Genomic DNA, 70,359 nt, shown 5'->3' with positions numbered 1-70,359 from the left:
TCTAGAGGCAAAAATAAAGTTATCTGTCCTTCCATATTGGCTTGCCTCTGCCTCCCTCTAGGTGATGACTCAGATTCCCCATCCTAGATATGGCTGTGGAAGAGGGCAACCAGAAGCCACACAGTCACCCCTCCAGGTTCAGCAACTACAACCACAGCTGTACCTCAGGTCTAAGTGAGAGCTCCAGGGAAGCCTGTGACTGGCTCAGATGGGCCGTGTGCTCATTCTCAGTCAATCACTACGGCCAGAGGATGGGGTGTTTGAGCCCGCCTGGGCCTCAGGCTCACATGGGGGGTGAGGGAGTGAGTCTCAGGAAGACAACCCTCTCAGGCCCTGGTCCTACCCTGTGCTCACTTACCACCCTGAAAGTTCACAGTTTTGCAGCACAAGGAATTCCATCTCCCTCACAGCTGGGTCCCAGTGCCCACTCCATGACAGCGCCAGAAGAAAGCCTGAGAAGCCTTCTGTCTGAGTGAATGGAGGCTGGCTGCACAGAGCCTACCCCTGCTGGCTGGGTGTGCAATAATGGGTTAACCATCACCCCTGGCAGGCAGCAGATCTGCATTTTCACGGGGGCCTCAGGGGGATACAAAGCTTAAATGGCAAGGAGAGCAAGTCAGGAGGGGGGTGCCCAGGGGGCCCTCCGCAGAGCCCAGTCCCAGCAGCCCAGCCTACAGGGGCCACTCGGCCAATCCCGAAGAGCTGCTAAGGGGCCGCAAGTGGAAGAGCTGGGAAAATAATTACCGAGGAGGCCCGGGAGGGAGGCGGGAGGCTGGCGAGAGGCTTAATGAAACTGCTAACGTGTTAGTGATTCCTGCCTGCTCAGGAAAGGCGGAGGCAGACAGCCATGTTGCCAGCTTCTGCGACGGAGGCTGCCAGGCGGGACGGGCTGGGCACAGCGCGAGGCAGCAACAATAGGCACCTCTTCATCATCTGCCTCTCAACACGACTTCCAAAGGGCAATCTTCATATATCAAAGTCCAGATGACAGTACATTTCAACACATCTCGTATGAAATTGGGCTGGAGTCCATTCAGATACATTAGAAACAGAATGGCTGAAATTTTGATTAAACCCAGCAACACAGAGATTTAAGGATCAGGGCAAGCAAGGTATCTGGTCCCATTTTCCAGACAGGAAACTAGGGCCCCAGGAGGTCATCTGCCTCTGGTGGCGGCCAGGGTTGTTCCAGAAAGTATTCAGCCCTTCAAGCCTACCCACGAGCAATCCCTGTTCTTCCCACTCCCAGGTCTTTTTTTCATTCTCAGAAGAGCTCTGTGAAACAAGTAGATGCCCCTTTAACAGAGCACCACAAAGAATTTAGACCAAAGTCACAGCAAGGCAGGAGTGGGCAGGAGCTCCAACCAGGGCTTGGACTCCTGGTCCACTGCTCATCCTCGCACAAGGTAGGTGCTTTCTGGTCAAGGCGATCTGCATTGTGGTTTTTACTTTACAACATCTCGTTGCCAGCTCCAGGTGAGAAAATAGAGGTACAGAGAGGTTAAGTGATTTGTCGGAGGCCACACAGCTGCACACCTACAGAGCCAGGACTCAGAGCTAAGGTTTTAGATTCCAAAACCATGCACTTTTTGATCAAGCATTCTGCAAGGCACGATGGACATTCAGTACCCCCTTGCTTTTTTTTTTTTTTTTTAAGACAGAGTCTCACTCTGTCACCTTGGGTAGAGTGCTATGGTGTCATAGCTCACAGCAACCTCAAACCCTCTGTGCTCAAGCAATCCTCTTGCCTCAGCCTCTTGAGTAGTTGGGATCACAGGTGACCATCACAATGCCCAGGTAGTTTTTTTTCTATTTCCATTTTTAGATGTTGGGAGGGGAGGTTTCACCTTGCATGGGCTAGTCTCAAACTCATGAGCTCAAGCAATCCACCTGCCTTGGGCTCCCGGAGGGCTAGGATTACAGGCGTGAACCACTGCATCCAGCTGATACCCCTTGCTTATTGATAGAGAGATTTAGGGGCACAGGGAAACATGTGCTCCACTTAACCTGAGTTCTCTGGACAGCAAACTGCTGGGAGGGCTGTGTCAGGAGTTGGAACAGCTGACTAAGGGCAGAAATGACCATGAAAACAGTGCTTGATTGGCTTCCACTCTGCGGCAGCAGGGCCTTAGCACTGTGGAATCCCCATTGCACAAACCAAGAAACAGTCTTGGAGAAGCAAAACCACATGCCTTAGAGAGTGACCCTCAGCTAGTGAGTGGGGCAGCTCCAGTAAGACTCAGCCATCCCATGGGGCAGTCCTGGCCCAGCTGCTGCCCACCTCTAGCCTCAAGCAGGCCCTTGGCCAGCAGGTACCCCAGAGCCAGTCTGGTACTGGCTTGAGGGCAGCACTACCAGGTATCAGGTGTCAGCCTGCCCCCTTCCCACTGCCCCAGGATACACAAAAGAGCTTCGAGGCTAGGAGACGACAGTGACCATGGAGAAGGGGGCCTCAGTATCCGCACACTCTGCAAAGCTCCCCCACTCCCACCTTGGTCAATGACCGGGTCAAGGGGCAAGTAGTAGATCAGGAACTCAGTGACTTCTTGGGTCTCTCCATATCAGGGTCTGGTACTAACAAGGTCTATAAGAAAAGGCTGTATCCTCTCTACCTCGCTGGTCCCCTTGCAGGGATACTCAAAATTTTTAAACAGGGGGCCAGTTCACCGTCCCTCAGACCGTTGGAGGGCCGGACTATAGTTTAAAAAAAAAAAAACTATGAACAAATTCCTATGCACACTGCACATATCTTATTTTGAAATAAAAAAACAAAACAGGAACAAATACAATCACACCGCCTCATGTGACCCGCGGGCCGCAGTTTGAGGACCCCTGCAGCCTTCCTGACAGCCATAGGCCCAGGGGGACACCTTTCTAGGGGTCAGAGCAGCTCATGCAGCCCTCTCCCCATCTATGGAGTCTGTTTTTCCAAGGGGATAATCAGAGGGCAAGGCCACCCGTGAATCACCTCTGTGGGTACAAGACCCTGTTATATGAGGCAGTTCTGGGTGAATGAATGAATGAATAAATAAGCAACGAAACAAACCAAGCCACTCAACCTGCTATTGCAATTACTTGCCATAGCAGCCCACACCCAGCATGGAAGCTCTGTTTCTGTTGCTGAAAGGGACCCCCACTACATGAGACCGGCCCTGGCCCTCAGCCATCACCAGACAAGGAAATTGAGGCACAAGGGGCCCAAAGTCTCACAGGAGGTGGCAGCACCAGGATATAAACCTGGGCAGCCTCAGGCTCTGCCCAGTACTCACTTCCAAAGGTAAGTATCGGTGCACTCACTTGTCCCATCCCTACCCCGCCCAGAGGGGCCCAATCACAATCACCCCTTCTTTGGACAAGGACACTCAGATGCAGAGCAGCCAAGGGCCTAACCCAAGGTCACAGAGTCATCAGGACGCACGTCTCAAACTCAGATGGCTGCCTCCAATCCCTCATCATCTCCTCCACACGCAAGCTGCCTCCTTCTCCATCAATGCAATAAAGAAGGGGTGGGGGAGGGGGAGCAGAGGGGGAAGGAGAGGAGAGAAGACACCACCACCACCACCCCCCAGCCCTCAGCGGGCTCCCTTCTGGTCAGGGAAAAAGCCTCTAATGAAGGCCCCGCAGATGCCGCTGAGCTGGCGGTGTCAGCCTGGGAGCCCCGCGGAGCTACAGGGCGCGCCTCTCTGCTCCCAATTAGCACACAGGTCCTCCATCAAAGCGCACGCCTGCTGCCAGGAGCAGAGGCCAGAGGGACGGCCCTTCTAGCAGTGGGAGGAGGCCATAGCTCTCTGGCAGGCCCTGGCCTCTGCCCTCTGCCTTTCTGGGTGGGGGGGGGTGTGAGCCCCTCAATCCCCCACACTCACTCACACCCTCTCCAATCAGCCAGCTCAGGGCAGACGCCATCACCCCGGGAGACGCACTAATGAAGATGGCGGACATTAATCTCTTCCCTCTCCCGACAGGTCAATTTATAGTTCCATGGGGAGCCCTGGTGCTTGGCCAGAGGGCCTGACATAACTCTCCCTGTTCTCTGGGAGGACATAGGGTGGGCTTGATGGGGCAGAAGGGGCTGAGGGCCCCTGGGGATAGGGCAAAGAGGGCCCTCAACCTGAGCAGCTACCATACTGGCCCAGCAAATCCAAGTGGGAGAGGACCTTGGCCCCTGAACTTGCTAAGGCTGAGAGTCATGGCCTGCAGGCATTCAGGATCAAAACCAGTCCTGGGCTCCTCAATCCAGGGCAACCTGCTCACGGGCAACACCCCTAGGAGGCAGGAGGCTCCTCACTGGCCTGATGGGATTTTGAGAGCCATCTGCTTTGACTGGACTCCCCAGCGTTCACTCCTCCCTGAGCTGGCCACTCTGGACCTGGTCCAGTGCTAGACCCTGGGGACCCATCAACCTGGGCCCCAGCTCTCCCAGTCTGGTGGGAGAAGCCAAGATGGAAGCACCCTATCAATCCTGAGAGCCATAATGGAAGCATGTGCAGGGGGTGCCCATGGGAGGGAGGTGCCTAAGAGGGAGGTGGAGTTTGGGAGGGCCACAGGGAGGAGGGCATGTGGCTGGGCCCTGAGGATGAGAAGAAACTCAAGAGGCCAAAAGATGTGGGAAGGAGACATATGTGGAAGAGACCATCTTTGGCAGAGAAGACCCAGCGCTCATGGGCTCTAAAGTCAGGGACATTCACCTCCCAGGGGGTGAGACTAGAATGGTGGGCAGGGGACCACAGAAAGGCCCAGCCTTAAGAGGCAGCTCAGGACTTTGGCCTAGATTAGGTCTGTGGACAGCTGAGTTGGAAGCTCAGAGCTGCATTTAGAAACACAGCTTTGGCAATGGTGTCCCAGACTAATGGTCATGGTCAGGAAGGAGGGGCGGGCATGTCCAGGGCAGAGGGGGAAAGGAGGAAGAAGGGAAGAGCCAACAGAATCCCATGGTCAACTGAATGGGAGATGTGGGAGGCCACAAGCCTGGGGTCTCCAGTTTAAGTACTAGGTGGAAGTGATGTCACAGGCCTGGGGTAGGATAAAGATTTGGGCCTGATGCTAAACTTGTGAGCCCAGGAAGGGCCCAACAGGCCCCAACTCCAGGCCTGGGTTGAAAGAGGCTAGGACCCAAATATTGGCCCTAGGTTTAAAATTCTGAGCAGCACTGGTCAGGTCCTCCTGGAGATAGTTTATTTCCTCAGACAGAAGTAAAGCCAGCAGGCTGGCCCCTGACCAGACACTGGAAGGAAGCAGGGACTTGGCAAGGGCAGGGTGTGGGGCCAGGTAGCCTCATGCTGCTGGACAGAGCCTTCTTTGCACTGGTTCTGCCCTAAACAGGTGTCCTATAAATCCCAGCTGAATGGATGACCCCTTCCTCTGGTCCCTGGACCTTCCTAGTCCCTACCCCTCCTTCAAGCCTACCTACTAGGTCTCGTCCAATTGCCTGGGGAACCCTGGGAGTGACCCCTTTTTCCTGGAAACCAAGGTCCAGAGGACTAAAAGACTTATTTAAAACCTCTCAGCTTATAGGTACTAATCAGAAAGGAACCCAGGGTCCGACTGACCTCAAAGCACACATTTTTAAGAAAAAGGTGAAAGAACAGGCCAAAATAAAGAATCCAAACGCTTACAACGGCTGCATTACGATGGTGGGACAATAGATGATTTTTTTCTTCTTTTCCACAATGAAATACTCACGCTCTCACTGTTGCTGTTGGGTGCTGTGGAGGGGTGAGCTCCAGCTACAGCATCAAGCAGCGCAAGGGTCAAATCCTTGCTTGCCACTTGCTAACTAGGGACCCTAAGAGAGCTATTTGCCCACTCTTAGCCTCCGTTTTCTCATCTGTACAATGGGGACAAACAACCCCCACTTGAGACGAACCGGTCACGGCTGGCGCACAGTAGGCACGCAGCAAGTGCCAGCCTTAGAGCATCACAGCCCCGCGTTCTTGCCACCTGTCCGGCCTCCAGAGGGAACTTGAGACGCCCCCACGTGCCAGACGCAGAAGCGGGGCGGGCACCGAGTCCCCGGAGCGGGCGCCCACCCCCCGCCCCCGCCGCGCCCGCGCTGCCCTCTTACCCTGGCGGCCGGAGGGCCGGCATCGGTCCCGCAGGAGAGCCCGGGCAGCGGGCCCGGGCTCCGGAGCGCGGGGCGCGGGCGCGGACAGGGCGCGCGGGGGCGCGGGCCGCGCGCTCCGGGCCGTGCGCCCCGCGGCCGCCGCGTCCTCGCCTCCAGCGCGGGCCCCGCACGCCCCGGCCGGCCCGGGGGCAGGCCCTGCGCAGCGCCGCGCCGGGTGGGGGGCGGGCCTCGCTGGCCCTGGAGAGGCGCCCGGGCGGCGCGGGCTCCCGGCGGGCGCGGGCGGCGCCGCTGCGGTGGCCCCGCTGCTGAGTGGTGGGACGCGATTTACTGGCTGCAATTCCCGGCGCCCCTCGATGGCACTTAAGAGAGACCAGGAGGGAGCCGGAGAGAGCGGGCGGAGGGCGGGCGGGCGGGCGGAGGAGGGGCGGCGGGAGCAGTGTGCGCCGGCGGGGGAGGGGCGCGGGCGGGGGCGGGCGGGCGGGAGGTGGGGAGAGGCCCGGATGGAGGCGGCGGGCGGCAGCGGCGCGCCGGGCTGGTGGGGGGGCCCTGCCTCCAGCCCCCGCCCACCCGCGCCCAGCCCCCACGCGCGGCGCCGCCGGCGGGGCTACGCAGCCCCCACTCGAGAGGCCCGCCACCCACCCCTTCAAAAACACCCCACCGCCCCACGGCCGCTTGGCAGATCCCCCCTTTTCAACGCGGCACCCCACGACCCCCACCACCAGTGCCACCGGAGATCAGAAACTCTTGGCCCACAGGCCCGATCCAGCCCGAAGCCATGCTTGGTCTGACAGTATAGCATTTTTTGTTTTTAATTAGAATTAATTCCCATCGTTTAAAAATCGGGAATTTTCACGTAAAGATCCATGTATCAGCTCAGTTTGGAAAACAGGAGGCTGGGGCAGAAGCCCCTCCCCGTGCATTGCCGCTTGGCAGTCGTTTTGACAGAACGCTGGCCTGCAGCTGGCCTTGGTCCCCATCGGGCCACCTGCCTGGCCCCTTAGGCATGTGTGTTCTCACTGCTGCTCCATCCCAGTGCCTTTGCAGGTCTCTCTCTGCCAGGTCCCACGCCACCCCTTAAGGCCCCTCTTCCGGGAAGCCCTGCCCCCACAGTGGTCACCCAGCTCCTCCCCACTCCCAAAGCCCTCCAGGAGGTGTTGGCACCTGCCATGCCCTGCCTTGCTGGGTTCTTCCCTGCCCTGGCTGGCATTGTGGCCTCTGAGGTTGCACTCATACCACAGGGCTGCTGCTCTGGGCTGGATTCTCCTTCTGTGCTGGCTCCAGGCCTGGCCCACAGTAGGTGCTCAGTAAGTGTTGGCTGAACAGCAACAGAAGGGCCAGGATTGGGATTCCACAGGCAGCCTGGACTGTGGCAGACACAGGGCTCTGGTCCCTACAGCTGATGTTCATTTTAAAAGCCCCAAATGTTCGTTCAGGGTGGCTCTCGCCAACCAAGGAAGCTGATGATTTCCACGCTTCATTTTTCTCCACCTTAATCCCATTGCCAAGGCTTCTGGGCCTCTGTTGCCACTGCCCTCAGACTGGCAGCAAATCACTCCCAGAAGGTGCAATCCACCGGGGGCATGTCAAGTAGGGTCAGGGAGAGTCTGGCTGTGCTTCTCTGGCACCTGTGAGATCACAGTCAGGCCTCAGGGCCAGAGATCTGAGGACAGCACTGTCCACTGTCCCTGGGGTGGGGGAGAGGGACAGGGTAACCCAGACAGCTTCCTAGGCCAACACAGCTCTGCAGACTATCCCACACACATGTCTAGGGTACCCCTTCATCCTGCTGCTTCCTGAGCAGAAGACAAGGGGGGAGCCAGGCAAGAGTTGCCCCTTTCCAGCCACCAGACACACCACAGGTTTTAATAAGAATTTGTGTCACAGGGCGGCGCCTGTGGCTCAAGGGGTAGGGCGCCGGTCCCATATGCTGGAGGTGGCGGGTTCAAACCCAGCCCCGGCCAAAAAAAAAAAAAAAAAAAAAAAAAAAGAATTTGTGTCACAAACCCAGCTAGACACCAGGATCCTATTTTATAGGGAATAAACAGGCCAAGGTCACAAGGCTAGGAGGTAACTAACCCCCTACTCTGAAAGGAAATTAGCCCCCTCAGGGTTGGATACAGAGCTAAGTCCAGGAGGTGGACCTGGACTGGAGGGAGAGGAAGGTACCTTGGTCCCAGAGCTGGCTCAGACAGCTGTCCCTGCCAGAGCCTTGCATGACCAAATTCCAAGGAGCTGGCTCGGCGCCTGTAGCTCAAGCAGCTAGGGTGTCAGCCACATACACCTGAGCTGGTGGGTTCGAATCCAGCCCAGGCCCGCCAAACAACAACGACTGCAACCAAAAATATAGCTGGGTGTTGTGGCAGGCGTCTGTGGTCCCACCTACTTGGGAGGTGGAGGCAGGAGAATCGCTTGAGCCCAGGAGTTGGAGGTTGCTGTGAGCTGTGATGTCAAGGCACTCTTGAGGGTTACAGCTTGAGGCTCTGTCTCAAAAAAAAAAAATTCCTAGGAGCCTGGCCCCACCTCTACAACCACCCTGTCACTGCCATGGCCTAGCCAAGTGCCCTCCTCAGTGAGGGACAGGGGAGCAGGCCTTGCTCAATAGCCAGCAACCACCTAAGCCACACTGAACATGTCCCTGGGCCTCGGTGTGTCCATCTGTATGTAGGGGAACAAGCCCAGATTCTGTGGACGTTAGGGGGTACAAACAAGACAGCAGACTGGCAAGAAGATCCATGAGGTGAAATGATGAGACCCTGGGGCCAGCTGGCTCAGGTTCAAATACTGAATTTCCAACCTCCCAGTATGACTCACCTGTTCAGCGCCTCAGTTTCCTTATCAGTAAAAAGTGTAGAGTGAGTCATAAGAAGACCCACTGACTATGAGGTTGACATGGGACAACGCAGCATAGCCTGACAATCAGAAGGCTCAAGACTTGTGACCTTGATGGGAGAGATGGGAACAGAGGGAGGGTAAATGCATGGACTCTAGGGAATGCACATCCCGTGTAGGCCTGTGTGGCCTGGGGCAAGTCACTTAACTTCCCTGGGCCTCAGTTATCCTGTCTGCAAAATGGTGATACCAGTGACAATTTCCACCTTATCAGGTTGTAATGGGGCTTAAATTAGATAACTCAGGTCCTGTACTTAGAACAGCACTAGTTTGCTTCTCATTACTCAAGATTATAAAGGCAACTAGTCTCAAGCTCAAGGAGGCTGTGCTGCCATCCCCAGGGGACCAGGGGCCCAAGTTTTTGCTCCGAAAAAAATCAAGCAGACCTATGTTCAAATTCCACCTCTGCCAGGGGAATCTGGGCTTGTTCCCCTACATACAGATGGACACACCGAGGCCCAGGGACATTTTCCTCAGCTGTAAAATGGGGGAGCAAGCACTTGCAGCATGTCCCCCACCCCAGCCATGCTGCGCCTCACCTCCCTCTGTCTCTCGCCAGCTTGAGGATGAAGTGAAGACAGCCTACCTGGGACACTGGCCACAGCCCCAATGGTGACCATATGGGGACACCTGACCCAGAGCAGCCCCCTGTCCTCAGGTTGGAGCCCCCAGGCTGCCTAGGCTATAAGCCTTGGTCTGCTGATTGGCAGGTGGTTGAGGGACCAGCTGAGCAGTCAGGGCCCAGGGTTGTTCCGAGTGCCTGGAAGGGTCCCATCTGGAGAGAGGGGTGAGGGCCCCTCAGAGAGGCTTTGAGCCCCCAGCTTCCGCCCCAGTCCTCCTGTTTTTACCGTCTCTGTGTAATGATCATTGCTTAAAATCATGTTTCTTCACCTGTGGGTTGTCTGTCTTCTCCCTCTTTCCCTGAGGTCTTATATGCACAGGGATTTTTGTCTGTGTTGATCCCTGCTGTATCCCTGGCTTCTAGAGCAGAGCCAAGCACTGAGTGAGAATGCTCAGGTGGTAACATTTAGCTAGAAGGATGAGACAGCAGAGCCCTCCTGCCCGTGTGCAGCTCCCCTTCCTGGGATACAGCCCAGTGCCACTTGCTGTCTCCTGGTTATCTCCATCTCCCCATGGCAGGGGTCAGGAGGCCCAGAGTCATTACTACTCTGCAGCTAGAAAGCATGTCACTGTCACTGCAGTACAACTGGGCTTCTTGGGTGAGGGAGGGACCTGGGCAATTTTCTGGCTCACAGCTCATTCCAGAGCTGCCTGGTGACACAGACACCCCGGCCCCCGCAGGCCCAGGAAGGCCTGTTCCAGCAGATGCAGCCCGGGACTCCCGACTCCCTCCAGAACCCAGCAGGGCTTCTCCAGCCCGCCTACCTCCAGGACTGAGGGGGCTTCCTGGCTGAGCCCCAGATGTCAGCTGGGGGCTGGGCTTCTGTCCCCAGCCTCAGCCCCTCATGTGTGCACGGCACTCCCCCGTTACAGTTTACAAAGTGCGTTCACAGACATTATCACGTCGGCTCCTAAACGCCCCCTAAAAACCACAATAAATCTCTCGCTCTGGCTCCGGAGCCCACCGGCTGCTGCGTGATCAGTGAGCGGAGAGGCCTCAGGGCCCAGAGCCTGCCAAAGCCAAAGTGTGCCAGCAGGGGCAGAGGGGGGGTCCACGTGGGCGGGTGGCAGGTGGCGAATGGCAGGCCCAGCTGGGATGCCTTGGGAGCCAGGAGCACGGCCCAGAGACCCAATCCTGCAAAGGCGAAAAAAATGGAAAAAAACGCTGTCTCAACCCAGAAAGTCTCCAGGAAGAGCCAACCAGCAGGTCTTTATGGGACTGAGAGGCGGGGCAAAGCAAAGAAGGGGAACTGAGGGCTCATTAGCACTTAGAAGCATGGAGGATGTGTAGGCCCTTGGGCCCAAGGATAATCAGCCCCAGCTGGCTTCTCACCTCTTTCTCTCCACCTCCAGAAAACTGCCCTCAACTAGCATGGGCTCCCTTCAATAGGCCCCCTGATGTGCCAGCCTCTGGGCACATTGTTCTCTCTGCCTAGAATGTCCTTACAGCATTTTTTGAGTCTTAGCCCTCCTTGAAGGACACTTCAGAGCATCTTTACCCCTAGATCCCTCCCTGCTTCCAGAGGCTGCACCTTGGGGCCCCCAGCTACTCCCAGGTCCCACTCCCTGAAATGTCAAATCCCTTTCCTTCCTTGTACCTTGTGCCCCTGAGGGCAGGAATCCAGAGCTCCCAGCACACAGAAAGGGTGCCTATTAGTAAATGCATAGCAATCATATGAGAGGATACCCACCCCAGAGTAGGAGGAGGGGAGCTCCCATGTGACAGACCAGCAAGCATTGGCCCTCTGTTTTCAGTCCAGCTGCCAGCCCTGGGCAGCCAGAGAAAGAATCCCCCAAATGTCTGAGCTGAATCAGCCAGTGGCTGTGGTTGGGGGTTGTTTTTTTACATTTCCCTTGATTCTCAAAGTTATAGGAGCTCAGCTTACAAACTGTGGAAAGTTCAGGAAAGTTTAAACAAGCAGGGTGAGGGAGGGCCCAGCCAGAGGGGCTACGGCTGCTCTGGCCAGCCTCCTGCCCACAGCCTGCCGGGTAAGGCTTGGATTTGACCTTTGGGCCACAGAGGCAGTTGTGGTGGTGCCACTGTAGGTGTGGAGCAGGTGGCAGCTTCTCTTGTGGTCACCTCTGAAAGGATCCAGCATTTCCCCTTTTCTTTGACATGAAAACCAGCTGCTGGGCCTGGGCCCTGTGAGGGGGTGGCACTGGAGGCCCAGTGAAATGCTCACCCTGTGCATCTAAAGCTGGTTGAGGCAGAGGAAGTAAGGGAGCTGACTCATGGGGCACATGTCCACCCTCCCCAGGGGTACCGGAGCCCCTTTGATACCCGTGAGTCCATAGCTCCCAGGATTGAAAGGAGGCAGCCCCAGGGCCTGACTTCTTCACTTGAGAAAAGACTTGTGTCCAGAAATATAAAGATCTCTTACAACTTAACAATCAAAGGACAAATAACCCAATTTTTAAATGGTCAAAGATTTGAATAGACATTTCTCCAATGAAGATATACGAATGGCCAATAGAGGCTCGGCACCCGTAGCTCAGCTGTTAGGGCACCAGCCACATACACAGGGGCTGGTGGGTTCGAACCCAGCCTGGGCCTGCCGAACAACAATGACAACTACAACAACAACAAAATTAGCCACCCATTGTGGCAGGTGCCTGTAGTCCCAGCTGCTTGGGAGGCTGAGGCAAGAGAATCGCTTAAGCCCAAGAGTTTGAGGTTGCTGTGAACTGTGACACCATGGCACTCTACCAAGGGCGACATAGTGAGACTCTGTCTCAAAAAAAAAAAAAAAAGGCCAATAGGCACCAAAAGATGCTTAACATCATTAGTCATTAATCAAACCATGATGAGATACCATGTCATACCCACTGGGGTATCAAAAAGATAGGCATGGCCAGACATGGTGGCTCACATGTGTAATCCTAGCACTTTGGGAGACCAAGGAGGATTGCTTGAGGCCAAGAGTTTAAGAACAGCCTGAGCAAAAACAAGACCTCCATCTCTATAAAAAATAGAAAAGTTAGCAGGGCATGGTGGTAAGCCCCTGTAGTCCCAACTACTTGGGAGGCTGAGGCAGGACAATTGCTTGAACCCAGGAGTTTGAGGGTGCAGTGAGCTATATTCATGCCACTACACTTCAGCTCAGGTGACAGAGCAATATCCTATCTCAAAAAGAAGGGGGGAAAGGGCATAGCAGGTGTTGGTAAAGATGCAGCAACACTGGAATACTCTTGCATTGCTGTAGGAGTGAAAAATGATATAGCCATTATGAAGACGGTCATAGCCATTTACTGAAAGGTTGAAAGAACAAGTTACTCTATAAAAGAACAAGTTACTTTATGACCTTAGCAACTACACTCGTGGGTTTACACACCCAAGTGAATGAAAATATTTGTCCACACAAAAGCCTATATGCAAATGTTTATAGCCACATTATTAATGATAGCCAAAAAGTGGAAACAACCCAAATGTTTGATAACAGATGAATGGATAAACAAAACGTGGTCTGTCCACCCAGTGGACTATTAGTCATAAAAAGGAGGTACCAATTCATGCGACCACGTGATAAATCTTAAAAACACATTATGCTAAGAAACCAGACACAGAAGGTCACATATTGTCTGATTCCATTTATAGGAAATGTCCAGAACCAGCAAATATAGAGATGGAGAGTAGATTCGTGTTTGGCAGGGGCTGCTAACGGGTACAGGGATTCTTTGGGGGCTGAATGAAATGCTCTGGAATTAGTGGTGATGGTGGCACAACTCTGTGAATGTATCAAAACCCACTGAATCATACACTTTAGAAGGGTAAATTTATGGAATGTGAATTATATCTTAATAAAGCCATTGTTTTAAAAAAAACAAGTCCCCACACCTCAGTGTCCTTATTAGGCCCCCAGGAGCCAGCCCTATCACCTGTGCGGGTTCAGCTCCTGCCCCTCCCAAGCCACCGTCCTAGGACAATGAGACCGCACGGGAGTTGGGTACCAGGCAGTGGATGCCCTGCTCCTTCCTGCCTCAGGCTGGAGGCACAAAGCCAGGAGGGGGCCATGGCATGGAGAGGCAGGGCCCCGCCTTGGGCAGAGGCTGTGCAGGTAGGGGGGGCACGTTGGAGGGATTTGGAAGCCACAGTCAAAGTGACTTGGAGGTGGCACACCATGTGGGGGAGAGAACCTGGTGCTGCCAAGGACCAGGGGGCATGGGGACATTTCTTGGGTGGGAACACTAGAGAAGGAGCACATATGGGGTGAGATAAGTGACAGTAGAGTCACAGGCAGCACCACTGCCACTCACCACGTCTATCCACTCACCCCTGCCACACTTCCCATATCCATCCCCCCGACACCTATCACCCAAGGTCAGGCTACAGCCTCCACACAGGCCTCAGACCACCTGCCCTCTCTCATTCATCTTCTGTAATTTCACCAGTTAAAAATCAGCACAGAGCAGGGCATTCTCCTGTTGAGAAACCTTCAATGGCTCCCCCCTGCTCTCTAAACAAAGTCGAGATGCTCTAACCAGGCCCATGAGACCCTCCATGGTTGGTCCACTTGGCTCTGCAGCCTCCCCCCGTCCCACCCTTCCCGTTCTGCACACTGGCCCCGATTCGATTCACAGCCTCTGCTTGTGCTGTGCTCTCCCCAGACACCCTTTTCCTTCTTGGCCTGGGATGAAGGCGGCCCCCTCCCTGAGCATCAGAGTCATGGAGCCCGCAACTCCACTAGTCTTTTCTGGAACCTAAACCAGGAGGCATAGCCTGACCAGGAGTTTTTTCTGACAGTGATTTTATTTTAAATGACTTCAAAAGGCTTAACAATCAAATTACATGTAGTCACAAACTTGTCCAGTGACCTTAAATGGGGTCAAATCAAGAGTCTCTGATGGTCCACATTCTGCCCCGTAGGAAAGTTGCTTTAGGCTCAGAAATGGGGCTGCCAAGCCCGTGGATGCGGCCGGTGCTTGGGACAGCTGAGGTAGAATGGGTGAGAGGAGGGATGGTGGACGGAAAGGAGGGAAGGAAAGACAGGTGGGGGTGGTCCTGCCAGCCCCCGGCCCCTTTACATCCAGCCCCCAGTCTAGACCACAGAAAGGATGGCCTTCCCTGGGGCCAGGATGCAATCCACGTGGCCCCACAAGCTTCTGGGGCATGGGGGTCGCCAGCTCTCCAATTTACAAAGAGCTGCTAACTGGAGCCCCCTCTTGGCCTCAGCAATCTGACTATTTGGGGTCTTTGTCCTAGCCCATCCTTGGTCTTCCATCTCCTCAAGGGACTTGCCTGAGCCTCTGGGTCCAGCTGGCTTTTCCAGCAAATTGGCCAGAACTCTCTGGAGTCATCCCTGATGCCTCTGCTCTGTTCTCCCACTCCAATCCATCAGCAAGTCCTGCCAGGTTGTTCTCAGCAGCCTCCTCTGCTTCCATCCTGCCTGCCCTCCCCCAGGCTACTCTCAACTTAGCAGCCAGAGGGACTGTTTTGAAGGGTGCATCCAGGAGGCCTCACCATCTGGCCCACTTCCTCTCCCAGCTCATCTGCTACCTCGTTCCCCTCCCTCCCTTCCACTCACATGGGCCTCCCGCTATTCCTCTGCTCCTGGCTTTTCCCTCTGCCTGGAATATACCCAGAGAGCCACCCAAGGTACTCACCTTCCTGTCTTGGCTCAAATGTCAGTTTTTCAATTAGACTTTCCTTGAACACCTATTTACAATTGAAAAAAAAATCCACTCCCAACCCCCTTCTCTATTTTATTTTTCTCATTAGAACGAAAGACTCTTGACCACAATATATGTTGCTTCCTTATTAAATTTTTTTTTTTTTTTTTTTTTGTAGAGACAGAGTCTCACTTTATGGCCCTCGGTAGAGTGCCGTGGCCTCACACAGCTCACAGCAACCTCCAACTCCTGGGCTTAAGAGATTTTCTTGCCTCAGCCTCCCGAGTAGCTGGGACTACAGGCGCCCGCCACAATGCCCGGCTAACCTTATTAAATTTTTTATCGGCCTCCCTCCATTAGAATGTGATCGCCATGAGGGCAGGGGTTTCGTCTGTCTTGTTCACTGTTGTGTCCCCAGCACTGGGCACAGGGCCTGTAAAGCTCATATTAGGAGTTCCATAAACATATCCAGGGGTCCTCAAACTGCGAGCCGCAGGCCACATGAGGTGGTGTGATTGTATTTGTTCCCGTTTAGTTTTTTTACTTCAAAATAAGATATGTGCAGTGTGCATAGGAATTTGTTCATGGTTTTTTTTTTTTTTTTTTTTAACTATACTCCGGCCCTCCCACGGTCTGAGGGACAGTGAATTGGTCCCCTGTTTAAAAAGTTTGAGGATGCCTGAGTCATGTACAGAATGAATGAATGTGTGAATGAATGAATGAACCTCTCTGGGGCCCAGGCCTGTTCCTCCTGGACTGGGCTGTCCCAGGTCCCACACAGTCCCACCTACCCCACCTCTGCCTTCATCCTGGATCCCCAGCCTCCAGCCTGCCACCTGAGGGCTCCCAGAGGCTGCTCTCACAGGTGGCCCCCAGAGTGGCTCTGAGTTTAACAGCAGACAGTGCAGGGCTGGCCCATCCCCCACTTGGCCCAGGACCATTTGCTAACACCTTCTCCACAGTCCCAGAGGCCAGGATTCCTCTGACAGCCCCTCCCAGACATAGCCACTTCGCATTTCTCCTGCCCCTCCCCCTTCAATTCCCCACACTCCTTTTCCTACTTGACCCTTAAATCCAGCTTGGCTGGGCAGACAGGATGAGCCTGGTGGGTTGTGGGAACAGATGAGGAAAGGAGCTGAGAGGTCCGGTAGGTTGCTCAGCACCCCCACAAACCAGATAGAGCGGTGAGTGCTGGCTGGCTCCTCCCTTCACACTGCCCTGGGACACTGTGCTGGGGGGTAGGGTGTCCCCAGCCCTATCCCACCCATGGGTGCTGACAGGTTGGAGACCAAGGCCAAAGAAAGTACAAGCAGTGGGGCGGCGCCTGTGGCTCAGCCAGTAAGACACCGGCCCCATATACCGAGGGTGGCGGGTTTAAACCCGGCCCCAGCCAAACTGCAACCAAAAAATAGCGGGGCATTGTTGCTTAAGCCCAGGAGTTGGAGGTTGCTGTGAGCTGTGTGAGGCCACAGCAACTCTACCGAGGGCCATAAAGTGATACTCTGTCTCTACAAAAAAAAAAGTACAAGCAGTGACAGCCCTATCACAGCATCACACAGGGATTTCGTGTTGAGTGGAGAAGAGTCAGATGTGGCTCTGGGGACCTGGAGGGACTAGTCAGCTGCACAGGGCATATGCGTGTGTGTGTACACGCACGCTTGTACGCAAGCACACATCTATTATAGAGCACAGGACTCATGAACTGACAGGTCACCATAGTTCCTCACATCTACAACCCCTCACCCCAGAAACACTGAGGGGTGGGTACTCAGGAGAGAGAAGGAGGTGTATGGAGTATTCAACCAAGGGCATAACAGGACAGGGTCTGAACCAATACACACAGCAGCCAAGTTAGCCAGATCCAGGCACAAAACCTGACTGCTCAAGTCCTTCCTGGATTTCAGGCTGGTGGTATAATCTCTCTAAGCCTCAATAATGTTATTTGTAAAATGGATCTAATAATTTCCATGTCATAGGAACAGTCAGGGTTAAACAAGACGAGGTGCGCACCCAATAAATGATCACATTTAGTTTAGTTTATTGCTAGTTTTATTAGAGATCACATCTGAGCAAAATGGGCTGGACTTTCATTCCAGAAGCAATCATTGAGTCCTGATTTTGCCTTTCTGGAGCTGGGAACCAGACACGAGGCCTTGCCCTTAAGGGACTCACGAATCATAATGATGTGCATGAACGTGTCTGTCCCAGCTGGCTGGCTTCTGAGGCAGTGTGGTTTGCTGCTTTATAAGCACAATCTCATTTAATCCCCGAGAAAGCACTATGAGTTTGGGAGCTGCTACTGTCATCCTGCAGGTGGAGAAACAGAGAAGTAAAGCAATTTGTCCAGGGTTACCCAGCAGGCAAGGGACACAGCCAGGATCTGAGTCAAGAATCTAACCAACATGCTCAGGCAGGACAGAAACCTGCATGACCCAGGTCATTGACTGCTCTAATTGAGGCAGCACTTGGGGCTGCAGGGACACTGGGGAAGGAGCAGTGTTGAGGGTGGCTAAGGGAAGCACTGACAAGGGACACCAAGGAGCAGGGACGTAAAGGCATGAAGGCTTGAACAGGAGCAAAAGGCCTGGTAAGGCAGGGAGGACAGCCTCCACCCCTCTGCCCAGATCCTGGCTCCACTCTCCTAGACCCTCATACCCTCCTGCCTTTGCCTATGCTGTTCCCTGTTTGCATGTTGTTCCCTTATTCTTCTCCCCTCTAGGATCAGTGGTGACAGGGCAGAATTTGAAAACAGGCCTGCTGGACTCCCAACCATCTGCCTTCCCTGCCATAGTGCCCTGACTCACAGAGAAGAAGTGACATAAGCCTAAGAGACAGAGGGTAGAGAGGAGTCTACTGGGAAGAGCATGGTGAGAAGAGAGAAGAGAATATGCAAAGACATCGGGCAGAGTCAGGATTGTGCTTGGATTGGTATTCCTGATCAGGCTGGGGTGCCTCCATAACAGGCTGGGGCTCTAAAGCCAGTGCTCCTTCCACGGCCTGCCCGGAGCATGGCAAGTATAGACAGAGAGTGCTCACTCACTTTGGAGTCCCATGGCCCTGGGTTAGAACCCTGGCTCTGATATTGCTCCAGCCAAGTTGCTTCTTCTCCCCAAGCCTTGGTGCTCTCTCCTATGAAATGAGATGATATCTCAAGAATTATTCAAGTGAGTGTAAAGAAAGTCCCTGGCACAGAGTAGGTGCCCAACAAATATCAGTGGCCTAGTGCCTGTGACAGATCCCATGGGTCCTGGCATCACATCATTTCCTAGCGAGAGAGCCAGAAAGCTCTGAAGGGCAGGGAGGCTCTGGGCGTAGGCAGGCGGGGCTGTGATGACAGCAAGAGGAGTGGACACATACAGGGCTGGCAGGAGCTGGGTTCTGGAGGGAATAAGCCGGGGCCACAGGCAGGGCTCTGTGCAGACCCTGAATGGCTGGGGGCCACTGCAGGGCTCTGGGCAGAGGAGTATTTGATTTGGGTCAAGTTCCAACAGGATCACTCTGGCTGCTTTGTGGAAAGTGAATTCAGGGGCGAGACGAAGGGGGGAGACCACTGCGAGAGCTGCTGCACCCATCCTGGAGGGCAGTGCAGGTGGTGGCCAGAGTTGTGGAGAGAATGGTCAAACTACCGATATATTTTGAAAGTAGAACGAATGAGAGAGACAGAGAGAATGAAAGAGAGAGAGACTCAAAGGTCAAGGATGATTGCAAGGTTCCAGCCTCGGCAAGGGAGTGAAGGATAGAGGTGAGATGGGAATGGCTCTGAAGTGGGGCAGGCTCAGGCTGAATTTTAGGAGTTCAGTTTGTGACTCCACTGGTCCTCTGAGTGGAGCTGCAGCAGCAGGTATTGGCTCGATAGGTCTGGGGTTTGGAAGAAAAGTCCAGAATGGCTGCAGGCACCTGCCCTGTTAGTCCCCATGTCTTGCACATAGTAGGTCTTCAGTACACACCTGCTCACCTGGCCTGCAGGGCTTTGTGGGGACACATAACTGGCCACACTCCAGCTCCTGGGCTCCAGGGAAGGTAGAGAAGGAGCCAGGGGCCAACCACGGTGAGCCATACCCTGAGGGCCATGAGCAGTGCAGCCAGCATTTCCCAGAAGATGCTGCAGGAGGTGAGCCAGGAAAGTCTCTCTCTCTGAGAGAGACCCTGGTGCCCTGGTGCAGGAGGTGAGCCAGGAAGGCCTCTCAGCCAAGGTGGTGTAAGTTTTGGCTGACACAGATGGGCATTCTGGAAAGGCAGACACTCCTGCTTCAGGGTGAGGTAGGAGACATAAGGAGTAAGGCCCAGCACAGCCAGAGTTAAGAGGTGAGTGTAGGGCTCCGGTTCCAATCTGGGCTCTGGGACATAGGGCAAGATACTTAACCTCTGAGGTCTCCATTTTTGCCTCTGCAAAACAGGAATGATAACCGCCCCTCTTCACAGGTTGGTGCAAGAATGAAATTAACTAATCCATATACAGTGCACCGGACAAGACAGCAGGTGCCCAGTAAGCTACCACCCCTCAGCATTGTGCCCAGAGACAGCAGCGTGCTCCTGCTGCCTGGGGAAATGGTCAGGGCAAGGTGGGAGAAGCACAATGCATGAGGCTTGGGGACCCAGATAAGGAGGCTTTATTTCCTTTGGGCAGTGGGGAGCCATGAAAAGTTCTGTGCAGAGAGATGTGTAGATGTTCCTCGTGGGTCCTTGATTATCTTTACCTGTGCTCAGCATGACCCCCCATCCCAGACCTCACCTGGCACCCTGCTTCCTGGGCTTAGGGGCACACTATACTAAGGCCTGCTAAGCATTCACTACCTTCCATGCCTTCTGAAGCCGTCAATCCTCACAGCAAACCCATGCATGGAGTCGGTTCTTTTATTATTAGGTTTTGACAAATGGGGAAACCAAGGCACAGCAAATGTCATACAAATCAATGTAGTCATGCAGATAGCAGGTGGCAGAGCCAGGATGCAACGCCAGGCAGCAGATTTGACTCCAGAATCCACACTGGTCCCTCCCAGCTCTGAGAGAGACCCTGGTGCCCTCTGAGAGTGGCCGGGCATGGTGTGAAGTGTTGGGCACTATTGATTCTCCTGGTAGGTAGGGCAGGGTCACAGTGCCCATTGCAGTGTGGTAAGAAACTGGGAGGTGGTATGACTTGTCCAGGGCCCCAGAGCTAGTCCCTGGAGCAGCTGGGATTCTAATTCAAGTCTGGGACTCTAATCCAGGTCTAGGACTCCAAATGCCCATGCTGGGGGTGTAGGTGGTACAACACATACAATCTTGAACCTGAGCCTTCTATAGGGGTGAGGTGGCCCCCTCAGCCTGGAGCTACAGGTATTTCTGAAGTCTTTACTACCTTTTGGGAAGGAAGATAAGGGGTCTTCTTCCAGGCTGCCCTGGGGCTTGTGTCACTGGTCTTTTTACTTCTGTTCCCCTCCTGCCTCTCTCCTCTCAAAGAGGTTTTTCATCCCGGGAAGCCCCTGGTCCACCAGCCCCAGGTGCTGATCATCCCCTGGAGACCAGCTGGGGGGACCAGAAAGCTTCACTGCATCCTCTTAAGGGCCTCACTGCCAGGAAAACCAGCAGAGGAGAAAACAATGTCTGCAGACCGGTGAGGTCCAAGGTCACTCCATAAAAATGGATTCCTGGAAAAACATAAACCAGCAATTTACCCTGTGAATTTTATTGACCTAAAAAAAAAAAAAAAGCTATCTCATTTGAATAATGAAGGGAGATTAACCATTCCTAGTTCCTCTTTTATTAGTGAATAAGGACACACAAAATACTCAACAGAAATGGAACACTCACCCCAAGCCTCAGGTCCCATTTATTCGCCACTTTTGCTTCATAAAACCCAGTATTTCTATTAAAATAGGATGATGTCCAAAAGGTTTGCTTGTTTTTAAGAAGACTGTATTTAATAAAGGGTAAGACTTAGTTTGGTTTTTTATTTTTTAAACAAAGCTCAAATTCTCCTGACTTCATGCCTGTTACTACAGCCAGAGGGAAACTGATTTCAGAATCCATCCGATATGTCCGATTTCTTTGTGGCATCCACTTCATCGCTCAGCAGCCAGCCATGATGTCATAAGCCCATCAGATTTCCGGTAGGGGGGAAACACTGGGGAATTGGAAAGAATGGATGTTTCTTACCCGTCAGAAAGGCGGGGTGTGTTTGGGAGGAGAAGCCCCTGTGTCTGGCGGGGATGGAGGTAGGCTCAATGTTTGTGATATTAAATGTCAGGCAGAAACCTGAAAACCCCAGCCACCCAGATGTTTTCTCGATATCCAGATGTCTGGCACCGAGCAAACCATGCTCCCCCTCCCAGGAGGCACTCGACATTTCGGCTTTGACCTCAGGTCGACAACAAGTACCTCTGCCTTTGCTGTACATCCTCGAAGCTGCCCACCCTTGGGTTTGGAATTTTTTTCTAAATCTTTACACATGGATGACAAGAGTAACTAGGTCCAGATTTTTAAAAGCTGTTGAAGCAATGATTTGAAAAGTTCAGTCCCTGGAATTAGCTGCCACAGAATACACTGTGTAAGCCAAAAAGGAGGGGAAAAAAATCCCTCAGCCAACACACACACAAACATATGTGACTCTTAAGCCATAGGACTTAAAAACCCAAAACAAAACCAACCAGTCTGAGAACCAAGGACTCGAAACTGACACTGAGAAGCGATGAGCCCTCCCCCAAGAGCATGCTTCCCCCCAATCAGAAAAACACCGAACAGCTTTGTTCTTCCTGACAAAGCCCCTTGCTTCCAAGGAACCGACAGTTGCCAACAAAAGCACAGGGTAGAACTAATTTACACTCAGACTGGGGCTTCAAGGAGTCATAAAGTACAGGAATGGAAATGGCTTTGCCTGGGAACCCTGCCTCCCACAGCTGGCAGTGCGGACCCCCCCCCCCCAGGCCTGAGGGAGCCCAGCAGGCCTCAGACAGAGCAGGGTCCTGGCCTCCTGGTGGCCTGGCCAGGTGCCCAGTGAGGTCACCTCCTAGGCTTGTGACATCACAGCTAATTGCCCCTGAAAATGAGCCAGGAACTGCAGGTCCTTCAGAGTCCCTGAGGCTTCACAGGGAACCAGCCAGAGGAGGGGAAACTGGGAGGGGCTGAGAAGGGGGGCCATCTCCAATAAAAATCAAGTGCTCAGATAATAAGCAAAAAGGAAAAGGGGTGGTCCAGGGGACAGCTTCTGGCAGAGGGCCTGAGGTAAGTGGAGGCTCAGGGCTGGGGATAGGGAGCTCTGGGCCCTCATCTCCTATTATAACCCTTGTGCCTTTACAGCTGAGGAAACTGAGGCCAGGGGTGGCTGAGTAGCCTGCCCAAGGTCACCAGTCTAATTATTGGGACAGCCAGTACTGAGGAACAGAAAATACAAGTCTGGCACTGCACAGGTCTTCCTGAACGTTATCTAATTTAATCCTTACAACACACTGTGAGGGGTGGATTATTGTTAACCTCCGTTTCCAGAGGAGCCAATGGAGGCGCAGAGAGGTTAAGTAATTTGCCCAAGGTCACACAGCTCATCATTAGCAGAACTTGGCTTGAACTTCTGAGTCACCTGATTCTGAATCCAGTGCTCTTTCAGCTCCATGGGGAGAGGCAGTTGAAGTTTAGCTGGAAGCAGTGAAGCTGATTTAAATACATATTTAAAATACTGGTGATCCCCACAGAACAGAAGGGAGTAAATCATTGCAAATTAATTTTTTTAAAGCCATTCCAGCAGGAGGGCTGGCTGGCCGGATGGGTGGGTGGGGAGACCGCTTTTATTCCATCCCTGCCAGAGCCTGAATAAAGCATGGAGACTGTCTCTCTAGCCATGCGTGGCAGCAGCTCAGTCCCCATGCGTGGTGGAGGGTGCGATAAAAGCTTTGCTGGGCATCTGTGAGAGCATAATCTGCCACAGAAAATGTACCAGGCACATAGGTCTGATGGAGCCAGGGGACAGAGTAATTCACAGTGTAGAAACTACGAGAAATAAAAATAACAGTCATCACTCTGAGCCAGATTCCTACTTTTCAGGTGAGAGTTTAAATGAGCTGTGGGTCACCTGAGCAGCTATTTTGGCCCAGAGACCTCACTCTGGATCAGAGAGATGCTGCTCAGAGTCAGTCCTGGCCAACCAGAATGGGGGAGGCGGGGCAGTCACTGTGGTCCTGACCACCCTGGTAGCCCTGCTGACCACTACCTTCTCCCAGAGCAGCACAGGGAGAACCAAGGAAACCAAGGAGACAGAGGAAAGGGGAACAGGCAGTCTGAGCTCAGAGACCAGGATGACACCCACCCTGGTAGTCTGCTCTGCCTCTGGGTTCGGTGCTGCAGTGGCCAGTCTGGGCTGGGCCTCTCCTACATGAGGCCTGCCGGTCTCTTTTACTTTGTTTTGTTTTGGGGAACAGTAAATGGGGTGTACAACCCAGGACCCAGGCAACATAAAGAGAAAGAAAAGTTTCTGCCACCTGGATGCCTCACCTGTCTGAGAAGCTCCTGTTTTTCTGGGGAAATCTTATCCATCCTTTATTCACTTTGCCTATCATCCACCCAGAAGAGATTAGAATCCTACCCACCAAGTACTTACAAACAATGGAAGGAGACAACATTAGCCAATTAATACAAAAGTGTCCATGGAGGGAGTGGTCCCAAGGCTCTGAGAGTCTGTCAAGGTGGCAGTGTCAAGTCAGAGACATCAGGGAAGGCTTCAGGGAGGAGGAGACAGTGGCTCAAAGGTGGAGGAGTGTAACCCTTCTGTCACATCACCACACCTGTAGGGAGGCCTCCTCTCCCCATACCCCATCCTCTTCCCGTCTGTCTGTCGTTCACCCCCTGTCTCTGCACTGCTCTGGAAGCCCTGAGAGGGTAGAGACTGGACCTTCTTAGTCACTGCTGAATTGCGGGTGCCTGGCACAGAATAGGTGTGTGATGACTGTCGGGTAACCAAAAGAATAAGAAACATGTGCAGGGCTCGGTGCCTATAGCTCAGCGGGCCAGGGTGCCGGCCACATACAACGAGGCTGGAGGGTTCGAACCCAACCTGGACCTGCCAAAGAGCAATGACAACTAAAAAAAAAAAGCCAGGTGTTGTAGTGGGCGACTGTAGTCCCAGTTACTCAGGAGGGACTGAGGCAAGAAAATCACTTGAGCCCAAGTGTTTGAGGTTGCTGTGAGTTGTGACACCACAGCACTCTACTGAGGGTGACATGGTGAGACTCTGTCTCAAAAAAAAAAAGAAAAGGAAAAAGAAAGTAAGACACATGTGCAGAAGGCCCTGTGGCAGGAAGAATCACAGGGAAAGGGGGTGGGGCAAAGGACACAGAGAATGATGGGAGATGAGGCTGAGCCTCCCTCAAGAGCCACCCTAGACCTGTGGGCATCTCCCCCAGCCAATAGGCATTCTTCTGTCCTTCCCTTGGAGCAGAGACTGGGCTAGGGTGTCTTCCTTCCCCCCACAAGAGAGAGTGTCAAATGAATACCCTGCCCCACTTGATCTGGCCCAGGCACAGCACCCCTGATGCCACTGCTTCCCTTGGTCCATTCATTCCCTCACCCAGTGCTGTGGGACCACCTGGAACCACAGAAGGGGAGTGGGAAGCAGATTCAAGGGTCCCAGTCCTGGGCCTCCCTGCACCCCATCACCAGATCCCATCTGAACCACCCCTCATACCTGGCACCCTTTCTCGTCATCAAGGGGCAGGTGGAAGGAGAAAAGGATCCAGGAAGAACGGGATTTGAGTCCCCTCCTTGATTATCAGCATGAGATAGGACATGCCCCACAGGTGAGATGGAGCTGGGGTCAGAGCAGGTGCTGAATGGCTCTAAAAGACTCAAAATGGGGCTGGGCGTGATAGCTCTCCCATTACCCCAGCACTTCTGGAGGCAAAGGTGGGAGGATCTTGAGGCCAGGAGTTCCAGAAAAGCCCGAGCAATAGACTGACCCTGTCTCTACTAAAAAATAGAAAAATTAGCTGGGTGTGGTGGCGCCAGCCTGTGGTCCCAGCTACTCAGGAGGCTGAGGCAGGAGGATGGCTCCAGCCCAGGAGTTTGAGGTTGCAGTGAACTATCAAGAGGCTATTGCACCTAGTGTCAAAAGAAAAAAAAAAAAAAAAAGACTCAAAATGAATCCTTCTGGTCCTGCTCTATGACTCAGTCTCTTACTGCCTGCTCAGCTCCCTTTCCTACTTCAGCTGCGCTCTGCAGCTCCGGAGGAAGTGGGTACACGAATTACAGCAGCTGAGGATGGGGTCTGGGGGTTTCCTCCAAGGCGCCTAGGGAGCCGGCTGAGAAGCGAAAGGTGAGTCCCAGCCCCGCCCGCAGGCGTGCACTTGGCCCCTCCGAGGCGCAGCTCGGTCTGCGCTCAGACCCTCTCCCAGTCAGCAGGCTTAGCGCGCTCCAGCAAACTTTCCGCGCCTGGAACCTGCCTGCGTCTATACCTGCTCGCGTTTCTGAGGCTCCTAGACCACAAGCACGTGTCTACACAGCCTCACCTGACCCCTGGTCCCTGGAGGACGCCTCAGTCATTCCACAGGCTCACAAGCGGCCGTGAGGCTCCGTCTTGACTACCTCCGGATTTCGGAGTTGCCTCGGCCGGACCACCTGCGCTGGTCACACTGCCTGGGCAGCCCCGGGATTACCGGAGGTACTTCAGCACCGGGGCCGCGTTCACACCACTCAGCGCTCACAAGACCCTTTAGAGCGCGGACCTGGGCGCAGACTCCGCGACGGCCGCTCAGCGTGCGGGGGATGCCCGCGATCTTCTCCCGGTGTCCCCAGTCCCCAGCAAAGCCGGCCGGGGGCTGCTTACCTTGCCGGCGCCCTCACACTCCTGTCCTGGCTGTGCCGTCTCTTTCACACATTTTGTAATATTGTCGATAGCGAAAGAAAATGTTGTAAATCCTCTTGCGGGCACGTGGCTGCCCCCTCGACCCCCTTGTCCCTTTTTCTGGCCCTTAAGACAATACTCGGCCCCAGCGGCCGGCAACTGGCCACTGGGCTCCAAGCGGGCGAGGCTGACCGCGGAGGGGCGTGGTCTGGGGCGGTGCAGGGGCGGGACGGGGCGGGACGGGGCGGGGCGCGCGGGTTCTGGCTGCCCTCCTCCGGGAGACCGTGGCCTGCGACTGGGCTCCTGTTCTATCTCCTGATTGGTCATCCGGCCTGCATTACTGACGCCTGATTGGGTGAGATGAAGAAGGGGCTCAAGACCGTGGGGGTGGGGGCTTGCGGATGATATTCTTTGCCTTTTCTTTCCCGAGGCGGCTGCTGCTTTCTAGGGCTCCTCTGAACTCTGCAGCTTTTCCCTGTCTGCTTCTGAGCTCCCCATCACAGCACCACCCCCAGGGGTAACTACCCTTCCCTGCCTTTCTCCACCAAATAGCACTTTGAAGTCAGGACACGAGGTTTGCGCTGCTCACTACTGTATCTCCGGGGCTTGGCACACACTAGGTGCTCAGAACGACAGTTCATTAGCCGAATGAATTAACAGAAAATATGCATACAGATTTTTACAACTATCTTTAATGCTGACAACATCCGTAGGAAATGGTATTACTATTCCCCACCAAGGATAAAAAGAAATCAAGGTGTAGAGAAATGTGGTAACCTGGGAATGAATGGCCTAGCTGATGCTGGGACAAGCGTCCATCCCTGGACCAAAGATCCCGTCTACGCAGTCGTGCCCTGTGGGGTGCCGGACCCTCCGTTTCCCATCTATCAAAAGACAGTGTTGGATTAAAGCAGAATATGATTTTAGAAGACGTTATTTCAATGAACAGCTGTACCCAGCGCTGTGCGTGGCAATATGAACAGACGGCCCCTGCCTCCATGTTATTAATAAATTCCTGGTAACCTCCCTCTCCCTTCCTGGGAATTCCTCCCCTCGCGGAAATCACAGGGGAAATTAGAAGCACTTTGCTCAAACCAGGCTACATTGCCCACTCCTGACAGTTTGGGGGCATGTGGGGTGGATTTTCCTGGGAGATCCAGGGGGAGCATCATTAAGAGATGCTGTTCTCTTGGGGAGAGAGAGTCCTTGGGAACTCTCTGGGTGGATCTTTCAATTGAGAGATGGGGTTTGAGATAGGAGGTGGAGAGGGCTTGCTCTAACAAAGGGAGGTGCAGGAGCTGTTCCTAGAGTTGGACAGGAGAGGGTTAATCAACAGGAAAAAAAAAAGAACGCCGTCTGAGGTCAGGTCTCCTGGACACTGGGCAGCCAGATTCAGGTGTTCATGTTCACGGGACAAGCCAGCTTGATGGCATGATGAATGAGCTCTCCCTGAGTCTGTGTCTCCACACGGCCTTAGAGAGACACCGTGGGTCACTGGCTTTGGAGCCCATACTAATCCAATGTGACCTTATCTTAATTTGATTACATCTGCAAAGACCCTATTTCCAAATCAGGTCCCATGCACAGGTATCCATGGTTAGGACTTCAACATATCTTTTGGCGGGGGGTGGGGGTGGGTGGGGGTGGAGTGGGGGGGGCACAATTCTACAAGGCTCAATGAGGAAAGAACATTCTGGTTAGAGGGGAACAGCAGAGCACAGGCCCCAAGGCTACCCATGGTGGATTACCCACCTGGCTGTCCGCTGCTTTTGTGGGCTTCCATAGTGGATTCTGGTACCTGGCCGCTACCTAAACAGAGCCAGGACAGAGCCTGCCCTCTGAATCACAGGACTTCTCTGGCTTCCTCTTCTAGCTGACCCTGCCCTGAGGAGGGTCCTACCTGCCCATCCCTCCGCCCCCTGCCTGCTGGTCCTCACCCCCACCCACATCCTGAGATAGACAAGGACAATAAAAGCTGTTTCACAAGCAGCTGGTGATTAATCACCAAGTTAATTAAAGAGGCAGTAATTGCACTCTGATTTCAGAGGAAGGAGCAATGTCTTGGGTAGGGGTGGGTGGTCAGCTTAGGTCTCCTTGACAAGATGGAGCCAGAGGACAGAAAGGATTTGAAAAGACAGGAAGAAAAATAAGCAACCACTTTTTAAAAGTGGGTGCTTCAACTATAGCTGTGATGTTTCATTTGACAGAGATAGGTGGTGGGCTTAGATGTTTAAGCTTATCTATGTGCTTTTCCATGTCTTTGAAATATTTCATTAACAACAACAAAAAAAATGGCAGGGGGGAAGTCAAGTTTTTCTAAACTCTCATTTGGGATTTATAAATGGCCTCAAATGCCAGTGTGCCTCACCTTACACAATGGAGAGGGCCTTAAAATTATGTGTAGATCGAATCCCCTTTGTCCACCCAGTACATCTGAACACCACTGATGCTCTATCTTCATTTCTGATTGATTTTCCCTGGTAGAGGCACCAAATTCTTTGCTTTAAGTGTCAGGCTCTCTCTGTCAAGTAGTTAATGACCTATAAAGCACTTAAAATGTACTGGAGGAGATGCCATTTGGAGGCACCCCACAGTGTATCCTCTCCTATTGTCAGTAATCACCCCTCATTTATTTGCTCTTATTGGTTTGGAATTTGCTATCGGGTTTCCTGAGAGCCAGGCCCACTAGGAATGGTCCAATTCTGTGCGGGCTCAGATAGGTACTGCAGTTGATACCCAGGGGCAGTGGCAGCAGGTGTGGCCTCTTTTCTCAAGAGTCCTTCAGCTTCAGTGCCCTGGTCATCTCGGCCACCCATTCCCCAGCTTTGCCTTTTGCAAGCTGAGTGATTGTAGACATTTACTGCCCTTCTCCGAGCCTCAGTTTCCTCCTTCATTGTGCCTCAGAGCAAGTGCCTGCCCTTGGAAAACTGGAGGATGACACCATCCTCCTAAGGTCAGCACTGGGATTAAGAAAAGAGGCCCAAGTTCAGGGTGAGCACAAAGGCCTGGCCTGGGCTCCTCTAGGAAGAAAAGTGTTATTCTTTATTTTTTATGGCTGCTGTACAGTTTCCACAAACTTGGCAACTGAAAACAACACACATTTTATCTCTTACATTTCTACAGACCACAAATGCAAAATCTGTTTCAACAGGCAGAAACCAAGGTGTTTGCAGGGCCATATTTCCTCCAGAGGCTTGGGGAAGTGTGTGTTTCCTTGCCCTTTCTGGCTTTAGAGCTAAATTCCCTGGCTATAGGCCCTTCTTCCATGTTCACAACCAGCAGCATAGCATCTTCAAATTCCCTGCTTCCATCATCACATGCCTCTGCCTGTAATCTCCCTCTGCATCCCTCTTGTAAGGACATTTGTGATTAAAATGATCCAGGATAATCTCCCCATCTCAAGATCCTTAATCACATCTGCAAAGTCTTTGCCATATAAGGTAATATTTATAGGTTCCGGGGATTAGGGTACGTACATCTTTTTTTTTGGCAGTTTCTGGCCAGGGCTGGGTTTGAACCCGCCACCTCTGGCATATGGGGCCGACGCCCTACTCCTTTGAGCCACAGGTGCTGCCCAGATATGTACATCTTGAGGGGCTGTTATTCAATCTACTACAGAAAGTCACCAAGGAAAGTGGCTCAGATCATGGGTTCTAAAAGCAATTCTGGGGCTTGGAGCTCAGTTGCACCCACCACCTGCCAGCTAGGTGGCCTTGGGCAAGTTGCTCTGTCTCCGTGAGGCTCAGTTTCCTCATCTGTAAAATGGGATCAATGCTTATATCCAGATAAGAACTCAGTAGGTGTTTAACTAGCTATTAGGCAGAGGGAGCTTCATGTGCCAGAAGTTCCTTCTGAGGGAGGGAGGACGGGTGAGAAAGGGGACAAGGCAGGCCAGACTAGGATGGAAGAAGCTGGGCTAAGTCCCAGGGAAGAGAGAGCAATCTGTCCTCAGGGCACAAAACAGGGAGCATAGAAGGTATTTAAATAGGGCAGCTTTCTGTTGTTTTTGTTTTGTATTATTGAAATGTAATTCACGTATCATAAAACTCACCTGCGTAAAATGTCCAGTTCAGTGGTTTTTAGCATATTCACAAGGCTGTGCTACTGTCTAATCCCAGAACATTTCTATTACCCCACAAAGAGGCCCCAGACCCATTAGCAGTTCCCTAAAGCAGTGAAGTTTTAGGATGAAGCATCCTAATAACCTCTACGATCTCAAACCCCAGGCTTGAATCCAGAAAGAAGGCAGGAGCCTCCTGAGCCCTGAGTTGTGGCAGGAAGAGCAGAGGCTCCGAGGCCAGAGTGGCCCAGGGGTCAGCTTCCTCCTCAGCTTCCACAGCTTCCTCTCTTTATCCCACAAGACAGGGATAACCCCTGTGCAGGACTGATGGGAGGCTTGGCTGCAAGGGCTTGGGGCTCACTTGGCATCACCACCATTACCGTCTTTATTCCTGGGCCTGTACTTGGCTGCAATGTCAGTCACCCTCATGGCTGAGTCATGGACAGTCCTAATGGGTCAGGGAGGCCAGCAGCTCTCCTGGTTATACTCCAGCAATGTGGCGCATTGGGGTCTCCCTCGCCCATAGGAGGCAGTAGGCTGTGAGACCACTGGAGGAAGGGGGTGCATTTGAGGCAGCCCTTCACCTTCCCCACCAAATCAACCACTCTTGGGATGTCTGTGACCTGGCTGCAGCATGAGGGCCACCCATAGGGGTTCTCCAATCCTCCTACCACCCTCACCCCCCAACCCCGACTGGGCTCAGTTCTGCTGGCTCCTTGGAGGGTCTTAAGCCCTGAACGGTCAAGGGTGTCTGGCCTAGGCTAGAGACAGCTGAGGCAGGAGCAGAGGCCATCTGGTGAGGCAAAAGACAGAAGTCAGGACATTGCTGAACTTGCTGAAGCGTCCCCTGGCAGTGATAGGGGCTTCTGGGATCAATTAGCAGAAGCACCATAACAGAGCTCACGGCCCCTGATGTGCAGTCTGCAGGCACGTGTCATTGGAGCCTCTTGACAGCCTTGGCAGCCAGGAGTTGAATAGGGGTGGGAGGACAGCTGGCTTTCCCCTTATGCCTGGCCTGGCCTCCAACAGCTTGGCACAGAGCCACCTAGTCCCCACTAGGTGGGCGGTGCTGGCCTTCCCAAACCTGCCCTTCTCATTGCCTTGCCTCTCTTGGCATTGTGGGTGCAGCAACCTGCCTGTCTCAATTTTTACACAGGTAAATGGGTCACATGTTAATTAGAAATCACTTCCTGGAAATTGAAAGAAAATTATTCTCCCTTTTTTTCAGCAAGAACAGGCACTGAACCACCAGCAAAGGAAAAGGAAATTCATTTATTTCTTTTAACAAATGACTCCTGAGCCCCTACTAGGAGTCAGGCACAGACAAAGAGAAGCAAATAAGGTGTTTGCCATGCTAGGAAGCCCAGGGCTTCCTGGGGAGATGGGTGTGTGTGAACTGATTCAGCACAGGAGAGAGCAAGAAGAGGGTTGAATAAACTGCTTGGTGGGGGAGAGGGTTTTGGGAAGACTTCATGGAGGAGGTGGCATTTGAGCAGGAATTCCACAGGCAAAAAATGGGCTCAGGGCCTCCGCAGGGAGAATGGAAGGACCATCGGCTCCGGAGAGGGGAGGAATTTGGTATCTTGGGGTGCAACAGCTGTGGACGAGAGCATGGATGGCGTGGGGGTGACTTTGGTCCAGCAAGAGCTGATCAGAAATGAGCTTGTGGATTCTGTGAAGATAGAACCGTCTGTCTATTTTCCCCAGCAAGGGACCTGGTACATAGTCGAAGCATGACAAATGATAAATGTTGAAAGAACAAAGGGGTGGCAAGAGCCCTTGCCTAAGGGGGGGCTAAGGGGTTGAGCCTCCATCCTGTGGACTGTGGAATCCGCAGTGAGGTTTGGTGTGAGGTAGTGGTCCAGCTTCATCCTCAGCATGTAGAGGTCCAGGTCTCGCTGCACCGTTTGTTGGAAAGACTATTTTTCCCCCATTGGAAATGAGCTTGGCCCTCTTATTGCAATGAATTGACCAGAACCAAAGGGTACCACAGGGTTTCAAGAGGAGGGTGAAATCGTCACATCTGTGCTGTAGAAAGTTCTGTTTGGTGCAGAGACTTGGAAAGGCTGGGAGGAGGAGGGGTTGGAGGGAGGCTCTGATGAATGGGCTTGAAGCTGCTACAAGTCCTGGGGAGAAGAGTAATCCTTAGCCTAGGCCGGTAGTGAGGAGCCAGGTGCAGGGCAGAGTGCTGAGCCAAGGCCAGGTCAGCCAGAGTCTCTGGGGAGTGGGGAGGGGTGGGTGTGGAGGAGAGAGAAAAGCCTATCCTCTCAGCCCTTCAAGGTCCACAAAGTGGTAAAATAAAACCCACCATAACCATTTGCAAAGTAGGTTTTCAGATAATGAGAGGATTGTAAAGGCAAAACAAGGCCAATTACAGTGGCATTATCCTGGATTATAAAGCTTCTGAGAGGCAGCCCACACTTGCAGGCATGCCATGCCTGGGACTTTCCAGGAGACGCTTGGGGTCAGGATGTCCAGACCTCACAGCAGGACTCTCCAGCCTCTACTGACCTGCCTCAATTTTCCCAAGGAGAGAGACCACAGGGAAGCAGGAGGATCCCCCACCCTGACACCCACACCCACACAATTTTGAGAAATTGGATGTAGGGAGTAGTGCGAGGCTGACAAGCCATCTCTGAAGGAAATTTGTGCTTCCATGAGCTTCCCCAGTCCTGGAAACATCACATGCCTCCCCTTGATGGCCTTTTCTGCCTGCCCACCATTTTACCCCCTACCCCTTCTGGGCTGTGTGACCTTTAGCCCGGTAGCTAGCTCCTCAGGATTAAATGAGATATTCTAGATAAAAACTGGAGGAATAGAAACCAGTACAACCTCAGTGCCTCACGATTTGGCAGCGTCTGTTAAAACAGTGACTTTCCACACCCTGGACCCCAGGAATCCCTTTTAGTCATTCCCTGCAGAGAAAGTTTTGCAGATGTGTCCAAGGAGGCATTTACCAGGATGTTCCCTACAGCACCTTATGTGAGGCTGAAAAATCGTAAACAACTGAAAAGCCCTTCAATGGGGGCCTGATTAAATTAGGGCCCATCCGTTCCACAGTTCCACAGCATCCTTCCCTGTAATTAGAGTCTGGCGGCTCCAATGTGCTGTCTCAGGCAGATCCCACCACGTGGGGCCGCGTGCACAAAGAGAGTGCAAACAACACCTACGGAATGGTTCCATTTGAGCTGTTCAGAAGCCCACACAAACGCCGTGGATTTTCTATGTTCGCATATATGTACACAGATGCAATAAAAACAGCAGTGAAGAAAGCACTCCCATATGACCCAGCTGGTTACCTCCGGGGAGGAGATTGGGATGGAGGCTGAGAGGTGGCAGGTGCATTACAGGGAATTTTATTTTGCTGGAGTTTTAATGTTTTACTACAACATATGCCTCTGTTACCTGCATGTGTCACCTGCATATCACACAAAAAAAAAACCTGTGCTAACACCAAGTACAGAGAGGATGGCTTGACCCACTCTCAGTCAAGGCTCTGAGGCCATAATCATGAACAAAGGTCAAGGAAAAAAAGTGTCTTCCAGCTTCACGCTCCTGGACTCAACTTTTGAAGTCTGGATTCAGGGTTGGGAAAGCCCCTCAGGTGGGCAAATGCCATCCCCCGACATTCTGGAGGGACAGAGAGAAAGCCACTCAGCCTGCCTGGGCTGAGGCAACTGCCCACCTCTCCTGGATGAGCTGTCTGCCAAGAAAACTATTGAACTACATAAAAATCCATCCCTGAAATCCCAGAGGCATCCTTAGAATGGAGCATGGCCTTTAAATTGGAATGTGTTTAAAAAAAGAGCAGGTTTTGTCTGCAACTAGATTTCAGATTTGTGAGGGCTGGGGCCAAAGAGCCCTGGCTACCCCGGCCCAGGCCCCACACTCACATCTTGCAATGTGAAGGGAACCCCCATGTGTTCCCATGGAAACTGCTGCCAGAATCCTCTGGAAAGTTTTGCTGAGGAGGGGCCCCCACTTCCCACACCCCCTTCAGGCTCCTAGGCTTGCTTTTCCCAGATGATTTTCTCAAGCAAGTGCAAGGAGGAGCAGGAACCAGAAGGAGCAATTTCTGGCCATTTATGACTGAGGCTGTCCCAGAGAGGCAGGAGTGGGGGCTGGAGGGTGTCAGAAGCAGCTGAAACCATCGTATGCCCTGAGGCTCTGAGGAGGCCGGTGCTGCTAGGAGGGCAGAGCCGAGAGAGGGGTTTGTGGGGATCCCGTTAGGGCAGGGCCAGGCCAGGCCAGGCAGAGGGAAGCCCTGCTAAGACCTCCTGCCCTGGGGTTTGGGGGCGGGGTCCTGCAGAGGCCATAGGGCTGGTGTTCCCATCTGCTCTTCCTTGAAACTCCATAAGCCTGCTGGACTCAGGAGCCCGGGAGGCAGCTGTGCCCAAGGTAGCGTCACCTCCTGAGCAGGCATGGAGTTCATTAAAACCAGCCTCCTGGGGAGCTAGGGCCTCCCACCCAGCCTGCTAATCCCACTAAGAGCCCTCCTTGCTGTGCACCTGAAGGCTGGGGCCCAGAATCAAGTTGGAAGGCCCCTGGCTGTCCTATGGACCCAGAGAAGCCTGGTGCCACTCTAGTAGAGGGCACAGGGGACTTCTTCCAGAGGTCAGTTTGCACCCAGCACCCAGGTCCCCGGCCTTTCTGTGCCAATGCGGCTTGGGGGCTGGAGTCAAGGCCTGCCAGGGTTGTGTGCCCTCCATGGGCACATTTGGAGCTCAGGGCAGCCCAGGAGGTGGGGAGAGAGGATCAACCTGTCCCTTTCACAAATGAACCAACAGTGGGAAGGGCCAGGGCGGGATGCAGGAGAGCGGAGAGGGAGCAGAGCCGGAGAGCTACGCCACACAGACCCCTGTCTGCCTGGGGATGGGTCTCCGAATGCGCTGCAGGGCTGCCGTGAGGGGAAATGAGGGCGAGTGGGTGCTGGGCACAGCAGAAACCACTCAGAGTGGTGCTGAGGAACCACCATCCCCGGAGACCCACGAGGTGGAACCTGCCCTCTGCCCATGGGTGCCAAGCCACATAACTAGACCACCACGGAGGGAGGTGGCCTCAGGGGGCTGGGGCTTCAGTCCACGAGGCAGGAGGGAAGGGGCCTAAGGCAGATAGACAGAGAAGGACTGGAGGAGCCTCAGGTGGTAGGGTTGGGATAGGACAGATGAGGGGACTTGGGAGGGGGGCTGGGCCTTGGACTGGAGGAGGGGCAGTGAGGCCACGAAGGGAAGGCCCAGGGAGCAAAGGGCCAGAAGTAGGAGTATAAAGCCCAGGGCCCGCACCTCCTCCCCATCCCTCTCATCTGCCTCCTCACCGCATGCACCTGGCCCCTGCAGGTGCCCAGCCTGCCAACCGCCATCAGCTGTGTCCTTCACCTCCAGATTTGCCCCCAAGCCTAGCCCCACCTCTGGGAGGTTTATCTTCCTTGCCCACACACCATGCCTCCCACACCAGTCCCTTGTTCCCCGCTGGTGACTGGGTGGTGGTCCTCCACTCTCTACTTCACCAGATAAGGCTCTTCCTGGCACAGGCTGATGCCGAGGGAGCCACCTGCACCCCTCTGCCAGGTGTGAGGGGATGAGGAAGGCTCCAGGAATAGGAGGTGTCCAATCTAGCCCTCAGAGACTGAGTAGCACTTGACTGGCTGGTCAGGGGAGGAAGGGCCCTCCTGGTAGATGGAACAGCCTGGGCAAAGGCCAAAGATGCATGAAACACTTGGTGGTTGGGGCCGGGGAAGCAGGGTGGGGAGTGGGGGAGGTGTGGCTGGTCAAGGGCCCTGAGTGTGGCCAGAAGGGCTTTGGATGTGAGGGTGAGGTGATGGGGTGCTCCTGGGAGCCTACTCCTGGGTCAGGGCAAGTCTTTGGACAGAGGGGCTGCCCTGGGCCTCTGATCCATGGGCAGTGGGGCTCATCTAGAAGTTTTCATAGACTAGGTTGAGTTCACTGTTGTCCTCAGGTCTCTGCAGATTCTCCTGGACAAAAAAAAAAAAAGGGAGACAGACAGAAGACAGAGACAGAGAAGAGACAGAGAGAGTGATAGAGAAAGAGACAGAAAAAGAGGGATGAAGAAAGAGAGAAAAGACAGAGAGAGAGGAGACAGAGAGAGATGGAAAGGAACGTCAGGTGGGGAAAAAATGAGCTCGCACTAATTTGGTTCTAGTCAGAGGCAACAGATCCACCTCCTGTAAGGTTTTGGGGGATGTTGCCCTGTCCTGCCAGCCTCTTCTCCCACCATGACACCCCCATTCCTGCTGTCTGCCCTCCAGCCACACGGGCCCCCCCTTTCCAGCCTCAGAGCCTCCCCCCCACACTCTTCCTTCAGTCTTGGATGCCCCCCCACCCCCGTTCCCTGACTATCTCCTACTCACCGTGTCGGGGGGTTCATCTTAGAGTCCCAGAGACTGCCCCCCAGGCCTGGACTAGACCCTCCTTAGAACCTGCTCCTGATAAGAGGGCTACAAATGTCTCTGTGTGTCCACAGTGTCAGTGACCCTGGTCTGTAGTATGAGGCTCCCAGAGAGCAGGAACATGCTAGTTCTCTTGTCTAGTTACCCCCGGTCTGGCACGGGGCTGGCACTGCCTGAGAGAGCCCAGACGTCCTTGGGACTCCCAGCATGAGGGGACCTAGCTCAGGACTGAGTATAGAAGGGGCTTTGAGAGCAGGAGATTCCACAAACAGTGCCAGCCTGGGCCAGAGAAGGCCAAGTTTCAGCCCCTGCACTCCCTGATGGCTCCTCCAAGGTGCCCAGGATCTCCTGGACAGGCTGAACAACACCTTGAACTGTTGTAAAGTGTTCAAAGCCCTGGTGCAGCAGATGTGATTCGCTCTGGGAGTCATTTGAATTCAGGGGTAATCAGTACTGCAGGAAAACATCACTCATCCACTTTACAGATGAGCAAATGGAGGTTTAGGAGAGAAAGTGTGATTAAGTAATATGCCTGAGGTCCTACCATGACAATAATAGAGCCCTGCCCAGGCCAGGGAGCTGACACCAGCTCACACGAGCTCCTGACGGTAGCCAACCCCAGCCTAGGGGCATCTAGACACCTAAACATTTACCCCTTGCCTGATTGGCCAGTGGAGACAAGTGCCCATGGTAGTTACGGTTGCTCCTACTGCTTGGACAATGGTGGGGTCCTGAGTAGCCCTCTCAGCACAACATCTATCTGATGGGTGCCGTTAGACTCCTCAGTTTATAGACAAGACGGCTTAGGCACAGAGAAGTCAAGCACTTTGGTTGGGGCTGCACAGCTGCTAAAGGATGGAGCAGGAATTCAAACCTCAGGAGAGGGCTGAGATTCAGATGACCAGAGAGTGGGATATAATGAGAAGCCAAGATTGGTGTCCCCAAGCCCAGGGCTTGTATCCCAGCCCCTGCATACCTGGGCGAGAGGGCCCTGGGTGGTGGGCAGGCTGCCATCCTCACTCTCCAGGCAGGCGTAGACCTCAGTCTCTCGGCGTTGCAGGGCCTGCAAGAGACAGGGGGCCAGGTCAGAGGCAAGTATTCTGGGGGCAGTTCCCAGACTCCTTGGCTGGCATCCCAGCCTGTCACACACTCTGCTGTGAGGGCCCAGGGGAGGACGGAGCCCTGGAGGCCAAAGCCAGGCCATACCTTTGCACCTGCAGCCCCTTCCTCAGCCACTTCACCCCATCCCTGCCTGTACAGGGCTCTCAAGAAGAAGGGTCCAGGCATAGTCCTTCCGCCCCTGACTACAGGGATGCTGGCAGCCAGCAGCCCTTACATGACACCTGTAATCATTACTTCAATAGGACGCCCTCCCGACATCTGCCCTCACTCCGCTGGCTCAAAACCCCTGTCCCTGTGAGAGTCCCACTCTCACACCCTCATCCTCTAGGTTTCCCCTGATCCCCACCCCAGCCTTTGCTCACACATGACCTAGGTACCCACTGGGGTCACCTCCTTGCCCATTGAGCCTGTGAAACTGCTGGGGGATTCTGGAGCCCAGCCCTGGCTCTCAGCATACCCTCTTCCCCTCCCCCTACCTATCATTTTCCTTTCATCCCCCTCAGAGCTACCCCTCTGGACCATCTTGGTTCTTATCATTCCCCAAATGCTCCTGGAAGTCCCACGCTCCCACCTCTGCCCCAGCGCTGTCCAAGCCCCATCCTGAGGCAGCTGAGGGAGCGAGACTTGGCTTCCTTGGGCTTATGTGTGCCAGATAACCCATATGAGCCCACAGGATGCTCCTGAGCCCTCTGTCACGGGAGATGAGATAAGCTCCACCGAGACCCTGGCCTCTGCGGCTCCCTGCACTGGGGCAGGTAGGAGTCCTGCTCCCCAGCAGCCCCCTTGAAACTAGAAGTCCTTTGAGGGCAGAGATGGTGCCTGATTGTTCTCTGGTTCCTGTCCCTACAGCTGAGCTTGGCATGAAGGGAGAGGTACCAGATGGGCTTTGGTGAGGGGCTCCTCGCCCACTTGCCTGTGTCCTCAGGCCACACTCATACTAGGCCCAGCTACAAGAGGCCTGACCAGAGGACCTGAAGATGGTAGAAAGAACCACACTTTGAAGTCAGACAAGACTAGGTTCAACTTGGTTCTGACACCTGTCAGCACCAGGCAACCCCCTAAAAACAAATAAAACAAAACAAACGAACAACAAAAAAGAAAAAAAAATATCTGTGCCTCAGTTTCCCCATCTGTAAAATGGAAATAATCATATCTATCTTGGAGGCTCAATGTATGATTAAATGAGATGTTGTGCATAAAAGGCCCTGCACACCATCAGGCAAATAGTGGGTGCTTAATAAGCAGCTGTTAAATGATCATCAGGGAGGGGTAATGTTTGCTTCCCCTGTGGTCATAGCCTGGACGCTCTCTCAGAACCCGCTGGGCTCCAGTGCACAGCTCACCAGCAGCCTAAGCAAGAGTCAGAAGCCTTTCCTTCCCGTGTACAAGTGTACATGTCATATGGATGCCGGCTGGTTGCCAAGGAGGCGGTTTCCCTGGCAACAGGCAAGCAGGGGTTGCCGAGGCAGGCTGGAGAGACAGGTGGTGCTCAGAGACAGGAGGAGGGCGGGGAGATGGGAAGGGAGGAGGAAGAGAGGCGCCAAAAGGCAGCCGGGCATGAAAATCCATGTAATAAACCATTTGGCACTTGGGAGACCCTCACTTCAAGGTCATCAGCCATGGGGATGGTATGGTGGCCCTGGGGACAAGTTCAAGGGGTTTCTGAGCTAGAAACAGGCTGGGTCTTGGGAAAGGGGCTTCCACCCTGCTCCCTTCCCGCCTTCCAGTAGGAAAGGGAGCAGGGTCATCCCAAAGAGGAGCCCCATGTCCAGTGGAAGGAAACTTCCAAGGCCTGCTCTGGCCGGTGAGTCTTTATGCCTTGAGCATCACCTGCCCCAGCAAGCCTGTCACAGGAGATGGGGTATGCTCCTGAGCAGCCCTGTGTGTCCCACACTCTGTCCACCCTGGCTTGCACCCCTCCAAATTCAGACAGATCCGAGAGCCCCTCCAAGCTGGACATTTCTGATCACAGAGAGAAGGGAGGGAAATGGCCTCTTTGCGGGCATCTCGGCAGGAGAGCAGATCTGGGATCCCACAGCGGTTCCGTCTCCGTTCTGCCCAGCTCAGATGGGTTATCTGGCACACATAAGCCCAGTGAGGCCAAGGGCGTCAGAGCCAGGGAAGGAGACTGCCCTGGGAACCTCTAACCCACAGCAGGCTAGGGGGATAGCCATATAGCAGGCAGGGCAGGGGCAGCTGCTCGGCTGAGGGCAGGGCTTCTGTGGAGGTGGCCACCAATTAGCAGCTGCTGAGTGAAGCCTTTGACAAGTCCTGACCTGCTGGGCTGCATTTGTATTCAGGGTGTGACCCAGTCACCAGGCTGTGAAATGCAGTGTGCAGCCTTGTCAACAGGACACCCTCAGAGCCTCCCAACCAGCTCCTCCTGGCCCTCTTTGGTGACGATGGGGACAGCTTCCCTCAGGTGCCTACTGGGGGAAGACGGACCACATAGGCTTCTGGATGAGCTGCCTGTAGGGCTGGGCTGGGCTGGGTGACATGGGGATTATGCTGGGACTGGGGCCCAGGCCAGGGCTGTGTTCACTATGGCTGTTTGTCTGGGACACAGGCCCTCTAGGCCCTTCTGCTTATTGCTTCCCAGTGGTCAGTGGTGCTGACCTGAAAGGTCATTAGCCTGGCAGAGGTGTGAAGTCAGTGCCAAGGCCTTCCTTTGGGAAGGCTGAGGCCAGAGCTGGAGTCAGCTGCCCTGGGCCTGAACCTGATCTGAGGGTCCTGGGTACTGGGGTGATGGGTGATATCTGGGGTGATTTGTTCAGAAATGAGCTCTCAGTGGAGAAGGAGCACCCCAGTTCCAGCCCGAGCACTGGCAGTGGGGAACCTCTGAAGGCTCTTCTGAAGTCGTGTGTTACAAATGTCCCTTGGGCTACAGCAAATATCCATCGAGAGGGACTGTAGGCTGAGAGAGAGGACACCCACTGGGCCAGGTACAATCACAATGCTGATACTCCAGATTTGCCATGGGGCGTCTCTTCTGTCCCCTCTGCCCCATGTTGGGTCCTATGGAACCCCAGACACCTTGGAAGACAAGAACAGTTTTCTGCCCATCTATAGAGCAGTTGACCATTGAGCACCTACTGTATGCTGGGCACTTGGCTGGTATGAGGTGGGGAGGAGGCTGGAGACTGACAGTAAGCCCAGAAGTAAAAGGCTGCCAGGAGGGCACTGGAACGACCTCAAAGGAAGACAGGGAGGCTGGGTTGCGAGGTGGAGTGGAGAGGCTACAACGTAAGAGGAAAGTGAAGAAAGGTCCCATCTGAGCAGAGGGCTGAGGGAGCTGCCAGCACTCAAGCCCTGTGGGGCGTGCCTGGTGTGATTCTGTGCAGACAGAACATGTGAGGATGCTGGCTTTGACCCTGAACGAGATGGCTTTGACCCCCTGTAGGACCATGATGGCCACAAGAATTACTTCTGAGCCTGCTTCCAGGGATCAGAATCCACCAAGGGGTAGAGATTGACCCACCGCTGGGCTCTGAACGCCATCTCTACATTTGCACGGAGATCACACACCCCTGCCCTGGTGCTCCAGACAGCCCCACTAGGTGTGACTCACGTCACTGAGTGCCAGTCTAGGGTGCATGCCCTTGGCCTGCCTTCCTGCAGGATCAGGCCTGCCCTCCTAGTCTTCCCCAGCCCCTCCCCCCTCTTCTCTCAGGGGATTTCTAATAAAATTATTCCTCATTTAATCCCATCTTGTCTGCTTCTTGGAGGACCCAGGATGACCAAGGGCTCTGAGCAGACGGCGTGATTTGTTGATGATTTAGCAGGATCCCTATGGCTGCTGCCAGGTGGCAAACAGACTGTGGGGGCAAGGATGAAAATAGGCCAGCTGCCTAGGGACTGGCTGAAGGACCCCAGGCATGACGTGGGAGTGGGTCCCACCAGCGTTAGCACTGGGCAGTGAAGAGGGTTGGATTCTGGATATGTTCTGAAGCAAAGCAGAGATGGGCAGCGACTGAAGGAGAGAAGGAAGGGCTGAACACCAGTGTTTTCAGCCTGAGTAGCTGGGAGGATGGGGGGTGACTGTGGGAGGAGGCACCTACGTGGGCAAAGAATCAGGTTTGGCTTGAGCGTGATGCCGCTTAGACACACAAGCAGACTTGACGCTGGTGCTTAGGGCACTTTCTGGGCTGGAGACATGAAACTGGGCATGGCCTTCAAAACCTTGAGGCTGAACAACATCACCCAGGGAGGGAAGTGGAGATAAAACAGAAGGGGTCCCAGGCTCCAGTGCCTCCTCCAATGCGAAGAGGTAGGGGATACGCTGGTCCCGAGGAGGAACGAGGGAGGGGACTGAGGCGGCACAGCAGTGAGTCAAGGAAGATCAGGAGAGTGGGCTGTTTGGGAAGCAAGTGAAGAGGAGGGAGAACTCAGGGGTGTCAGCTGCTGCTGCTGATCATCGGGAAGATAAGGACAGAGAACTGCCCATGGGTTTAACAAGGTGGCATAATTGTGACGCAGAGAAGGAAAGCCATGGTGGAGAGGAAGGCTGCAAGCCCCACAGAGAAGGTCAGAGAGGAGAGGGAGAGAGGAGCGGCAGGTGAGAGTTTTGACAAGTCTGCAGTTCTGTTTCAAGGAGTTGTGGAGAAAGGGCAAGGAGCTGGAGGTGGCTGGGGGTGCAAGGTGAGGAATTTAAGATGGAAGAAATCACAGCATGTTTGTGAATGCAATATTGTCTTGTTAACCCTATTTTGCAGATTATGGAACCAAGACTCAGAAAGTGGCAGAACCAGTGAGCAAAGGAACTCGGCTTTGATCACTAATTTGTGTGACCCACCCCAAATCCATGCTGTTAATAGGTCAAAGTTTTAACAATAAATTGAAATAGTGTATCTTTTTTCATGTCATAATAGATCATGAACACTTACCCACAAGAATAAAGAGGAAGAATTAACATAATTAAAAGGAGAAATGGACAGATAGTCATAATGGTAGATTTTAACTTACTTCTTTTAACAACTGATAAAATAGACCAAAATAAATCAGTAAGGATCAAAAAAGCATATGGAATGTTTTAAAAATATGATCAACAAACTTCAACTAATTGATACATATAGAACACTCATTCAACCAGGCACCATAAAGGTTCTTTCCAAGTGCACGTGGAATATAACCTGAGCCATAAAGCAAGTCTCAAAAGGTTTAAAAGGATTAATATCATTCAGAGTATATTTTCTGATCACAGTGGAATTAGCTAGAAATAAAAAACAAGACATAATCAGAAGATAATCAAACATTAAGCAAAAGACATTCATTTAAATAACCAACAGGAAAAATTTTCAATGGAGATTTTAAACTGAAAAATAATGAAAATATGACATATCAAAACTTGTGGGGTGGCTCGGCACCTGTAGCTCAGTGGCTAGGGCACCAGAGCTGGTGGGTTCGAACCCAGCCTGGGCCGCCAAACAACAACTACAACCAAAATATAGCCAGATGTTGTGGTGGGCGGCTGTATACTTGGGAGGCTGAGGCAAGAGAGTCACTTAACCCCAAGAGTTTGAGGTTGCTGTGAGCTGTGATGCCACAGCACTCTACTGAGGGTGACATAGTGAGACTCTGTCTCAAAAAAAAAAAAACACAACTTGTGGGGTGCAGCTAAAGTCATACTTAAAGGGAAGTTCATAGCCTTAAATGCATAAATTAGAAAAGAAGAAAGATAAGAAACTAAGTGTCCATCCAAGAACATATAAAATCTTTCCTGGAGATTGGGAACAAGACAAGGATGTCTTCTGTCCCCACTCCTATTGTCCATCATATCGGAAGTCAGCAGTAAGATAAAACGAAAAAAAAAAAAGAAATAGAAGGTGTGAGCCTTCTTCTTCTAAAAGAAGAAATAAAATAAAATTCCATTATTTATAGATGACATGACTGGGTTCATAGAAAATTCAAAGGCATTAACAGTGAAACTATCAGAATGAGTGAATTCAGCAAGGTCATGCTACATAAAGCCAATATATGAAAACCAATCATACAGGCCATAGAAATTTAGAAAATAAAAACAGGGACAACACCTTATCAAGAGGATCTGTGAGATAGTGGGTGTAAAGTCCTACCACAGCACCTGGCACATCTTAGGTGCTCTACAAATGGCTCTCAATCTATCATTATTGTTAAGGGCATTCTTCTCTACCTAGATCCAACCCCAGCTTGTAGACCCTTGTCTCAGGGGTTAGAAAAGTCCCATGTCCTCCCATCACATCTCCTGTCTGGTTCTCAAGCCTCTGCCAGCCACCTGGCAACCCTGCAGGCAGCCGAGTCTCTTTACCACACTCAGAGAAGTCAGCCTGAGTCTCAGGATTCTGAACTCAGATGAGAAGGAAGCTCCATGCAAAAGAGCTCTTCCGTTAAAAATAAAGGATGTGGTCCACATAGAAAGACGTCCATGGAAAAAACAGTTGTACCACTCCAATTTTTTTCTTTAAAAAGAGGATGTGTGCAGCAGTGCCTGCGGCTCAAAGGAGTGGGGTGTTGGCCCTATATATCAGAGGTGATGGGTTCGAACCCAGCCCCAGCCAAAAACTGCAAAAAAAAAAAAAAAAAGGATGTATTGGGCAGCACCTGTGTCAATGGAGTAAGGTGAGGGCCCCATATGCCAGAGGTGGTGGGTTCAAACCCAGCCCTGGCCAAAAACAACAACAACAACAAAAAAAAAAGATGTATGAGTGTGTGTGCAGATCTCTTGTGTGTGTGTATGTTATATATATATATATTTTTTAATTTTTTTGAGATAGAGTCTCACAGGGTGTGGAACAAACAAGGCCCCCAACTCACGTCTCTGCTGTGATTGGAATTGACATAAAATGGTATCACCATAGGTCACAGCAACCTCAAACTCTTGAGCTTGAGCAATCCTCTTTTTTTTTTGTGACAGAGTCTCATTTTGTCACCCTTGGTAGAGTGTCATAGCTTACTCAACCTCAAACTCTTGGGCTCAAGTGATCCTCTTGCCTCAGCCTCCCAAGTAACTGAGACTACAGGTGCCTGCCACAACATCTTTTTTCATTTTAAGTAGAAATGGGAGTCTCACTCTTGCTCAGGATGGTCTCAAACTCCTAAACTCAGGCAATCTACCCATTACAGGATGTTGAGATTACAGGCATGAGCCACTGCACCAGGCTGAGCAATCCTCTTGCCTCAGCCTCCCAGGTAGCTGGGACTACAGGCATGTGCCATAACGCCCAGCTATCCTTGTATGTATTTACAGAAAAAATAAACCAGGAAAGAATAGAAATCAATGTTACTAATATTTATCCTGGAAGAAGATGGAATTAGGATGCTGGTTATTTTCTTCATATCCCACACGTGTGTGTTTGCGTGTGTGTGCAGAAACAAAGCAGCAGGGATGGGGGGAGAGAGAGAGATGTCTTCATTGAACAGCTGACCAGACTTCCTCATAGAGAAAAGCGGTGATGAGACTGGGTGCTGGAAGAGAGCAGAGACTGTGAGGAGAGCCACGCGTGCCCAGCAGCGGCTGGTGGGAATCCCCGAGGTGGGGAGGCTGAGACCCTTTGAGAACTGTCATATTCCACTAGGAACTGTGGGCGCTGGAACTATGGAACTAGGAACTATGTCCCCTCCGGGGGACATTCCCTTGGTCTCACTGACACCCGCCCCATCTTCAGCAGACACGGCCATATTCTGAACCTCTGTGTGGGGTTTTGTAGCCTTGGAAGAAGGACCCCAGTTTGTGAGTGGGTCCAGGTGGTGGGGATGGGAACAGTGGCAGCAGATACAGGCAGAATCCTAGCGCACCCAGGTGTGGAGTAGGAAGCCTAGCCTGGTGGCTCCAGGTCTCACAGGACTGAGAGGCCCAGCTGACACTGGTGGCATTTTTAAATTTTCTCTACAATGAACATATGTCATTTATAGAACTAAAGGACTGAAAAAGAGTGGTCCTTGCTCTCCTCCGCTCCAGTGTCAGGGCAGAGTGGCCACATGCTGGCTGGGTGGGGCAGGCCAGAGTGGCCGAGCCTCCCAGGCCCCACGCACAGCGGCCACCTCCCAGTAATTACGATGACCATTATGGAAAACGCTCAGGACACAACAGGGTGTGGAACAAACAAGGCCCCCAACTCATGTCTCTGCTGTGATTGGAATTGACATAAAATGATATCTGTGCTGGGAAGGGAGCGAGTGACTAACTGACCACCCTTGGTATGTTGAGGGCGTGGGATGGGCCTGAACTTTTCCTCTTTTTGTGACTTTGGGTTGTTGTTGCTGTGATGTTGTTTATACAATAAAAAAAGGAAGAAGTTGGGTAGCTATCACTGTTAGTGGCCAGATGAGGCATTTTAGTCATTCCTCCCCATCTTCTGGCCTCTCTACCTCTGTTCCAGAAGTAAAGAGCTGTGCCAAGGAAGGGAACAGGTGGCCCCTGACATCTGTGTGCTGTCCAGGGGCCCTGCACATGTAATGTCTTTTCACTTTCATAGAAATCCACCAGCAAGGAATCACTGTCCCTATGTCTACAGATGAGGAACTTGAGGCTCAGAGAGGTCACATGGCTAGTGCAAGACCCAACGAGGGCCTCAGACCCAGCACCAGGCCTGAGAGAGGAGGGCGCCCAGGCCCTGGAACTCACCATGTAGACGGACTCTGGGGGAGGCTGCTTGGGGCTGCCAGCACATCCTGGATCTGAGCACTTCTTGGTGGGGTGCCAACCTGGAAGTTGCATCTGTTTCTGCAGGGAGAAAGGAGTTGGGGTGGGGAAGAGCAGCCCCCTCATCTTCCTCCCCTGACACACCCCACCAGGGGAAATCATGGCAGATTGTCAGGAGGCCACACAGAAATTAATCACTCAGCACCTTCCACCCAGCTTCTCCTGGGAAATGTGGCGAACGTCTCCCAGACCCACATCAAAGCACTCACTCATGCACCTGGAGGGACCGGAAATGAAAAAGACCCACAGCATTGTCCATGGACAGACTACCTGGCCCAGGAGAGGCAGGAGCTGCAGGGCCTGTGGCCAGCACAGCAGGGACCCAGAGACGGAGCCGACTGCTATCAGTGGGGCCTGAGAAAGCATCAGCCAGGCCCAGCATCCAGTCCCACCATGCCCTCACTGGCTCTGGCCTCGAGCAAGCCATTTCCCCTGTCTGGGCCTCCTTGGGTGAGAATATCACAGGATCCAAAGAGGGGGTGGGGGGGTAGGTGCTTGGCACTGCAGTGGCACTTAGGAGGCTCTCCGTCAACTGATACACACTCATCTAATACCCATTAGCTAGGCAGCATGAAGGCATTGCCCCTGCCCTCCTGGAGTTCAGGGTCCAGGGAGAGACAGACAAAGATATCAAAAGGTTTTATGTGCACTGACCAGACCTCTGGCATGTGAGGACGAGGCTGTGCCCACTGGGTAGGAAGTGATGTTGCAGGTGAGATCCTGAGAGAAGTTCACTTAGCAAGCAAGGGAGGAGGGGGCTTCAGGCAAAGGGACCAGCTGTGACGAGGCCTGGAGATGGCGAGGCCCTTCAAGACAGTCAGCATGGCCAAAGAGAGGGACTGACCCTCCTGAGGGGTCGGGACGGCCCCACAGTTACAGTGACGCGTGGATGGAGGACAACATCTGAGGGCTTCAGAAAGCTTGTGCTGGCTGCTATAAGGGTGACTATGGAGGCTGGGCGGGCAGAGGGAGGCGGCACGGACCTCCCCCCTCATCCCAGCACCACGCTGCCAACAGTGGAGCACCAGGAGCCTCATCTCGGGGCAGGAGCTAATTAAAAACCCTGGCTGCCTGCCAATCCCAGCCCATTTACTCTAGGATTAGCTCTGAGAGCCACTTAACTCTCAGGCAGAAGCCGCAGTCATCCAGAGGCAGCACAATGATGGCCCAGAGCACGGGTCAGGTCAGGCTCCAAGCACCTGCCCACCTTCTCTCACGCAGCACCCCCACGAACCTGCAGCAGAGTCTTCAGATCGTCTCTGCCCTGCACGTGAGGGGCACAGGCTCAGCGAGGGAGGGTGACTTGCCAAGCAGTCAGGAAGTGGCAGAGGTAGGATTTGAACCCAGGTCTGTGTTTCACCAAGATATGGACCAGAGCTGGAGTCTCTGCTTTTCTGTTCCATTAGGACGTGCAGGTCTCACAGAAACAGTTAGGGAGGCTGGCGTCTAGGTAGCACTTAACAGTTTACAAAGACTCTGGGGCTTGTCCTTTTTTTTCATTTAATTCCCATAATGGCCTGGGGAGATAGGTGTGGAACTGCCCTTCTAGCAGAGAGGGTACTGAATTTCGTCTAGCTAGTAAAGGACTGCGTGGGGATCAAACTCAAAGGCCCCTTCCTTGGATCCAGTGCCACCTCCCCTGCATCACTTGCTTCTAGAGGGTACCCCAATTTCCTGACCTGGCAGCCCGGGCTGTGGCCCCTTCCAGGGCACCTCGATGCCACCTCTTGTTGAGACGCCTGGAGTCCTGCTGCCTCCCCCTCGCCGAGCCAGCCGGCCTGAATGCTGCCAAGCACAAGGATATGGGCTCCCGGCAGTGGATCTCCCAGGAGGCTGACCTGGGACAGCTCTTTTGGATCTGGACCACTGGCTAGGAAACACGGTCCCTGGAGCTTCAGTTCCCTGGGGACAAGCCTTACCAGCTCTCATGCCAGGTGCCAGGCCTAGGCTGGGCACTGAACACCCTGTGGTGAGCGAGACCAAGTCTTAGTCCTGGGGCTCTCTTACTGAGATTGAAGGGGTCACTAGGGAGTTAAGTGTCACTGTGGGGTAGTGGGAAGGAGCCTCCAGTCTGCAGGGGCCTGGCACAGACTTCTCAGGCCACATTGCATCGTCTCCTGAAGACAGGAGAGGCACGTTCAAGCTCTCCGTTCCGAGAAAGTGTCCCAGGCATTGGGAACAGCACATGGAACAGCACACAGGGGCAAGAGTGTCCAGATGTGTCAAGGACTGTCAGATGAACAGGGAAGGTGATGAGCCGGGAGGCTAGTGCAGGCAGGACCACAAAAGGCCACAGAGCCCTCACTCCAAAGGCGGCAGGGCTGCTAGGTCAGGAAATTGGTTGGAATCGAATTTTATAAAAAGGCTCCCTCAGGCCTGGCATGGTAGCTCATGCCCGTAATCTTAGCACTCTTGGAGTCCAAAACCAGTGGATCCCTTGAGCTCAGGAGTTGAAGGCCAGCAAGAACCTGTCTCTGCTGGTCAGGCACGGTGGCTCATGCCTGAAATCCCAGCACTCTGGGAGGCCGAGGAGGATGGATTGCCTGAGCTCATGGGTTTGAGACTAGCCTGAGCAAGAGCAAGACCCTGTCTCTAAAAATAGCTGGGCATTGTGGTGGGTGCCTGGAGTGCCAGCTACTTGAGAGGCTGAGGCAAGAGGTTCACTTGAGCCCAAGAGTTTGAGGTTGCTGTGAGCTATGACGCCATGACACTCTACTAAGGGTGACAAAGTAGGACTCTGTCTCAAAAAAAAAAAAAAAAAAGACCCTGTCTCTACTAAAAATAGAAAAATTAGCCAGGTGTTGTGGCAGGTGCCTGTAGTCCCTGCTACTCAGGAGGCTGAGGCAGGAGGATTGCTTCAGCCCAGGAGTTTGAGGTTGCTATAAGCTAGGCTGACACCATGGCACTCTAGCCTGGGCAACAGAAAGAGACTCTGCCTCTAAATAAAATCCCCTAATACCCCAAAGTAACAAAGACCCTGCAGGAAGGGCTGACTGTGCTGCTGGGGTAGTCCCTTCCCTAGGTTTTGCCCACAACCCTGCTGCCCCAGCCCCTTGCTGAGGCAGCCCCCCCGCCCCCCGCCTCTTCTGTTCCTGCCTCCCTCTGGCTCCCAGTGTCCCTGTGGGTGTGAACTTGGTGTCCTCCCTGCCTGGCCTGTTCTGGCCTCAGGGAGGCAATGCCCTTTCTCCAGACTCAGCCCAGTGGGGTCTTGGGCTCTGCTCCATCCTCACTGTTTCCCAAACTGCCAAGTCTGGGTTTGGGTCCAGGCTCGGCCACTTCTGGGTTACTAGTGTCCAGCTTTGACTCATTTATCTGCTGCCACTACAGGTGCTCCCAGAGTCCCCTGTGCCTGGAGGGAACCTCCTTCTCCTGCCCCCCACAGGCCATCAGGCAGCATCCGCAGGGTCCACATCATGCATTTGGACTCAGTTCTGGGGAGCTTCCGGGCTGCTTTAGCCATGCTAACGCCGCGGTTGCTCCTGCCTTGTGAGATCTCTCCCTTCAAGTCAGGCTCTGCCATCAGCCCATCCTCCCCAGGGTGGGGCAGTGGAAAGTCCCTCCTGTGTGTCAGGCACCCACCTAGTGCCTCAAAAGTGCTCTCCTGTCACCTCACCTGTCAGGGGCTATCTTTATCCCCATTCCTAGAAGAGGCAACTGAGCCTCAGAAAGGGTTGAAGCGTGACAAGAGGGCTTGTTTGCCACATTGTCGCACACTTAGCCCACTGCCTGGCACAAACTAGAGGCTTGACAGACATTCTTGGAACGATGGGCAGGGAGGTAAGAGGAGGTGGCGGAGGAAGGCAGGAGGTCCTGAGGCTGTCCAGGGGAGAAGAAGCTCAGGACTATGGCCATAGCCGTGGCTCCCAGGCTTGCCCCTTCCCTCGCTGCCACTGAGGTCCCATTGCTACAATCCATCTCTATAGGGAGGACCCTGAAGTCACTCAGCAAAGGAGGGACGCGGGCTCTATCCAGGCTGTCCCTCATGCCCGTGGAGGGCACTGGTGCAGGTCACTCACGTAAGCCTGAGTGGGGGTGGTCCACACGGGATGACTCTGTGTCTGAGGCCCAGTTTCTGTGTCCCTGTCCCCGTTTTCTGTGCCTGGTGGCAACTCCGTAGATGCTCACTGAGTCGTGAACAAATCAAGATCTACCCTACTTGTTTGTCATCGTCATGGGACAAGCAGAAGACAGGGAGGAGGAAATACATTGAGGGCAGGAGTGCGGGTGAGGCAGGAAGAGAGCCAGGTTCGCTGAAGGAGGGATGTGGCCCAAGGTCCAGCAGCCTCCATCCTAACTCTGCATTCCCAGAGCTGAGACAAGTGTTTCTCTCCCTTTCTTGGGTCTTCCCTCCTGTTTAGCTTGTCCCTGTGGCTGGTCTGGAGGTGGGAACAGGGACCTACTGAGATAAGAGATAAGGAGAGCCTCTCCAGAGTAGCTAGAACTACAGGTTTGCACCGCCACACCTGGCTAAGTTTTTTATCTTTTGTAGAACGGGGTCTAAGTGCTCTCAGGCCCTGGTGCAGTGAGCCATGAGGGACACCTGTGTGCAGCCCCTCTGCCCCTGGGGAGCTTTCCCAAGCTGTAGTGTGTGAGGAAGGGGCCGCAATGCCGTGTGAGTTCATCCCATACCTTCTTCCAGAGCAGCAGAGCCGTGCCCAGGACACTCAGGATGGTCAGGAGGCCAGTGAAGGCAAAGAGCAGGGCCTTCTGGGGACTAGATGGGGGCTCTCGATACCCTGTGTCTAGAAGGGGCAGGGAGCAGAGGGGTGAACCACCAGAAGCCAGGGCATATCCCACTCCACCAACCCCCAGACCCCAAGCCCCTATGTTCTCCTTCACCAGGACCCCATTTATAATACTCCCTCACAAGACTTGCCCCTACCGCTGACCCCCGCAGAGCCCTGCTGTGGGTCCTCATCATCCTGCCTGCTCTGCTAAGCCTCCTTTTTATGTTTACTGCCATGATTCTCTTTGCAGGCAAGGACCACGTCATTTGCTCAGTTGGGGCCTCTTCCCCAGTCAACTGGCCTCGAAGAGGGCCATCTGTGTGACCCTGGGCGAGCCATTTTAGCCCTTCGGGCCTCTTCTTTTACCCACGTGAAATATCAATAACATGAGTGGGTAGGTGGCAGGGCTCGTGCTGGGACTGACAGGGGGCTGCCCTGGGGTAGGTGGGGATACAGTCCTCCCTCTCCTGAGCCCTTGCTCCCCCAAACCCCCACCCATCCATCTGGCTGGTAAAACTTCTGGAGTGCCCACCACGTGCCAGGAACTGCCCATTGCCAGATGCCAGCCCTTATATGCATGATCTCATTCATCCTCACAATAGGCCTGGAAAGGCAGAGAATTGCCACGAAGATGAGGTCCAAAATTAGAGCTGGGCAGCCAGCAGGACTGGGGTTTCAACCCAGGTCTGTGGGATTCGAAAGCCCCCAGCCCCTTCCCGTGGGAATGGCAGAGACAGGTCAGAGAATCATGGCCTTGATGATAGGCTCATTCTTAAGTTTTGGGGTCATCACTCTTTTAAGCATGTCACAAAAACTGAAAGTCTGTCCCTAGAAAGATGCGTGCAAGCTGAGTGTTCACTTGAGCATGCATCCCTAGCTCTGCAGAAGCCCAGGGGCTCCCTGAGATGCTCCGTGGTGCTTTGCCAAAACTGAAGCCAAGGCCAGCCACCCTCTGCCTTAGATTCTGCTCCAGCCTCTGCCAGTTAAACCTCTGAGTCCTTTGTGGGGGAAGCCTCACCTCTGACCAGGATGAAGGTGCCATCGCCATTCACTGTGGAGTGTGGCCAGTGGACAGAGCAGTAGTAGGTGCCAGTGGCTGATGAGTCCTGCAACACGGAGGTGACCTTGCACTCCAAGGTGGAGGTCTGGTTCTCTGTGCCCGGGCCAGGCATGCAGCCAGTGTTCTTTTCAGAGCTCCGCTGGCCCCGGAGATCTTTGTGAAAGTATTTGACCTTGAAGTTTTTGAATTCTGGGGTATACGGGTAGGTGATGCTACAGCTGAAGGACACAGTCCTATTGGCCAGGGAGACCACAATGGGAGGGCCAGTGTGGGTCACTGACTGTCCTCCTGCAGGAGAAGCAAAGGGACAGAGAAACAGGTCACAGGAGGCTGCCTTGATCCCACCTGCTTGCTGGTGACTAAGACTTGCATCTCCTGTGCCCTCATCTGTGCAGAGGCAGCTCATACTCCCTGTACACTCACTGTGCATAGGAGCATCTAACACTTCCTGTACACTCACTGTGCTGAGGGGCAGTTCACACTTCCTGTACATGCACTGTGCTGAGGGGTGGTTCACACTTCCTGTACACTCACTGTTATGAGGGGCAGTTCACACTTCCTGTACACTCACTGTGCTGAGGGGTGGTTCACACTTCCTGTACACTCACTGTGCTGAGGGGCAGTTCACACTTCCTGTACACGCACTGTGCTGAGGGGCGGTTCACACTTCCTGTACACTCACTGTGCATAGGAGCATCTAACACTTCCTGTACACTCACTATGCTGAGGGGAAGTTCACACTTCCTGTACACGCACTGTGCTGAGGGGCGGTTCACACTTCCTGTACACTCACTGTGCTGAGGGGTGGTTCACACTTCCTGTACACTCACTGTGCATAGGAGCATCTAACACTTCCTGTACACTCACTGTGCTGAGGGGCGGTTCACACTTCCTGTACACTCACTGTTCTGAGGGGTGGTTCACACTTCCTATACACTCACTGTGCGCATGGCAGGCTCACACTTCCTGTACACTCACTGCGCATAGAGGCATCTAACACTTCCTGTACACTCACTGTGCTGAGGGGCGGTTCACACTTGCTGTACACTCACTGTGCACAGGATGGGCTCACATTTCCTGTACACTCACTGTGCTGAGGGGCGGTTCACACTTCCTGTACACTGTGTGCAAGGACAGCTCACACTTCTTATACACTCGCTGTACACAGGGACAGTTCACACTTCTCATGTACCACCGTGCACAAATGTTGTGCCAAGCACTTGACACACACAGCTCCACCCCCTAATACACCCTGAAGCCCGTTTTACAAAGAGGAAAAGTCTGAGGGTCAGGGAGGTCAAGCCCCTAGCTCCCAACCCTCGTCAGATATGGAGCTGAACTACACCCCTGCCCAGGGCTGGGAGACACCAGAACCTTCCCTCCCAACCACTCTGCTGCCCAAAGGCCAAGAGGCTGCCTTGGATGAAAGCTGGTGAAGGATGAGAAGTAACAAAGGAGGAGGCCAGATAGCAAAATAAAGACAACGAGCCCTTCCCGGCAGTCTGGATGGGGTGGGAGGCAGGCCTGCCCAGGGTTTTCTGGTTAAGGGGGAGGCAATGCAGGCAGTGGGAGAGACAAAACTTTCCTGGAATCCGAGCTTGGAGGGGATTTGTCAAGCTTTTATGTAGTATAACAAGCTGTGTCTGAGAGCAGGTTTTCAGCACCACAGAGGTGCTCCACATGTGGCCATTTCGGCTGTGACCATGATGTTCAACAACCATGAAAGAGCAGTTCTTTCTTTTTTTCTTTTTTTGAGACAGTCTCACTTTGTCGCCCTCTGTAGAATGCTGTTACACCATAGCTCACAGCAACCTCCAACTCCTGGGCTTAAGCGATTCTCTTGCCTCAGCCTCCCAAGTAGCTGGGACTACAGGCACCCACCACAACGCCAGGCTATTTTTTTGTTGTAGTTGTCATTGTTGTTTAGCAGGCCCAGACCAGGTTCAAATCCACCAGCCCCGGCGTGGCTGTCACCCTAACCACTGAGCTACAGGTGCCGAGCAGAGCAGTTCTGCAGAACCCCTGCCCACTCCCCCTACCCACAAAAGGCACCTGGAAAACAGTTTGAACTCCCCCAACCATGCAGCAGCAGCCATGCCTGGCTGGGCCTCTGACCCCTGCAGTGGGCTTCTGGGTCGGGTCCGTCCCCCAGACTGGAGCTGCATGAGGCCCCAGCTTCAGTGTTCTTCCCTCTCTAGGCCCTTCCTTCTCCAGCTCCCAAGCAGCAGACAGTTCTAAATTGAGGTCGGCAGCAGGCAGCCAAGAACATGCGGGCCGAGTTGTTAATCGGGAGAAGATTGGCGTTTGAACGCTCAGAAGGAGCCGCAAGATTTATTTTGTAGGGGAAAGTGAGGCGCGGGCCTCCTGCCCAGGGTGTGGGCTGGCACGGAGCCAGGCTGGTCTCTGCCCTTATCTCTACAGCTCAGCTCCGAGCCCCAGCCCTGGGAAGGGGTTCCCCAGGGAGGCCAGGCCTACTGGAAGATGCACAGGGAGGGACAGAGATGGCCCTTCCCAACCTGTTCATCCTTGAAGCCCTGGCCACACAGGTGTTTTGAGCTTGCTGTGGAGCCACTGAAGAGACACCTACACCCTTGAAGAACTAGAGGCACTCACAGTCCCAGAAAATTGACTGGCACATCTGGCTGCCACAGTGGGTCGGCTTTGTTGTGATGGATGTGACAACAGCCGCTCACTTGGGAATCCCCCTGAGCGGACGCCCGGCCCCCTGTCCAGGGCGACCTACCCTCTGGTGGGCAGAGCAGGCGGGGATTTTAGCCCGAACTGTGTAGCTCTGGACACTGTCGCAGGCTTGTTATTGTTTAACAATAACAATATATCAGTCTTGTCATAAAACAGGAGCATTGATTCAGGGCAGAGGTTTATCTGAGATGTGGCAGGGCAGGGTATGGGTGCCAAGGTAAGGGTGTTGCTTGACCCCTCCCCCAGGGGCCCTGGGGCAGAAGGACAAGGGGCAAGAGGAGTGGGATGAAGCACGGATGACTGAGAGCACCACTCCCCGCCCCAGCACCAGCATGGCACACGCAGGCGGTTCCCACTCTGTGCACTAGACCCGCGGCCCCCTTGACCTCAGCTGCACCTGGCCAGCTCCTGTCTAGTGCCTCAGACTTGGCTTGGGAGCCGCTGGCCAACTTTTATCTGCATCCTCCCATTTGGTTCTCGCAGTGACCCTGCAAGACAGCTGGGCAACGATGCCAGCTGGTGTTTCCTCGTGGGGAGCAGGGTTGGAACCTGACCTAAAGCACCAGGACAGTGACTGTGCCAAAGCTGCTCCCTCTCCCCGGAGCTTCTGGCTTGACCTCACAGCGTCTCTAGGAGGATAGACACACTGTCAGCGCAACAAAGCCACCTTCCTGTTTGTCCTTCCAGGAAGGCATTTGTCCACTTGTCTTAAAGAATTCTCGCCCTTTGAGAGATCCTTCTAGAAGATGATGGAATCTGCTACTGGAATTAAGCCGATCTTTACAGTTCTGGGGATATCTATAAAAATAGACATCTACTGTTTTGTAGTCTTCTGGGATTCGTTATTATGAGGTCAGCAGGTCAAGGTCATGAAATACATGGTCAAGGCTCAGGTCTGCCACAGGGAGGGGAGGCTTCAGGTTGAGAACCTCAGACCTTTGATGAAAAGTGAAGAGAGGAGGGAGCCTCTGACCAGCCCGATCCTTAACAACAGCCACCCTGGAGACAGCCAGACAGCAGGGAGGAAAGGTCTGCAGCTGCAGCCAAGTCTTTGAGTTCCTGACTGGTAACAGAGCTGATCGCTCCACTGGCCCTTGGGGTATCAGCACCCTGGAGCCTGGACATGTGCCTCCAAGAGGCCTCTGCTGGGGTGCAGTTGTGGGACTCCTGACCCAGTTGGCTGCCCACCAGCAGCAGCCCCCACTCAGGAAGGCTCAGTGCTACAGATAGAGTCATGGTAGCTTCCCAGTCCACGAGTTCTTTTCCTCCATCATTTGTTTGTAGCTCCCACAAATGTATAAGGGGTACCAGTTAGATCAGAGGCCCTGGCCCAGGTCTGAAGAGGCCCCCTGCCCTGGCAGCACCCCCAGTCTAACAGGGAAGACTGGTTGGTATGGAGCAGAGGGAGCCTAGGGGGAGGACTGGCGCTTGGTCTGTCTGGGAGGAGGGTGGCATGTGGGTGACCTGGAAGCAGAAACACACAGACAGAAGGGAAAGAAAAGGTACAGAAAATGTACCCTGGCTGGGTGTGACAGGACCGAGGTCGATTAAACCACCACAATCCCATGAGGCAACATATTGCAATTCACATTTCTTCTGCAGACAAAGAAACACAGCCACAGAAGTCATGAGTAATGGGGCCAGGATTTGAACCCTGGTCAGTCCAGCCATGTTGAGGAACAGCCAGCACCTGGGCTGAGAAGCAGGCGTCAGATATGGCGAGGGGTGTTCACGGTGGCATCGGGCACAGTAGCCACCACATGCTGAAAGCAGGTTTGTCATACTGTAGGTGGATGTCGTAGACGAGTGGCTGCATGGCTCCAAGATCACATGGAGGCCACAAGGGGCAGAGAGGGTGGATGAAGAGGGGTCTGCCCTGGGAGTGCCTGCTTCTAACCCCAGGCTTAGAGGGGCTTCAGTGGGACCCTCACAGAGCTTGGGGTGTGTCCCCTGAGTGCAGGCACTGTGGCTGCCATCTCACACCCAGTGACGGCCGCAGCTGCATCACACTTTGTCCTTTGCTCTGGCAAAGGCAGTGTGCCCCCATTGGGACAGTATGGGCCAGGGCCAGTAAACTGACTGGATACCTCCTGGATTGGCTCGTATAGCTGTCTAATGGGGCAAATGGCCTGGGGAGGGACACTGGGATGGATCCTGGACTTCTAGGGGTTGAGGGGGGAGTGAGAGTCACAGGGGTCCAGCTAGCACACCCCACTGGGGCCCTGGGCGGTCCATGGAAATGCCCTCAGGGACTCTACTCCCACACTGTGAACACCCAGTGCCAGAGAAGGCAGGGCTTTTCTGTCCCCACACTGCTCCTCCTCCCTCCCTGCCGCTACCCAGGCTGGCCAGCGGGTGGGTTCATAGTCTGAGTGGGAAAGAGGCCCCAGTAGCGTGGGGAAACACCTCGGTGTCAGCACATGCACAGCTTTGGCTGTTGCACAGGGTTGGGAGTGTGAAGAACTAGGACCAGCTAGGACTTTAAGTGACCAGAGGACTTTGACTTAGAGTGGTCAGAGGAGCTGAGCCCTGCTGAGGACATTTCCCCACAATGAGAGGCCTTTAGGGACCTGGGAGCAACTCAAAATTGCTTTTCAGATCCTCCTCCGCGTCCTACACCTTGCCTCCTCCATCAGGCTAAGCTGGGAAGACACACTTCTAGGAATCTCCCTTTGGTTTGGAGAGTTCAGGAGGATTTTCCCAGCAGAAAGCAGGGCCTGGAGATGGCTGCCAGGAGGCCACAGTTGGGGCAGTGGGAGGGAGGGGTGAGGTAAGGACTGTGAGCCCCTGTTCCCCCCCCCCCAACTTGTCCTGCAGGTCAGTGGGGCTGAAGGGGCAGGGAGAACTGGAAGGTTGGGTTGAGGGGGAGTTTTCTGGATGGGAAAGTCATGAGCCTCTGTGAACATGGATGTGATGGTGCAAAGCAGAGAGGACAGAGGACATCCCGATGGGTGAGATCCGTGGGGGAATGTGGCAGCAGGAAGGGAGTGGGGCCAGCAGAGACAGGGCTGCTACGTTGTGTCTGACCCAGGGCTTGGCTATTTCTCTTGCAGTCTCCAATCCTCCCCTGCCCTTACCCACCCCAGCATGACCACCAGAGCAGATGTCCCCAGCTGGGCACCATGGACTACCCCTGCCACACCTGCCCACTTTGCAGGAGATAGCATTTCTGGGGTGACATACATTCCATCCTTCACTTCTCTGCAGCTCCACGTTAGTGCCTCCCACCCTGTAAGGAAGGCTGGGTCCAGCCAGAAATGGGGCTCCTGGCAGGAGTTAAGTGGGTAAAAGAAAGCCAGTTCTGGAGGCAGCAGGCCTAGATTCAGATTCTGCCTCTGCCTCTGCCTCTTAAAGGCCGTGCAACCTAAGGGAGGTGGCTTTACTTATCTGAACTTCCCCTGCAGCACAGGAAGAGTGATAATGCCAACCTCACGTGGTTGTGTTGGTATTAGATGGGGGACCAGGACTTCAGAACACCTGCCATAGGGCTGGGCTGCCCTTCCCGAGGGGCCAAGGAGGGGAGGGAAAGTCAGATAATCCCTGAGTCTTCTCTGTGAGTCTGCAAAGGCGAATGCCAGCCCTACCTTCTGCCTGTTTAAGTTCAGGATACATGTGCCCTGGTGGTGGTGGTCCAGGCATGACAGGACCTGAGGGGCCTGGTCCTGGCCCAAGCTTGTGCACCATCTCAGCCCTGGCACTGGCCTGGCCTGGACAAGAAGCTGCCCAGCCTGGGTGTAGTGTATGCCAGGTTCTAAGCAGGAAAACCCCTCTCCTCACAGCCTGGCTGCATGGCCCCCTGTGTTCATTCCACCACCCTTCTTGGGAAAGAATTTACTACCCACTAGCAACTGGGTCCCTCCTTTTCCAGTTCTTCTTAGGCATCTGTGGGTGCTTGAACTGGGGGTTTGGCAGTTGCTGCCCTCCCATCCCTCGCCTCCCCTCCCTGGGGAGCAGCGACTGGCAGTCAGGGAACTTGGCCCCAGGCATGTGTGCGTCCACCCCAGCTGCCCTCTCAGTCACCGATGTTCAGGATCAGACTGCCCTGCCAGCTCAGTGCCCCCACCCCAGCTCAGCAGCTCCCATTGCTCACCCTGCTCCTGCCCAGCTTGACCTAGCAGCTCCCCCTTCAGAGACCCAGGAAGGAGCATGGAGTAAATTTACAGGGTTAAGACAAGCAATTAAAACACAGAACATGGAGCACTGCATGAGTAGTCAGGGCGCTGTTTGCGACCTTCTGGTTTTAGTTATGTTCATACAATCAGGTTCCGACAGGGTCATGCTAAGACATGCTTCCCTTGACGTGGGGCCACTGTTAAAAACATTGAAAGTTCCTGGCCTGGAGGGTCCAGCCTGGCTCAGTTGTCCCCTGGCCTGTCCTCCTGTGACCCCACTGCTCAGAACAGGAATGTCCACCCTGTTGCCTCCTCCTCTCAGGCTTTGGGGTCACTCTCTGTCTCACTCACTACCTCCCTGAGCCGTAACTGGGGGCCTGGTGCCCCCTGCACGGCACAGACTCCCAGGCACCTGCTGTGAAGTCACATGATGAAAAGAGCTAATGTCCCCTTGACACGAACCCTTTTTGCAAATAACAAAACTGAGACTCAGAGAAGGAAAGAGGGAAAGGGGTTTTCCCAAACACTGCAGCTAGTGAGTGGTGAGATGGGATTTGGAGCTGGTGCCTTTGAGGCTGTAACCCCACGCTCTTCACCACTGCTCTGTGCTACAAATTTAAAACCTCAAAGCAAGCAAAAGAGAAACTTCTCAAAGGGAAGAAATACACTCTTTTAAAGGGAGCGTAAAAAATTTCAGAGGCTGTTTTCTTAAATTGGGTCATCTAGTAGGCAGACATGGCCAGCAATACCTAGGGGTCTGGGCACGATGCTACTCAGGAACATTACTGGCACCTCCCCAAACAGAAGCACTCCGTGAGCCCTCTACAGACGAGCCCTGTGACCAGGCCAGCCCGTGTCCAGAAAGGACCAGATGGCATCCCCTTCCTGCTGCAGGTTCTTTACTCAGGAAGAGGATATACGTGAGGGATGAGCGTAACGTGCACTCACCAAATGCTCTCCTGCCCTCCCTGGTCTCCTCCAGCTGCCCTGCCTCCCCCTCGGGCTCTCTCACCCATCACCCTGTGGGCCAGAGCCATGGCCCCACTCTCCCTGCCTGGAACTCAACCCTGTTCATGGCATTGGCCACTGTCAGCCAAGGGCATGGGCATCCAGATGTGCTGACAGAGGTACCATTCCCACCTAAGTCAATTTTAAAGGAAAATACTTTGATTCTCCAGCTACAGAAGAAAGCAGTTCCCACGGCCTTTATTTCAGGTGTGGAGTTTGCCCTCTAATTTAATTCTGCCAACTCTCAGAGCTGTGCCTTTTCTCAGGGCCCATCTGAAAGGCTGCTGGGGAGACACATTGGGGCGGGTGGCTTCATCACGGAGCCCCGGCCATTTGTCTGAACATGAATCCTGGGATGCCACAGACAAATGAGACACAGGAATCAAATGTGACGTCGTGTTGCCAAGTGGTGGCAAGGGAGGGGCAGGCAGCAGGCGGCAGGTGTGGCAGACTTTGAACAGAGAGTATTATGGCACTTAGCACCGCCGCCCTCTGAACAGTGCCATTGGGCTGGCTGTCACATCTTTCAACACCTCTGAATTACAAAGATGCATGCAGCTGTGGTTTGCCTTGGAGCCATTTCCACAGCCTGTCCAAGTTCTATTCTCACACCTCTAGACCCCAGACCCAGGGTGCACAGGAGCCATGCGGGGACACAGTTGAATGTAGAATGGCAAAGGTTTTCAGAGGAGTTGCTTCCCTGTCACCCATTTTGAAAGGCAAGCCACTCAAACTTTGGGGCTTGTCTGAGAGTGTGGCCCAGGTCAGCAAGGGACGTCCTCCTTAGTACCCACCGCTGCCCTCAAAGAGGGATGTCAGGTGGGGGTTCAGCTTCTGGTCTCTAAATAGGGGGAGCCAGGAGAACAGGTGCCCCAGCAGGGAGTGTTTTGTGCCCACCCAAAATCCTGCACGGAGGGCCAGGCTGGGCTGCCTGATGGAGCTGCAGAGGCCCAGAGGAGGGACCCAGCTCAGCCTGGAAGGGGCAGGGCCTCCTGGGGAAGGCTATCTCAGGCTGGGTCTCATGGTTTGTTCTTTAAATTATAATTCTTCAAGTTCCCTCCAGGCCCTCCATCATAGAAGTGAAGCACGTGAACTGAAGAAAGTCTAGAAATCACAGCAAATGATCAAGAAGAAAGCTGAACTCGCCTGCAGTCCTGCCGCCCGGACGTCCCAGCTGTGAGCATTTTGGTATCTTCCTCTCCCATCTCTTTACCAAGCTGAACTTGGGAGGAGGAGAAGGAGGGTTTTAAGCACAAGAAGTTCTTTGGGGAACTTTCTGGAAGTCTTAAAACAGGGCACTGAGTCAAAGGAACTTAAGAGCTATGGAGGAGTTGAAAGACAGGCTGGTGTCTGGGAGGAGACACCCAGGGAGGCCACAGAGGCGGGAGGTGGGGGGTTAGACGTGATTCTAGAAGCCTGGTGGGGCCTCTTATGCTTTTATTTATTGTTATTATTATTACTGTTGTTAATATTTTAGAGATAGGGTCTCACTCTGTCACTCAGTCTGGAGTCTGGTGGTGTGATCATAGCTCATTGCATCCTCAAACTCCGGGGCTCAAGCAATCCTCCTGCCTCAGCCTCCCAAAGTGCTGGGGTTAACAGCATGCACCACCATGCCTGGCCTTCTGTGGGCTTTTAAACTGGGAAGTGACATGATCATATTCACATTTTAGCACAATGACAAGAGAAATACCATAGAGTTCTAAACAGTCTCCCTCAGCTGCCTAAAAGCCTTCCCCAGCATTAGTGATTCATTCTGTGGGATTCATTCCCCTCCCGCCTCAGCCTCCTTTTAAAATAGAAATGCTTCTGCCTGTCAACACAATAACTCCTTCCTGCAGATGACTCCTGGACCACTCAGCCAGCTCACTTTTATTCTGACTTCTCTTAAATCTCTTTCTCCCCCAGATCCCCCATTCACTCTCTTGGCCACAACCTCTCCCACAAGCCCTCCTTGCCCACAAGTCCAGCCTCCTCCCCGCCTTCACCTTCATGCTTTCCCGTGGCTGGCTCTGCTGCCACGGAGGGGGTCCAGTCCTCTGAGCTGTACCTTCTCTCCTCCCCCTCTCTGGCCTTTCCCACACAGCTAGCCTCACCTGCCCCACGTGACTCAGTCATGGCCCTCACACTTCTGGGCATCTGCAGAACCACAGGTGAACACCTGGGGCAGGGGTGTGGCAATCTGGTTGCTCAGGAGCTGGTAGAGGGGCCAGATGGGTGCAACAGAGGAGGTAGCCTGAGTTTGACCTTGATGGGCAGCTTTGATGTCACCAGGTGGGCAAGTGAGAGGCACCTTCCAGGCAAGAGAGAAGCACAAGCAAAGGTTCAGGAGGATGTGACTTCTGTCACTGGAGAAGCCACACCATAGCATCTAGCAAGGCTGAACGGTGGGTGTGCTAGCGGGAGGCAGGCACCAGGGAGGAATGAACAGCCCAGGGCTGGGGGTCTTATATATATGCACCCTGCCAAGGGGCCAATGGATGGTAGTGAGGCTATTTGCGATTGTGCTCTGTGGACCCAAATCCCCTGGTCCCCTGGCTTCTTAAGACAAGGTCTGAGAAGGGGAGCTGCTGAGTCAAAGGACATTCACATTTGCGATTTTGATGTGTTGCCAAATGGCCTTTGGAAATGTGCCCTTTGACCCTACGGCCAGCACTGTAAGCCAGCGCCCCCGTGGTGTGAGGCGACCCACTCAACCCCACCTGAAGGGGTTGGAAGGATGCTCCTGCTCTTGGGGTTGCTCCCGATGCCCCTTCCCCTGCCTCAGCAGCAAGCACAGATCTGGCCAGAGCCGCAGAGGGTCCCCGGCTCCTGGCCCTGCCCTTTCTCCATAACAGCCCATGCAGCATTAGGGCAGGAGGGGCCCAGAAACCCAGCCACACTGACCATCCCTCTGCTTCTGGCTCTTCTAGGCACCCTGCACACCCCTAGTCCCTCGAATGAAGACCCCAGATAGTAACTCATTCAATTGACCCTTGGAAGCCCTGCACTTCCTAGCTCCAGCCAGGGGTCCTTCTGGCCTTGGCCCTGATGCCCTCCTCTGCCTGGCCTTGCCTGGATGTGGCTTCAGAGAGATGACTTGGGTCTGGCCTGGCCCCTCAGAAGTTCATGTTCTGGGCTCTGGTCTGTGTGTGTCCAGGGACAGTAAGTCACCACAGCCTACAGGAGGCCTGGGGAGGCCACAGTGAGCCCCTTGTCCTGTGAAGAGCCTGAGTTCTGGGGTGCAGAGGGGTGGATGTGTGGGGGGACAGCGGCTAGGCCCAGAGGAGCCTGGTGGGCAGCGCACACACCCCCCACCCTGGGGAGGTGAACACTGAGTCTCATCACTCATTGTGCCCTCGAACCCTGTCCCCAGGGCCAAAGCCTCACAGACCCTCCCTCAGGGGTCCCTGCAGCCATTGGTGGTGCTGGATACGCCTTTCTGTTGCTGTCGGCAGGAGGACTCTGAGCATCACAACAAGGCGAATATGTGGTGCTGGCCAAAGTCTCCTGAGACTCAAGTCCAGGCTGGTCAGGCAGCCCCCAGAGGCAGCCGTGTCTACCCCTGCCCCCCGCCCCGCCCTCTCACAGGCTCCCCTGGTGTGTCACCCTCCCCTTGTCTGGCTTCGCCCCCACCCCAGGGCCTGATGAACAGATTCCCACTGCGCTGAGCCACAGGGAGGGTCCGATCCTGTTTTCCCTGCACTCCTGCATCAACTCTCTGGCTCATGAGACACCAGGTGGGGTCGTCATTCCTCCCATGACCAAGAGGACCACAGGCTCAGCCCCACCTGGCACCAGGATGACCACCCAACCCTTCCAGCCCGTCTACTTCTTCCCCCAGGTGCCCCTGCTGGTGGCATCACGTCTCCACCCTGCTCAGAACTCATTCTGGGGCTGTCTGGGGCTGAGGAGCCTAATTCATCCTGTTATTGTTACTATTTCCTGAGCATCCACTGGGTGCCGGGCACTGTGCTGGGAGTCAAGGATTTGAAGCCACGTGAGTCTGCACAGTCCTTTTTGATTTTTTTCAACCACTTAAAAATATAAAAACCATTCATAACTGGCAGGCCATACAGAAGAAGCCGTGGGCTGGGTTTAGCCCACGGGCCATGGTTTGTGACCCTTGCTCTATAGCAATGAAAACAAACAAACTTCAGCCACACTGTCAACTGGGATATGTCTTTAAAAACATGGTGTTAAATGAAAGAAGAGTGTCATAAAAGACTACCCACAGCACCATCCCAATTACGTGAAGTTCAAAAGCAGGCAAAACTGGTCTATACTGCTTAGTGATGTGCTAATGATAAAACTATACAGAAATGACAGGAAGTGACTGCCCTAAAAGTCAGGATGGTAGTTCCAGCCTGGGGAAGGGGTGGGTTTGGGGAGGTACAAGGGACTCTGGGGCACCAGAGTGCTCTTTCTTGACCCTGGTGGCAGTCACACAGGATGCTGTCTTACAGTATTTATTATACAGCAGGGCACTTTTCTGTATGTGTATTATATTTCCCAATTACAAAGGAGAAAGCGGTGAGCCAGGACCTGTTGGGAGGGCGTCTGGACCCCTGCGCGATAGGCATTCATGATCCATCCCACTTCTCTGCGAGAGACTCTCCCCTCCCGCCCAGCAGAACCTCTCCATCCCCTCCCTCTGCCCTGCTGTGTGGCCTCTCAGCCTTTATTCTTGCTGTGCGGCTGCCCACCTGCCGGCTCTGTCCCTCCCTTCTGCAGACAGCTTCCCCCCCCCCCAACTCCCCTCTCCACCTCTGATGGAGATGCCTCTGCCCGCCCCACTCAGCCTCCACAGCTTTTTACTGGGATTATACAAGATGAAAAGCAGAGGCTGCTCCTGACAGAGGCCCAGAGCAGCAGGAAGGGAGACAGGAAGCCTCAGCCTGGAAGAGGCACAGGCTCCTGAACATCTTTTGGGCTAAAAAGGGCCCCTGGTGACACTTGAGTTCAGAGAATATAGGAGGGGAGGCAAAGCTGCCTCATTAACTTCCTAGCTCTGGTCACGTTCTTTGGCTGGGACTCTCGGTCACCACCTGGTGACTTGGTCATCCTCAACGTATATTTGCCAAATAAATAAAGCCTGGCTTTCTCAAAAGGCCACATGGAGAGAGGGGACTGACATGTGTTGAGGACACTAGGCTCAGAAAAATTCAGGAAATTGCCTGTGGTGACACAGCAGTCATGAGAAGAGGGCAGGCCTTGAACTTAAGTCTGTCTGGCCCCACAGTCCTTAGAGGTGCCAGAGTCCATGGAGGCAGGAGCGCAGCTGCTCCGGGGAAAGCCCAGGCCCAGCTCCAGTGATTCGCCCTGGAGGAGATCACTAGGGGCTATGGTCACCAGCAGCTGCAGAGCCCATGAGAAGAACAGAGGACAGTGTCCAGGGCAGGGGCAGGAGGCAAGCGAGGTCCTGAGATGCCACCCCAGGCTGCTGGAAGGAGTCTGTCAGCTCCTCTGCCAAATCTCAAGTTCCCAGGGCTGCTAGGCTGGCAGGTGCTGATGCCCACTGGCACCAAGCACATGCTGGGCTCTCAGTCCCAGGAGGGCACTAGTACTGTACCCATTTAACAGATGTGGCAGTTGAGACACAGTGATAACTGTGTCTATCTGACCAGGGTCCTGGGGTAGGTGAGAGAGCTCAGATTCAAACTCAGGCTAACATGTTGGCCTGCCCTCTTAAAACCCACATCCTATCATGGTTCAGGGAAACAGCAGATTCAGGGACCCCGGGCTTCAGTGAGGACAGCGAGGACCCCTCAGGATAGACACAGCTGAGGGGTGAAAGCTGGGTGGTTACCGGCAGGTGGTAGAGCTGGTTGCACGAGGGTAATGATCGATAGGAAGTCAGAAGAGCTTTGGAAGATGTTGGAGAGGCAGGTTCCCCCAAATACACAAAATGTGGAGCCCAGGAAGTGGGGGAAGGGTGTGGAACAGCAGGTACAAGAGGAGGGTGGAGGGGCAGGGCCAGAGGGGCAGGGCTGAGAGCCCTTGGGGCGGGCTGTCTGTTGCCGGATGTCTTCTAGGAGACCGCAGGCGTTTGGCCTCTTGTGAAAGAGCATAGTTTCTCCGGTGTGCAGTGCAAGGGGGAAATCTGTTTTTCTGTTTTGTTTGCAGTTAAGACTGTTACAAAAGAGCGGTTTCCGGCAAAGCCTCTTCTACCCCTCAGTTCTAGGAGGTGTGGGGTGTCTTTTGGGGAGGAGTGGCCACACTCTACCTCTCAGTTCTAGGAGGTGTGGGGTGAATTTTGGGGAGAGTGGCCACACAAAGGGAAATGATGGGAATCAAGGGAAAATTAAGTTCAAATTCACGTCACCAACAAGCGGTACTTCCAGTAGTCTGGCTATCTTTGCACTGTACTTTGCAGGGGGTGTGGGGTTTGTATAGGGTTAAGAGACCAATGTCACCAGGGGCTGGGCCCCAGCCTGTACAGGCACCACCCGGCCAGCTCTTGCCTCCCCAGGGTAAATTTTTCTGTGAAGAATGATCTTTTCCGTGAAGACAAGAGCATCCCCAGAGCTTACTGCCTCAGTGCCCTGGCTGGGGCTGAGACTGACCCTAGGTCTGCACCTGCCCTCTACCTGCTGGCAAGGCCTTGGGCTAGTTAACTGGCTTCCAGAGCCTCCATTTACCTGTCCTTAAAATGGTGCTGGTGAGGACAGTGGGTGCCTTAAGGCTGCTGTGAGGATAGACAGTATGTACCCACTTAAGGCTCAGTAAAGGCTAATTCAGGATAATAAGCATAATTGTTGTTTATAGCTAAAGGAGAGCCAGGTGGAGCAGGTGGGGTGAGACAGTCGCCTCCTAAAAGCCTAAGTGAATACAAAAGAGAAGCACCTCATCTCCACAGTGGGGGGCTGTGGGTCTGCCCAGGCCAACTAGAGACAGAGAATCTGGAAGAATTTCCTGAGTGTGAGGAACCCCAGCACCAGCAGCCCTGGCAAAGGACACTCCTGGGGGTCCCTGGCCTGATGAACTATCCCAGAGGCCACAACCCATGGCCTGGCTTGGATTCAGACCACCCAGCTTTGGAAAGAGGCTGACCCCAGAAAAGGAGCACCCCTGAAAAGACACTCACATCCTAAAAACCCTGGCCTCTGCTTCTATTTCAAAACGCGGGAGTACGACTTTTTCTGACAATTTTGTGCCCCAGGGCTCAGTGCCCTGTGGCCAGCCCTGGCCTCTCCTTCTCTCCCTGACTAAGGCCAGCAACAATGCCCAGGGTGGCTCTGCCACTTGGCAGGTTCAACATGGCTGTGGTACCCTAATAGCCATGTAAGAGTCACCGGGCAGTGAGCTGTCCCTCCCCCACTGATCTCACACCCGACCCAGCCACACGATGTCCACCTACCTGGACCTTGAGGAAGCAGAAAGGCCATCCTTTCTGCTGTAAGGTCCAGGAGGCCAGCCTCTGCTAAGGGGAGGCTGTTAACACGGTGGCCAGGGGAGAGCGCTGTCCTCCATCCCTTCAAAAACCACCTTAGCAAGGCATTAGCTAAACATCTTCTTGGTCCCTGAAGGCTTCCCCTGTGAAGTCTGCAATGTTCAAATAACAACCAGCAAATCCCTGGAGACAGTTCCCTGGGAATTAGCCACACCGGCTGGATGAAAGCCGCTCTGATGTTCTGGAGCAAGAGAGCACGTGAGAGGGAAGACAGACGCTACCTGCCAGCTGCGGAGTCCAGGGCAACAGGAGCCAGCCGAGGAGCCAGGAGGCCACGGGGAGGCCGGCAGGTGGGCACAGGTGGCCTGGTGGGATCTGCCACCATGGACACCGGCCCGCCATTGGGGCCTTCTTTTTCAGTCGGCGTCCCTCCTTCCTCTTTAGTTCTCAGGAGGGAACAGCCCAACTGGCAGCCGGCAACCCCAGTTCCCCTTTGCGTTCCCAGGAAGTTCCTCCCTGATGGCCTTTCTGCTTCCTCAATGTTAGCCATGGCCATTTCATCTCCATAACCTGGACCTTCTGCTCAAGTGTCAGGAACAGCCCCTGACAGGGACAGCTGCCAGGTGAGGAATATGGGCCTCAGACCTGTCCAGACCACAGGGCCAGATTGCTGGGATGGAGACCAAAGTCTCCCTGACCCAAACCCCCGTGGTTCCACCCCTCCCTAGCCCCACGGTCAAGCGACAACCAGCAGAGAGGAAGACACAGGATTACCGTGGGTAACTACAGGTCTTGGTTTAGCTCCCCACTTCTGAAACACTTTTAAAACGACCACAACCACGTTCACACAAACTTCCCCTCTGAAATACTCCAGGACTCCATTGATTATGAACTTACCTAATGAGTAGGGTTTTTGGTGGTGGGGTGGGGAGGGTGGGAAGACAGGTGGGCAGCAGGAGCCACCTGCTGCTCCCAGCTTCAGAGAGGGCTAAACTCCTCCAGGGAGCAAAAATGGAGCTGCCCATCACTAGCCCAACAAGGACCACTGTGTGTCCCTGAGAGAGGCCCACAAGACATCTCCTCTCTGGCTCACATCAAATGTCATGACCTCTCTGTGGCTTCCCTGAACCTTAGTTCACTTCACCCCATCCCCCACCCCCGCCATGAGACACATGAACTGCTTCCCCATCTGGCTCCATGTCACAGCCCCACTTGCCTCCAGCAGGGACCAACAAAGGGATAGTGACAGTTTGCTGTTTGTTACCTGGGCCCCTTTCCCCAGAAGACTGGGGCCTGGAGCCCAGCACTGGCCTGACCGGACAGGGGCCCCTGGTCTGCCTGCATGTCTATGTCTGGGGTGGCTGAGGGTATGGGGATCGAGGTCCCCTGGCTAAAGGAGGGAGCAGGTGGGAAGGTGGCTGAGCTGCTGAGAACTGGCCTCTCTTCTCCATTGGCGCCATTCACCTGTGAGATAAATATGGTCGTCCCAGTTGTACTAGGCAGAAGACTACAGCTCCGAGAGGCAAAGCAGCCTGCTGAGATCAGGACAGGTCTGTGGAGCAGGCATTCTAACTTGCAGCTATGTAAAGTCTTTCTCTCCACCCGTGACTGCCCCCTCATGTGCATTCCAGGCACCCCAGCCTGCAGGCCCTGCAATGGCACCATGAGGTCACGGTCTGGGGCTTTGTCCAGATGCTTTTCCCTTGGCCACTCCTTATACACACAGTGAAAACCAGAAGATGTTTCCCACCAACTCCAGGAGAGTGGGAGGAGCAGGGGCGGCCAGCAGGGGAGGAAGACGGATGAGAGCAGGACTTTCCCTGCCAGTGCTGGGGCGGGCCGGGACCCCAGTGGTGTTGACTGTTGAGCCATCACAGTGATATATGGACACAAGTGCCACAGAGAGACACAGACAATCTGCTTCACGCTGCCCCCAGCTCCTGCGGAAGCAGGCTGTCTAAGCACCTCGATGCCATGTGATAGCCCTCAGGGCACAGAGTGAGCATTCGAAAGTCACTGGTCTGTGCCTCTACAGGTCTCCTCACAGTTGGGCGCTGGGAGGCAAGTGACTGCCAATTTGCCCCTGAACACGGGACCCTGTTCTGACACTAGCACCGGCTCCACCCCACCAGGGGCCCCCTTGCTGCGCCCCATACTCTGGCTCTGCACTCACTGAGCTCCCAGAGTTTCTCTGCCAGCTGCACACCTAGTAAGTGTCCCCTGCTTGCCTGCTGGGGCCTCCTACCTGGCACAGAGGGCGCTGGAGTGGAGGTGATGAGCATGAGGGGGGCACAGGACCTTTTCCCATGCTGATGCACGGGCCCTACCTGACCGTGCAGGTATGCAGTGGACTCTTGGCAGGCCTCAATGGGACACTTGGATCCTTGGCGGGGAGGCCCTTGGGCTGCAGAGCCCAGGCAGTCTGGACAAGAGGGGGCTGAGGGTCCCCAGTCACTACTAAGTTTCTGAGACACTCTGAGGCCACACAGCCTCCTGGGGAGAGGTAGAGGCAGGCCCAGGCTATGCTGTCAGGCCCAGGGTCTGGCCCTGATTGGCCTTGGAAGCTGGGATAATAGAATAAAAACCACTTCACAACCGGAAGCCTCATTTTTGTCAAAACTTTCTGTCACCTGTTTGTCCCTTCCTGTGCCCTCTGTGCATAATCAGGAAAGACCCCGAAGGATAAGGGAGCAGAGGAGTGAAATGGGCTCCCTCACAGCCTCTGGACCAGGCCTTGGCAGCCCCCCGGCTCTGCAGGTGTGGTCTCTGGAGACAGCATTTCTTAGCCACTAGCTGGTATCCGGCATCCACCCTTCAGTCTGCAGAGCACCTGCTCCTCAGGGACACAGAGGATGTGGAAGTGAAAGACCCTAGCCCACGTCTAGAGAGGGGGCGCTGCGGTCTCAGCACAATTAGGCAGCAGAGCAGCTCGGGCAGCCACTGGCCACTGTTCAAGGGTTTTATTTTTTTTTTTGTAGAGACAGAATCTCACTTTATGGCCCTCGGTAGAGTGCCATGGCCTCACACAGCTCACAGCAACCTCCAACTCCTGGGCTTACGCGATTCTCTTGCCTCAGCCTCCCGAGTAGCTGGGACTACAGGCGCCCGCCACAACGCCCGGCTATTTTTTGGT

The 70,359-nt window shown here is 53.9% G+C and overlaps 1 protein-coding gene across 1 annotated transcript; it reads right to left on the bottom strand.

Annotated features, from left to right (window-relative positions):
* Positions 1-31,295: 31,295 nt before the first annotated feature.
* NFAM1 (NFAT activating protein with ITAM motif 1) lies at positions 31,296-67,639 on the bottom strand. The gene is made up of 6 exons (XM_053586242.1): positions 67,508-67,639; positions 51,993-52,322; positions 50,877-50,989; positions 46,170-46,268; positions 37,425-37,511; positions 31,296-36,013 (listed from the first exon to the last, which is right to left on the bottom strand). Exons 1-6 carry the CDS (start codon positions 67,626-67,628, stop codon positions 35,954-35,956), a joined length of 810 nt encoding a protein of 269 aa, XP_053442217.1. The 5' UTR covers positions 67,629-67,639; the 3' UTR covers positions 31,296-35,953.
* Between the last annotated feature and the right edge of the window lie 2,720 nt (positions 67,640-70,359).

This window comes from Nycticebus coucang, chromosome 3 (assembly GCF_027406575.1).
Source record: "Nycticebus coucang isolate mNycCou1 chromosome 3, mNycCou1.pri, whole genome shotgun sequence".
Classification (NCBI taxonomy): domain Eukaryota; kingdom Metazoa; phylum Chordata; class Mammalia; order Primates; family Lorisidae; genus Nycticebus; species Nycticebus coucang.
The sequence above is the reverse complement of the archived record's forward strand: the minus strand, read 5'-3'. Positions and strand labels throughout refer to the sequence as shown.

Coding starts and splice junctions, on each gene's coding strand:
- NFAM1 (XM_053586242.1), bottom strand. CDS start 67,628: ATGGCGGGCCGGTGTCCATGGTGGCAGATCCCACCAGGCCACCTGTGC. Junction 46,269..50,876: donor CTCTGCTGCTCTGGAAGAAG/GTATGGGATGAA, acceptor TTCTCCCTGCAG/AAACAGATGCAACTTCCAGG. Junction 37,512..46,169: donor CCCCAGAGTCCGTCTACATG/GTGAGTTCCAGG, acceptor TGTCTCTTGCAG/GCCCTGCAACGCCGAGAGAC.